The sequence below is a fragment of the Miniopterus natalensis genome, chromosome 11 (assembly GCF_054644295.1).
Source record: "Miniopterus natalensis isolate mMinNat1 chromosome 11, mMinNat1.hap1, whole genome shotgun sequence".
Classification (NCBI taxonomy): Eukaryota; Metazoa; Chordata; class Mammalia; order Chiroptera; family Miniopteridae; genus Miniopterus; species Miniopterus natalensis.
Window position 1 is genome coordinate 68,320,107 of NC_142091.1, and position 71,199 is coordinate 68,391,305.

Here is a 71,199-nt window from a genome sequence, read left to right on the forward strand (position 1 = left end):
GCCTTTTTGGGTCCCCTTAGAAGGGGAAGGAGCTGAGATTATTTTCGTTACCACGTTTAGCTCTCACTTCTGGAAACTTGTCCCCAACTTCCTTTTTCTGCAGTTAACTTTGGGGCTTTGTGTCTGAAATTGTGGAAATGGGTTTCTTCCTATTTCCACTCCCAGGCCCACCGAGGCTTGGAGCCAATTTTAGAAAGATGAGCTTTCTGCTGATTGTATTCTTTTAAAAAGTATTTACAGCCCGGCCAGCGTGGCTTAGTGGTTGAGCATCGACCTACGATCTGGGAGATCTCGGTTTGATTCCTGGTCAGCGTGCATGCCCAGGTTTTGGGCTCTATCCCCAGCGGGGGGTGTGCGGGAGGCAGCCGATCAATGACTCTCTCCCATCATTGATGTTTCTCTCTCTCCCTCCCTCTCCTTTCCTGTCTCTGAAATCAATACTGTGTATATATATATATATGTATATATATATATATGTATTTACAAAGTGCCCACCATACCAGGTATCTTTTGGGGTGTTGTCTGCAAGGGTTTAATGTTTTCCAGCTAATGGGCAAAAAAAAATTGCTGCCCTGAGCTACTTGTCTAGTAAGCAACTCATTGCTTTCCTCCCTCTCCTGTGACCCAGCCTGGATTCGGTGGGTGGACGCATAGCATTGTTTGAGGGGCGGGATGGGAGGCAGGAGGGGAGCTGAGAGAGTTTAGGCCTGAGATGATGAGGGCGTGAGGGTAGAGTGGGTGGTGGGGATGGAAGTTTGAGAGGGGAGTGGGTAGGATGGGAGAATTGGGACTTGGCCCCATTGCAGGGAGTCAGGAAAGAGAGGAGGAGTGCTGGGGCCCTCTGAGCACTGGTGCCTGGGCCACTGGGCCACTGGGCCACTGGGCCACTGGGCCACGGGACTGGGAACAGGCCCTTCCTTCTGTGTCCCTCCCCAACCCACGAGATGAAAATGGGCGTTGCCCTTGCCCTCACCATTTGACAGGTGCAAATGGCGGGATGCAGGAAAGGGATGCTGGGCTGGTGAATCAGGCTCCTGGACCCAGCAGCTTTGGCCTTGCCCTGGAGCCTGGGGGCACGTCTTTGCCCATATCTGGACCTTTGGGATTGCCTCCTCTCCGAAACAAGAGGCTTGTTCTTTTCTTCAGTGGCAATGATTGAGTGCCTGCTGTGTGTGCCATTCTAGGCACAGGGCACAGGTGAGGGTTCTGTTCTCGTGGAGTGTACAGTTTGGTTGGAAGAGACTGACAATAATTGAGGTAAATGCTGAGGAGAAAACACACCAGTGATGTGACGGAGAGTGAAGGGCACTGACTTCCATTGGTTGGCTGGAGAAGGTCTCGCTGAAGAGGTGGCATTTTAGGCTGTGCCATGGGGAGGCCTGGCCAGAGTGTTTCGGAGAAGCCAATAAATCCCTAAAGGCTCTAAGGGGGAACGAGTTTCGAGAACATTGCGAACGGCATGAGGGGGCGAGGAGAGCAGAGGGGCCATGGGCTGTGGCTCAGAGCTTAAAGTTTATTCTAAGAGTGATGGGAAGTTGGAGGACATTGTTTTCCACTAGGGTCCCTTTTGATGATTTTTCTGTTCATGAGGATCATGCTTTGAAAAATCCTGTTAACCAAAGGCGTGTTTATTAAACAATAGGACGCAGAACTTCGGCTTTTAAAGTATGGGGAAATAATTTATGGATCATTATGAGTATCTTTGAGGACCCCCAGGGACCTAAAGATGGCAGATGGAGACACTGTCAACTACGAAATCTTTAAGGTCCATCTGTTTCAAACCTTCCCTTTTCCCAAAGCTGCCTGCCATAGGATTAAAAAAAGAATACTGCCACCTATTGGTAGAAGGAAGAAGATGAATTTTTGCACAATGAAAACCCCAAGCCCAGTGGGGTTCTTCTGTCCCACATCTGGCTTTACACCCTGCAAAGGAGACCTGGAAATGACTCTGGGGAAGGGTCCGCATGGTCATGCCTTCCTCTCTTTCTGGCCAGAGAATCTGGACTCCTGTTTCTGGGTCCTTCAAACTCAGTTCATGATGCAGTGGCAGGAGGGAGTGTATCTGTGAGGACAAACACTGGCAAGCCAACAGCCTGCGGGCCTCCCATTGTTTGTCCTTGACCCACCCTTACGCTGAGTTCCCGAATTCAGTGTCCCCACACCCTAACCTTGGCCAGCAGGCCTTAGCTTAATGGACTTCTTAGCACCCCGCCCCATCATTAAATTCTCAGCTGCTTTATTTCTGATTTGCATTTTCCATGGCTGAGTGAATCTGCTGACTTCCTTTTTCTTTTTCTGTTACAGATTTTGTGCACAGATGCCTGTAGTAGTAAGTACCACTTCCCTCTCCTCTCTTGTGTTGTTTGCGACTGCCCCCTGATGGACGCAGCAACATTAACTGCAATGTGAAAATCACAGAAAATGCTAATTTGTGAAAACTCCGTTTCCAATTGTTCTTTAAATGTGGGGTAGGGGTGGATACGGTTAGTGGGAAAAACAATTCAATCCATCGTGAACCTGGACAAATAAGAAATTTGTATTTTCTGTGATTTTTTTTTTCCAACCTACATCCACGGTGATTAAAAAACAACTTAGTTGAAACCGTGATACCACAGTGCAGTATGATTTACTTTATGTGCTGTGATCCCATAAGTATTTTCTTGGGTTGCTACATAGCTCCATGATTTTTAAGTGGTGTACAGGGTTTGTATAACCTTTAGAAAACCAGACAGCCTCTTGTATATTTTGCTTCCATGTGGAGGGCTGGGTCCCACTCACATATTCTAGTGCTGGTCCATTGAAGGTCCTCCCTGGTCCATAGTAAAATGAGAAAAATAAAGCTATGAGAGTAAGTTTTTAATGAAGCTAAATGTATTCATTTGAAAGCGCTGCCTATTTTGGGATTATGTACTTAATAATTGTTTTGGTTGTACAGGGTTTCAGTAAGAAAGAAAGGTAATACTAGTTGGTAGTTTTTTTAAATGTACCTTTTGGGAAAAAATGGTAGCTTTTGTCTGTCCTCAAAATTTGGGGACTTTTTGGGTGATCACTTTGTAAGTTAAATAATAGCTAATCACTGGGTTGTATGCCTGAAACAAATATAACATTGTATACCAACTGTAATTAAAAAATAAAAACATTATTTAAGGCAAAAAAAAAAAAAAAAGACCAAAAAAAATGGGGTGGGGGTACTTGTTTCCCCTGGGATTGGTAAAATCCCAAAGTGTGTGAACCGTAGAGATAAAATAATTAGATTGTTCTCAGAGTACCATGTAGAGGGGGCAGATCTTTCTGAAACCTTATAATAAAGAAATCTCAGTTAATAACAGTAATTATGCAAAGTCTGTGCACACACGGGGAGAGTGCTGCAGTTGCCTTTTCTGCCTTGTTAACCTGTTCGGTCAGTAGCTGGTACCTCGCGCAGCCGTGAATCACTGGTGCGAAAGAAGAAGACCTCTGCATAGAGGTGATATTTTAGAGCAGGAGAAGGAGGGAAGAGGGAACGCTGATGCATTTAAAAAATTCTGATACAAAATCTGTTGTATCTTGAGCATATGGTGGAGGTGCCATTTTATTAGCCTGCATTTTGTTTTTCTCTCCTGTGTCCTAGGCATCCCCTGTGGTCTGGAGACAACCGCCACATCTACAACCATCAAGATTCATGCTAAGAAGGCGCCAGAAAACGGTTCACAAATAAATATGACCGATTTGAGAGGCCAGAATAAGCGGAATTTCACCCTGAGCAGTGACGGCACCGCCTTACTCACGGAGCTGGTTCCTGGGACGGGCTATCGTGTCAGATCCTTGGATGGCTCTAGTTTCTGCTGCGAAGTGTGGACAAGTGAGCGAGACTCTTCCTTTGGGATGGGTTGTGGGTTTAGAGAATGTAAATGTCTTCATACCTGCAGTGTCTTTGAGATCACTTGGTTTGGGCTCCAGCAGTAAAAAGCAACCTCCTGCATCCCTCTTGTCCCCACTCTTGGCCCCGTTGCCCGGCGGCGGGGATGCCGGCTCCTCTGAGCGCTGCTCTCGCCCCCTTTCTGCCTGCTCTTTGAGCACAGGCCTAGAATCAGAGACCCCGGTGGGCTTCCCGGCTCTAGCTCTGTCACTCTGGGCAAGCCACCCGTCCTCTTAGACCTCAGTTTCCTCATCTTTATTAAAAAAACACAGAAACCAACAAACTATACACACACACGTTTTAAAAACATTTAAAAAAGTGCTTTATTTTCTGGATTAATGAAACTTAAGAACCTGCAAACCTTCCCAGAATCTCTGTTCGAATCAACAAAATTCAGTTCTCAACACATTTCTCCACCTTTAGAACAGATCTATAGACTCTCTCATGACGTTGTTGTGAAGCGTAAACGAGCCAGTGCATGTGTGGCCAGCACCTGGTACTGTGCCTGGAACGTGGGCCCCCGGAGGGCTGCTGATCTAGCTGCCTCCACCAGTGTGACTGTGGTTATTGTCACCCCCTCACCACCGTCAGCGTTGGCTGTCATTGACACCACAGCGATAAGCTGCCAGAAGTGCTACTGTAGTGAACCTGTCGCTCCAGCAAGAGGAAGCTCAAGTCTGGAGGGGCTTCCTGGCATGAAGTGTATTGAATTGTGGGCCACGAGACCACACTGTCCGTGCTGGCATTTGAAGGCCATGCGCATGCTGAGGGTCAGTCCCTGCGTCCTTGAGAAGACCGGCCTCGTGGCTGTGCTGCTTCTCTTGCTGGTTCTTACGCCTCAGCCTTGACGATAGTTAGGACACATCCACTTTGAAGTTATGGCTACTGTTAATAACCGTAATAACTTTCATAGGCTTTAAAAAAAATCCTCACCCGAGGATATGTTTATTGATTTTAGAGAGAGAGGATGAGAGAGAGGGAAAGAGAGAGAGAGGAACATCGATGTGAGAGAGAAATATCAACTGGTTGCCTCCTGTGTACCCTGACCGGGGATTGAACCCACAACCTTTCGGTTTATGGGATGACACTCCAACCAGCGGAGCCACACTGGCCAGGGCATGCCTTGCATAGTTTTAAGGCCCTCTCACGTACAGTTTGAGATGATGACACTGAGGTTCAGAGAGGTGAGAAGACTTTGAGGAAAATCACAGGACTAGCAGGATAGGACTCCGAGCCCAGTTTTTTAAATGTCCGTATCCAGTGACCATGTCCACCACTTTATGGCGCCTTGGTAAGGATCCTTTGTGTTTAACACAGTGTATTAGAGCTGTCAACAGCAGAATCCGAAGCTGAGGGGTATGAAGGGACCGGTTCCGGGTCACACAGCGAAGGTGGGGGAGAGCAGGTCCTTATGTCCAGGTCTGGATGCTAAGACCAGTCCTTCCCTCTTTATGTGATCCTGTCCCTTGTCATCTTCATGCCAGACAGTTACGGAGCTTACTCCGATTCCAGGGTGTGGCAAAAACGTTATCGGATGCTTCTGCACCGTGCGACGCCTCCCCACACACGGCTGTTTTCTGAGAATCGGGGGATAGACTCCCTTTGCCTCTGAGGGCTCTGTTTGCAATGGCTTCCATCCACGTTAAACCCTTGTTCAAGTCACAGCCAACACGACCGACTTCTGTCATTTCGTCTCTGTTTTAAGGCCTTCTGTTTCACAAACACACATGCGTACGTGTATCTGTACGTGGCTGAATGTATTTTATTGGAGGAAATTCCAGGAGACTATATAAAGAGAAATGAAATTCTGTGATGGCAAAATTCACTTCTGGAAAGTGGACGTGCAGATCAGGCCTTGCTTTTGTAAATACAGTTTTTTTCCTTTCCTTTTTCTTTGGAAACAATATTGAAATAGAACCCAGTCCTGTGTATGCCGTGGATGCTGTTTCCATCGGTCCAACCAGTGTGACTCTAACGTGGAGGATCGATGACCTAGCTGCGTCTCAATACAAGTACCAAGTAAAGAGTGAGACGGAAAATCAGCGGCTGATTCCTGGTGCAAATCAAAGCAGTGTGCACATCCCAGGCTTAAGTCCAGCGACTTTATATACCTTCTCCATCACTCCAGAAATAAGTGGGGCTTTGGGAAATATCACGTTTATAAATGTCACAACAGGTAAGACAGCGAGCTCCCAGCGATGACCATCACTCCTTCTTGCCCTGCAGCCTGGAGCCTGTCCACTCAAGTTGCCTGTTGAAAGAGATCGGTTTCCATTAACTGGGAGAGGAAAATGGATTCTGTATTGTTTTAGACCCAGAAGTTTGGGTCACCTTGTCGTTTAGTATGAAGGCCCTTTGTGTTTGGGACGCTTTAACTAATTCCACCTGTTGGGTTGTAAAAATCTTTTGTTGTTATTGGTTCATACTTTTCTTCGAGGACTTGGGAGCGGAGATCCCTCATTACAAATGTGTTTTGATGGCGTCAGTAATTACAAGGCTTCTACTGAGCTCCCCAGGAAAGTTGGTTGTTTATATGTCCAGGAGTTTTTCTTAGGGATGAAATTTTGGCATATTTTATAGAGGAATGTGTGTTTCAAAGGAAAGAACCCAGCGACGTTTGATTATTAAGCTTAGATTTGTATTTAGCCCAGATGTCAATATCCTGAGCCGTCTGTTAGAGCTGCAAATTTAGCTTTTTTTTTAAAACTGAAAAGAACCAAAAATATAAAAAAGAGATGAGAAGCTCTTTTGAAGCTGAGGGGAGGCAAACATTTAAAAAAGAGGCCCTGCTGTTGGTTTTCCGACCCGGGGGTGCGATGTCATTGGCTGGTGAGGCCACGAGCCTGCCCTCTCGCTGCTCATGGCTCGCAGTGACCGCTGGGCCAGTGCCTTCTGCACATGGAGCAGGCGAACGCGGGACCCGTGGTTCTCAACTTGTTTTTTTCCAGCCAGGAAACAGTTCATTTAAGCAAAACCTTTCCCAGAAGCCCAGTTAAGTAAAACGTACTGGAGAGAGAGGAGCTAAGGGATAGGGTGTCTCAGGGACCTTAAAAAAAATCCCGGAACTCCTCTGAGCACAGTTTTAGAGGGGAAAAAAACCCCCATCAGAATCAAGGTTTCCATATTATATTGTGAAAGAGAGGAAAAGACGGAGGTAGAAGAGAATTCGGGACTAAAAAGAAGACAGAATTTCGAGATCGTTCTGGGGACAAGGGGTTAGAGAATCGGCGACCGACTGTGGGAAAGAGGAGGCGGCGAGCTGGCGGGAAGCATCCGGCGGGGGCTGAGGATCCTGCTGTGCCTCACAGCCCCGGGGACAGGCTGTGTTCACCAGTTACCGTTTACTCAGCACGCACTGTGTGCCTGGCTGTCCTCAGTCCGTGATTTTTGTCCTCATGGGGACCCTGAGGGTTAGGGGGAAGGAACTATAGGGCAAGAGTTGAGTTACGTTTCTTATGAGATCCCAGAGTTACAAGTGGTGGGAACCCAGGGGGCTTGATTCCTGACCCCTGTGTTACAATGATGTTCATAACAGGTACCCAGAGTCGTTGAGCTGGCTAGTGTGTTGGTGGTCCATTAAAAAAAAAAAAAAAAGGCATACGAGTGAGCCAGTTTAGAAATCTTTGCATCAGGAACATTGATAATGAAGCTGGACGGGGCTGGCCATCATCTGGGCTGGTGTCTCAGGGTCAGCCACCTGCAGACCTCAGGACAGGCAGGGCTTCTGCTCTGTCCCCAACACCACCTGTGCTTCCATATGCTTAAGGCTGGAGCCCTGGGGCCTAGTTCCCCCAAGGCCACCAAGTGTGTGTTCTTGAGCAAGTCACACCCGCCTCTCTGTAGCTCCATAGATATTCTCATCGTAAAAAGGAAGGGATTGGATGTCATTTTGGCTGAAATGGTTTGATTTATGTCACTGACGGCCAAATCAGGTGATGGAGGGGATGGCGTGGGGATAGTACAGGTTGGAAGTTTTCTGAAGAATCCCCTTGGGTTTGGAAGGCAGTGATGAGCTCCTTAGTAGAAATGCCTTGGTGTGTTACGAAATGATATTACTTGTACAGTCTCGACGAGAGACCTTTAGACATAGCAAACGATCACTTTATTCAGTGCTTTGTTCCCAGTGTCTACAACAGATATAATTAAATGCTGCTGTTTAAAAGGGACAGTTGGGCAGAGTGTCAAATCACTGTTGGTCCACTGTCTTGGAGACTAGTACAGATCCTAAAAAACTTTGGCTTTAAGATTCATGCTTTTCCCCCCTTTTCAGCATATGGCATATACTTTCCCTCTGTGCAATGAATGATGGAATTGTGCCCGGTCGTTCTTAATGAAAGGTGATTCCACGTATCTTATTCCCTCAATGCCCATTGTGTGTTTTTAAAATAGGGCCACTTCCAGTCTCTGGTCTTCGTGTCTTCTCCAAGGGTGTGACAGAAGTTGCTCTTACCTGGGGGAATGATCATGGCACTGCCACCTGCCGGATACTCCTTCAAGACACAGGGAGCCAGGAGGAATTGAATCAAAACTTAGCAGTCAATATTTCAGACCTGAAGCCAGGGTTTAAATATAAGGTCACCCCGTATGTTGCGGAATCAAGTAAAGCACAAAGAGACACCCTGGATGGAGGGCGTGGCTCAGGTGGGTTACAAGCTTGTGCTTCTTGTCTGTTTGCTGGTTTTGCCTTTCAGTAACTTAATACTTAAAAAAAAATATTGTTCTTATATTTGTATAGAGTTTCAGAATTTGTAGTGGGCTCCTTTTGCACGTTTTAGTTTGACCCCACACCTGTATGAGGAAGGAGGGAAAATATTTTTATTTTACATGTCAGCCCATTGGGGCTCAGAATGGCAATGGGGGGGGGGGGATCAAACTTTTTGGAGGCTGTCATCCAGGAATGTAGCTGCCCCCTGTAGCTTTTCGAACATTCAGCTGAACAAATAACAGATGTGTTAACCCAAGTAGAGCCATTTTAAAAAAAGATTTTTTTAAATTGTATTGATTTTTAGAGAGAGAGGAAGGGAGAGGGGGAGAGAGAAACATCGATCGGCCACCTCCTGCATGTCCCCTAGCAGGGATTGAGCCCAAAACCCAGGCATGTGCCCTGACTGGGAATCGAACCGGCAACCCTTCGGTGCACAGGAAGATTCCCAATCATCTGAGCCGCACCGGCCAGTTGGAGGAACTGACCACACCCCCTGAGAAAAGGGATGCCAAGGCAGATTTAGCAGACATCTCCTGTGTTGACAGCCGGGTAGTCATTTGCAGATTGCATAGCATTTTTGGGGTAACTGTGTGAACTGAGAAGAACAAGTAATTCACCCCCATTTTACACCTAAGGACACAGAACTGCAAAGTAGGTGTTAGGATTCCTGGTTGCACGTGGCAGAGACCAGGCTTTCCATAGCTTAGACTAAAGAACAACTTACTGGCTCGTGTATCTTTCCCGTCGTGGGCAGCCGGGCCTTCAAGAAAGCGACGGGGGTGACACTGGTCTCCTCTTCCTGCTTCTTTCTTTTCACTGGTTTTATTGGTATTGGCTCCCTCTGCACAACTCAGGGAGACATGGCCACCAGCAGCCCCCTGCGCCACCCCGTCAGCAGGGGTCTGGGCCAGGGGAACAAGTGCTCGAGCGGGTTCTGATGAACCACGTTTGACGCATGTGGCTGTCCCTGGAAAACCACATCGGGCCTTGGTGGGAGAAGGTGGTTTCCTGAAAGAAGGGAGAGAGATGGAGGCAGATGAGTTGGGAAGAGCAGCACAGATATCTGTGCTGCTTCCTGGATAAAAGCGCAGAGTGAGGCACCTGCCTGAATCGGGCCTTTCCAGGCATGGGGGGGGGGGGGGGTGGGACATGTGGATGCTGACTGCGGGGACTGAAGGAAGACAGGCGTGGGCTTCTTTCACAGCTAACGTTGCCTTTTGTGTTTGAAACAGATGCCAATGGCACAGAGAGCTCGGCCCAGATCTCCGGGAGCCCCCTGGGCCCTGTGTATGAATACCGACTGAAACCTGAGGACCCATCCTCCGTGTATCGTCTGAATGACACGGAGGTCTGGCTTCTTGGGTTAAAGCCTGGCACAGGGTACAAGGCCACCGTTTATTCTCAAACACCAGCTGGCGTGGAAGGACAGTCCCAGGCCGTGGAATTCAGTACAAGTATGTTGGAGAATTTCTAGCACAAAGTTCTCTCCTCTGTGAGTTATCTCTTGCTTCACAAGTGGGTTTGTTGCCACACGGAGTTTTCCAGAAGAGATTCTGGGCAGAGCAGACCCGTAGAGAGTCTCCTTAACCCTGTGGCCAAGATGCTTCTTTCGCTGAGCTCGATGAAGCACAGGGAGAGCACTGTGTGCAGACCTGGATCCTGCCTTGTGTTTTCCTTGCATTTCTCTGCACGTGAGACAAGCTGGTGTAATTTTTTTCTTACAGACTGATACTCATTTTGTCCGTGTTGGTTAAGAGCGTGAGTTTCTCTTTTGTCCTGACCTTGGGAAGCGCGCTGCTCTTCCTATGGGAACTTGGTGACATGCGCGTGGCCGCTTTTTACCTCTACTTTATCAGCACCCCACTCTGTAGGTTGACCAGTATGGGAAAGCTTTTCGGATTGGTGCTTGTGAAGGGGTAAACAGATGCCTGGACCCTCCCCTCAGGAGTTTTAATCTCGATTATGATCGAGACACACGTCCTTGGAAGAGCACATGGTCGGCTCTGTGGGTTTGGGAGCAGACGCTCAGCATTGCAGCTCGCGGGGGCTTGGTTGCTGGCAGCAGGCCCTGACTCTGGTTGTCTTACCCAAGAATACATCTATTCTGAAAGGCTGTCATGGGCCCACAGAACAGAGCGCATGAGGGTGGGGGCTGGAGGACCGAGGACAGAGGCTGGATTAGCATTCAGGAAACTCTGCAGGGCTGAACATATTGGACCTGGTGACGCTCTCTCAGGATTCAAAGTCCCGAGATGGAGAGGTGTCACACACCCGCTCTCAGATTTCTGTGCTGGGGAGGGGAGACGCTGTCCCCCTAGCTTCTACATGGGTGACAGGCACTCCCTCCCACCAGGGAGGTGCGGGGTGCTGTTCGGACGAGGGGGTTGGGTGCTGCACAGGGAACGAACGCGTGGTCACTGTGCACTGTAGCTGCCCACTGAGGAGTCCACCGCATCGCAAGGGGAACTGAGCGACTATATACCATTGCAGTTGGCCAGGCGGTTTCTTCATAGAAGAAGGTGCCTGACTTTGCAGGGACCCCCATACATTTGTGTGTGTTGTGGTTGGAACGTGTAGAGTGGGCCAGCCCGGCGTGGCCCAGCAGTTGAGCATCGACCTAGGATCCAGGAGATCACGGTTCGATTCCTGGTCAGGGCACATGCCCGGGTTGGGGGCTCGATCCCCAGCAAGGGGCGTGCAGGAGGCAGCTGATTAATGACTCAACACTGATGTTTCTATATCTCTCTCTCCCTCTCCCTTCCTCTCTCTGAAATCAATAAAAATATATTAAAAAACACACACACAAACCCAAATGTGTAGAGTAAGAAGGAGCCATTGCTGAGAGTGTTTCATAGGCTGAATGACGGGACCGACGACAGCGTCTCTCTCTGGCTTGGCCATTCTGGTCATTGTGACCTCCTCTCGTGTCTTCACAGATTCCCTTCGGGTTCTTGACCTTGAAGCTGCAAACATCACTGCCACGAGCATGACCCTGACCTGGAAACTCAATGATAATGACTCGTCCTCTGTCTACACCTATGAGATTCAGGTTGTTGGGGAGACTAATCTGTTAATTTTCAACGCCACCGAGACTCGGGCTGTCATCTCCCCGCTCAGCTCCAGCACCTTTTACAACATCACCGTGAGCCCTTTCCTGCAGGGCGGCGCCGCGGGCGTGCCGGCCTCCCTCCAGGTGTACACCCGTGAGTTCATGCGCTGTTTGCTCACCTTTCTCACCTGCCTGCCATGCTCCAGGCCCGGGTACAAGGCTCTGGTCCTGCCCTCCGGGAAAGCAGAGCCGAGTGTGTGCATCCACAGGACTTGGATCGTGGACTGACCCTGCCACACGCCTAGCGTGTGTGATGCGCTTTCCTCGCCCTGTCTCATTTACTGTTCATAGCCCTGTGACGGGGTTGCCATTGGGGTATTTTACGGATGAGGCAGCCAAGGCTGAGAGAGGAGGGGCTGTAGGCAGGTGTCACACCTGGCAGGTGACGGAGGTGGGATTAGACAGGTGGGGTGTCTCGACTCCAGCCTGTGCTTGTAATGATCATTCTGGTGTGGCAGGGACCTGGAGCGAATTGCTACACGGAGACAAAAAGAACCCGGACATTCATGTCCCCTTGTCCCTGAGGTACTGACGTTGCAGTGAAGGAGGACACAGCTGTGGCTCCTCCCTGGTCTGCTTCACTGTCGCTTAAAGATAAGATGATGGGCAGCACATCAAAAGCTTTTTGTCCCGAAGAAGGTCCAATAATTTAAAACAGTAGCGGTGTACCAGTCGAGTAGGATAATGCTGTAACAGCACCGGGCAGCAGCGCCTTCACGGGGGGTATCAGGATCCCTGTTCTACAGATGAGAAGGCGACAGCTGAGCACAGCCCAACAGCTGGCCCAAGGCCACAGAGCCGGCAGGTGGCGGAGCAGGGACTCAGACCCAGGGTGCCTGGCTCTGGACCCAGCGCTCGTCCCACACGAATGCTTTCCTCCGGGGTCCGCTCCTTCCCAGGAAGCGCACCCGCGGCGGCCAAGGCCCCACTCAGACCCTGACCCTTGACCCCCGGGGCACGCCGCCTCTCGTTTCCCGTGAATGACCTTGAACAGCCTAAGCAGACAGTTTCTGCCAAGGGTTCTCTCAGTGGCCAGTGTCTGGGGGGTTCGCACTGTAGGCGACCGTACAAGCAAGAGAAGAGAGGTCAGGTGCCATCTGACCTCAGTGCGAATATTTTGTGAGGTTCGGGCACTCTGTCTTCTGGAGATCGATTCTTATCAAGTCCTCTGCTTTCTTCCCTCAGCTCCTGGTCCAGTTTCCGACTTTCGAGTGACGAGCGTCACCACAAGGAGTGTCAGCTTGGCGTGGAGCAGCAATGACTCGGATTCCTTTAGGATACTTACCAGACAGGACGGAGCTGGAGAACCTTGGGAGGAAACAACCAACCAGAGCAGTATTGTCATTGGTGGCTTATACCCTGGCGCCAAGTACTGTTTTGAAATATTTCCACAAGGACCGAACGGGACTGAAGGGGATTCCCAGACAGTTTGCGACACAACTGGTGAGCAAATAGGCTGTGTCTTTTGTGAAACAATGATGGTTCTTAAAGGAAATCGATGTAATTGATCAATGTCAGGTTTTCCAAATATTGCTTTTCTTTTAATTATCTCAGAAATTTTTTTTTTTTTAAATAAATATATATTTATTGATTTCATAGAGAAGAAAGGAGAGGGAGAGAGAGATAGAAACATCAATGATGAGAGAGTCATTGATCGGCTGCCTCCTGCACGCCCCCTGCTGGGGATCGAGCCCACAACCCGGACATGTGCCCTGACCGGGAATCGAACCCCGATCGCCTGGATCCTGGGTCGACGCTCAACCGCTGAGACACACCGGGCCAGGCTCAGAAAAATCTTTAAAAAAATTTACAATGGTAAACTCATTCTATAAAATAGATATTCATTCTATAAGATACAGACAAGACAAAAGAAAAAAAATCACATATAAACCATGAACCAGAGATAATCACTGGTAACTTTTGATGTACATTGTTTTATAATTGAAAGATATATACAGGTATACATGTATATAGGGTGTATACACACTTTGAATAATTACTAATTCCAATGGGTTAAATCTGAAAAGAAAGAAACATCAATTGAGCTATCAGAAAAAAATGTGTATACATTTTTTGGGACACCCTGTATACACACACACATACCTATACATATATATTTTCTTTTTTTAAAAGTAAGTCCTTACCTGAGGACATGCTTAGGGAGAGGAAGGGAGAGAGAGAGAGAGACGGAGACAGAGAGACATTGATGTGAGAGAGAAACACTGATCGGCTGCCTTCCGCATGCTCCCTGACAGGGATCAAACCAACAATCCGGGCGTGTGCTCTCACCAGGAATCGAACCGTGACCTCCTGGTTCATAGGTCAGTGCTCAACCACCGAGCCACGCCGGCCAGGCTCAGTGGGGATTCTGAGATTCTCCTTGTGTAGGTCTCTTCGACTCTGTTGGTTGGGTTCAGCACTAATAGTCACTGGGAAGATCTCCCCCAGAATAAGGGAAATGCTAAAATGCATCCGTCAGATGAAATGCAGCAATTCCCTTTTAAGTCTGAATTTTAGAGCAGACTGTTGAGATGGGGTCTTAATATCAACATACATTTTTTCTTTCTTTCTGAGAATGTTGATAATGGTAATGGGAGACCCTGGATATTGTGTGACTTGCCAATGCCCAGACTTAATGTGATAATAATATAACATACGAGGGGTGTACAAAGTGCTGGGCTTTCATTCTGTTTTAAAAAACTTTTAACACAACTACATCAGGTGGGTGCTATTATGATCTCTGTTTTCCCGAGTAGGAAGTGGGGGCTCTCCATCTGAAGTAACTGGCCCAGAGGCCGTGAACTGGCCTCTGCCTGGCTTTGAAGACTGAGGTCTGAACCGCAGTGTGGACTGGCTCTGATACGGTGCAGCTGGGGAGTCGTTGAGGCCTAGTCGTGAGAAGAGGCATCTCTTGTACTAGAGCCTGTACTTGGGTCGCACTGAATGAATATCAACAAGAGGCAGTAGACTCTCAGGGGATTACCATTCTGTTATTGAACAACTTTTATTATTATTGGGGAAAATCAGTGTGACAGCATTAAGGGCAATTTTGAAAAAGGCAAACAAATACCATATGACCCAGCAATTCCACTTCTTTTCAGAATTGAAAGCAGACACTCAAACTGATACTTGTATACAACGTTCCTACTAGCATGATTCACAATAGCCAAAAGGTGGAAGCAATTACGTGTCCATCAGTAGATGAACAGATAGACAAAATGTGGCATATCTATACAATAGAATATTATTCATCCATAAAATGTAATGAAATTCTGACCCATGCTACAACATGAATGGGCCTTGAAAATATTAACATTATGCTAAGTGAAAATAAGCCAGAGACACAAGGACAAATATTGTATGATTCCATTTATCCGAGGTACCTGGAAAAGGCAATTTCGTAGAGACAAAAAGTAAAGCAGAGGTTACCAGGGGCTGGGGGAGGGGGCACAGGGAGTTGTTGTTTAATGGGGATAGAGTTTATGTTGGGGATGATGCACGGTTTTGGGTATAGATTATTTATGGTGATGGTTACGCAACACTGTGAATGTACTTAATGCCCCTGTGTTGTATTCAGTTATTTCCGGGCCTTGATCTTTGCATTCACATTGTAGCTGGTTTAGTGTGTGAGGTGAGGTGGCCAGAGTGTAGCCCAGAGAGCTCAGGTGGGGGCTTTGCTTCTCACTCCCAGCTCTGAGAGTGGGGGGGGGCAGGTGCATTTCCCCCCACTTCTCTAGCCTGGCCTCAAATGTCCCACTCCGTGAATATCAGCTCCCCATTTCAGTGTTTCTCTTCCATATCCCTGACCGTGTTAGCTGCTTTCTTTTGAGGGAATGATTAAAAACAAGCAGTTTGTTGAGAATAACATACCTGAAAAGCACACACATCCTAAGTGTGTAGTTGGATGAATTTTCGCAAGCGGAACCCATCTGGTCACCAGCACTCGGGTTAGGAAATGGAACATGATTTTTACTAGAAGGTCCCTGAAGGGGGCACTTTTATGACAAAGGCAAAGGACCAGAGAACTGATGGGGTGACCTGGTAAGTTCCTCGGTGTTATGGGGGAGCTGGAATTCTCTGAAAGAAGTGAGCGTGTGTGTTTCTCACCCACGTTTTGGAGTTTGCGCTATGCGAACTCATTTGGGACTTTGGTGGGGAAAGAGCAAGTTCTCTTGACTTTGAAATAAAACTGGAGGTTATTATGACCATTAACCCACTTCCTTTCTTTTCCTTTCTTTTCCTTTCTTCCAACCAGACCCCAGTAGGGTGTTTGACATCCGCGTGGTCCACGTGACCACAACTGAAATGCGCTTGGAGTGGCAGAGCACGGACAATGCCTCTGACTACACCTACCGTCTGGATCTGGTGTCTGAGTACGGCTCTAACCACACGAACAGCTCTAGCAAAGCCATCACCCTCGGGGGCCTGATCCCGGGCACCCTATACAACATCACAATTGTTCCAGAAGTGAACGGCATCCTGGGGCGCTCCAGCTCCAGGGCGCAGTACACCCGTGAGTGTCTCAGGGCGGCCTCTTAAGGGAGCGTCTCCCTGACTTTCCCTTGGAGTCGGCGTCGGCTAAGGGGCCACTGCTTGGGGGTTCCAGGTCAAATGTGAAACTGTTTAAGCAGAAAACAGCAGCCTCAGCAAAGGTTCTGCTCTTCTCAAGGGGCACTGTGCTGAGCCTTGTGAACCTGGAATTGGCTTTAGAAGCAGAAAGTGATCCCATCAGCATGGGAAACATACCTGTCCCAGTCAGTCCTCGGGCATGCAGACTAGAGGAGGGTCTCCTTGTCACTGGGGTTGGAACACACTGCTCAGACGGGGAGCTCTGCACGCAGCAGAGGGGGGTGCTTTGCTCATAGTCGATCTAAGAAAATGTACAGTAGAGATGGTAGTTTGTAATATCTTTTTAGTATATTTTTTCTTTCATTAATTAGGTTTCAAAAATTGTCAGGAAATGGTATCTTGAAAATTTCAGACACATATGAAGTGTGAAAAGAAGCATGAACAACTTTATTCTTTAGAGATGTAATCGGTATAGTTATTTTCTGAATGTCTTTTTGAGAAGCCTTCCATCTTTTGAGTCGGCAGATATTAGGCTTATTCATTCTTTCCCGAAAGGATCCAGGCTATTTTTAGATGCAGTATATAAAAGAGTCCCGGAGTTCAAGCTAATCCACACTCCTTTTTATTTTTTAACCAAGGGCCCAGCAATGTGTCTGACATTGACATAAGTACCAACACCACAGCAGCAACCTTCAACTGGCAGAACCCTGATGAGGCTTCTCCCACATACACCTACCGCCTTCTTATTGAGAGGGATGGGAATTCCAGCAACACAACTGAAATAGTCACGGGCATTGGCGTAACCTATGCCACGGTCACCGAGTTAATACCTGGCTCACAGTACACAGTGAAGATCTTCGCCCAAGTGGGGGATGCCACTGAGTCACTGCCACCTGGCTCACAGTTATTCTGTACAGGTGAGTAGCCCCAGGTGCCTCTTGGACTCCTTCCTGTGAGGTGCTGGCCTTGCAGGCAGGTCTTTCCCAGACTTTAGTTTATCAGGTTTCACCAGGTGGCGTGTTATAACAGACACTGAGCTCTCGTAGATATCCTATTAGCTTATTAGTCCTGTCTTGTTGCTCTGATCATTTATTCATTCAACAAGTATTTATTGAGCACTTATTATATGCCAGGCACTTTAAAATGACTCTGATTCAAAGTCCAGCCTTCCTGGAACTTTTATTCTGGTGGGGAAGACATAATAAACAATATAAATTAGTTACTAGATGGTGATTACTGCCAAGGAGAGGGGAAAACACAAGGAAGGGTGAGAGTAGGTGTTCATCAAGGTGCCCAGGAAAGGCCTCAGTGAAAAGGTGACTTTTGTGCAAAGATCTGAACGAAGTAGAAAAGCCAGCCATGTGGACATCAGGGCGTAGAGCTTTACAGGCAGAGGAGCAGCCAGTGCAAAGGTCCTTAGGCTGGCGGGTGCCTGCTGAGTTGAAGGGAGAGCAGGGTGGCAGGAGTGGGTCCACGGGAGCAAGAGGGCAGGGGTAGACGGTGACGCCCGAGAGGTAATGGGTGGGACACAGACGACGTCTAGATTGTAATGTATATTTGCCTTTTACTCTAAGAAGATGCAAAGGATGTTGTTTTTGGATGCTCAGCTCTACGCCTTTCTCGATCCTTGCCTCTCACTGTGAAAGGTGTGATGAAGAGAGAAGGGGAGCCCTTTGTTCAGCCGAGGGAGCTTCCAGAGAGTAGCCCAGGGACTGCTTTGCAGACGGTTTTGAGAACCTCAGCTCACAGCTCTGACTGTGGCCCATGGACCATCTTAACCTCCACTCCCTTTGTACCTGCACCTTCCGTTCCTTACACCAAGCCATTCAAGTGTGTTCAGGCCGGTTTGGAAGCGGGGAGACTCATTGGATCGGCCTCCCTGGTAGTGTAGGGGCTGGAACCTTGATGACCTCTGACCTTACACATGGAGCAGCTAAAGAAATCCCTGCCGCTTTGAGTCACCGTTGCTAACTGGGGCTCCATCCCACCTGGTCTAGACTCTGATCGTGGTATTTGGATGGCTTCCGTTGCCAACACTTCTCCTAGCTGTAATTATCGCAGCCCCCAAGCAGGAGAAGGTATTACACGAGCATTTGTGACTGCGGGGGGCTGGAACAGGAGCTGTGGGAGCCGGTCTGCACTGGGCAGGTGACCTTGCCAGGCCGCAGGTGGAGAACGTGGGAGTCGCATTAGGTGACCTGTTTTCCTGCTTTAAAAACACTGCAGCATTAAAGTAATGATGATGCTCCCCCCAGGACATTAATATGCAGTTTTTCATTTACATCAGTGTGATGTCGGCTCTCGGTATAATTCTATTGGCCCTCAGATAGGTAGAGACAACTAACACCTGATTTAAAGATAGGCACTGCCCTGCCCTTGGATTTAGAAAACCTGGGATCCGGTTTTGGCTTCCCCACTTATCAGCTGAGTCAGCTTATATAAATCACTTAGACCTCTCTAAGCCGCAGCTGATTCGTCGGCAGAATGGGACAGTAATCCCCTAAATGAGGTGACTCAGGTGAGGAAGCTGTTAGTGCCTCTCAGGGAGCCCTGCTCTCCTCCAGTTTGGTGACCAGCAGCCTTTGCTTCACGTGATCCTCCGAGTCCTGCAGCCGAGGCTCAGAGCAGTAGGATGCCGGACCCAAGGGCACCTGGTTTAGTAACGCCCTGCTCAAGGTCAGCCCCTGCCTCTTCTACCACACGGCGCGTCAGCCACTGCCGCCCCCACCTCTTCGTGGACGGACCGGGATCCTGCTGCCCCCCAGGTTTCGGTGTTTGCAGAGGCAGGAGCCCCAGAGTCTCATGCTGTGCTGTGCTTGCTTCGCAGACCCAGCCCCGGTAGCCTCCTTCCGCTGTGAAGTGATCCCCAAAACACCAACCTTGGTGCTCAAGTGGGCCTGCCCTCCCGGCGCCAACGCAGGCTTCCAGCTGGAGGTCAGCCAGGGAGACTGGAAAAATACGACCTACCTGGAGGGCTGCTCCTCGGAGGACGGCGCGGATTACAGGACGGAAGTCACATCCTTGAATTTTTCTACCTCGTATGACATCAACGTCACTGCCGTGTCCTGTAACAAGATGGCCCCTCCCACCCAAAACGCCTGCCTCACGGGCATCACAGGTGGGCTTCGTGGCGGCAGGGTGGTCTGGTGGCATTGTGGGTGCCTCCCGAGAGGCTGACCTCCTGGGTCTGCAAGTGTGGCCTAGAAATCTGCTGTGTGTGTTTTTGCCTTTTTGCTAAAATATTTGTTTCGGTTGGCATAGACTGTTAACCTGATTCTATAGAAATCCAGTCTAAAAGATCAGAGTAAGAGGGACTCATGTTTTATATTCCTTTGCTTTGCAGAATAATTCATTGCTACATTTTCTAAGTAGTGAGTTCCCTTACCGCATTAAAAAATATTTTAATAGAAATATTCAAATATACAAAAAAGTAGAAGACAGCTTAAAGAAACCCATGGACTCACTGTCACCCAGTTGAACACTTGTCAGCACTTGGCCAATCTCGTTTCATTTGTATCCGCCCTCCCTGTGTAATCACTTCGATCCCAGGCCTGGTCATATTAGAATTTTATTTGTAAATAAAATGTATGTATGTATTGCTCCGAGATAGGGACTCCTGTTTCTTTTCTGTCAAAAATAACCACATTACTATTATCATCTCACATAAAAATTTAACAATACTTTTTTCGCTATTATCAGATAGCCAAGATTTGTATTTCCCCAGAATCCATATATATATATATATATATATATATATATATATATATATATATATATATATATATATTTAAATATATCTTTATTGATTTCAGAGAGAGGAAAGGAGAGGGAGAGAGAGACAGACAGAAACATCAATGATGAGAGAGTCATTGGGGATCGAGCCCGCAGCCTGGGCATGTGCCCTGACCCGGAATCGAACCTCAATCTCCTGGATCTTAGGTTGATGCTCAACCGCTGAGCCACGCCCGGCCGGGCCCCAGAATCCATATTAACAGGCTCCCTGGTTTTGGGAAATGGGATCATTCACTGCACAGGGCACCCCCCTAGTTAATCATCTCATGTCCATCTTTTCTTTGTTGTTGTTCTTAGAAAAAATTGCTTCTGTCTGTGCTTCACTTTTATCTGTCTTTTGCTCCCCGTGTCTTTGCCAAAGTTATGTCTTAGATCGGCCTGGTTGAGTTGGTTTTGCTTTGTGCTTTTAGACTCACGGATATGTTTCCTTTAGGGTATCAGAATGTTTCCAGACAATTCCTAAAGATTTAATGGTTGTAATAGTAGGAAAAAAAGGCCTCTTACTTCGGGGACGACACTGACTTGGAAAGTGGTTGAGGGATTCTGGGGACAGAGCCTCAGACTTATAAAGCCAGACCTGGGTTTTGATTCTGACTTCTGCTTTTTACCAGCTGTGTGACCTCAGAAAAAAATACTTAACCTTTCTGAGCCCTGTTTTCCTTAGTCATGGAAGGGGATAATAATACCTACCTTCGAGGACTGTTGTACGAATTAGATGAGGCAATAATGTGTGTAGAAGGCCACCTAAGGGCGGCCCTGTGTGGCCTCTCAGGTGTGCATGGCACAGTCCCAGGGGACACTGTTCAGATGGACTCTGGCTTGCTGGGGTTCCTTGGAGTTGTGTAGTGCACGACTGTGCAGGACTACCCTGGTTCCCACTCCTGTGGGGTTCTGCAGTGCCCAGAACATAATAGAAACAATGGATCTTGCTGGTGCTTTTTTGTAGTTCTGTCTTATGATGTCACCTCCTCAGTGGGTATAAACTCCTGAGGGGCCGAGACCGTGTCTGATTCGGTGTCTCCAGGGCTGAGCACAGTGCCTAGTGCACAGTGGGAGCTTGTCCGAGTTGGTGGCGTCTGAAGCTGAACCGTGTGCGGTGGGATTGAGTAACGATCACTGTCATTTCGTCCAATGACTCTCTTAGTCATTGATCTGTAGCCCTCTTTCCTCAGATGAATTTTTATGTACAAATTTAACAGGCTTTAAAAAAAAATGTACAAATGTTACACGTTTTTCATTTAAATGAAAGTGGAGCTGTATTTCCTCTGAGAGGCAGCAGGCATTGCCAGGGCGGGAAACAAGGGAGAGGGAGGGATGCAGTTTTTCAGCCGACATTGCCGGGTGCTCGCTGTGTGCTGGGGTTAGGGACATGGTGAGCGAAGCGGGCAGGGCCCTGGGGCGCAGGGTGGCGATAGGCAGGGAGAGGGACTTCCAGGCCTGGAGGTGGGTCAGCTGGCCTGCTGCTGACAGTCTCGGGGTGGGAGGCTGGTGGGCTGAAAGGCAGAGCTGCTGGGAAACGTGGGAGCCTTGGTTGGAAGTCCCTGCAGTTGACAATTAGACACAGGGACTCCGCCTCCAAGTGGCCACTGCTGTCTGTTACTTGAGAGGTTGCTGAAACCAGTTTAGGGCTGTGCTGTCCAGTGGAACCTACTGTGACCCTCATGTGTAACGTAATGTATTAGATTATGATAAATAATATAACATATTCTTTTAGGAGCCATATTAAGAAAATGTAAAAAGGAACGACTGCAATGGATTTCGATCATATTTTATTTAACTCAGTATATTAAAAATGTTATTTCCACATGCAATCTGTATGAAGTCAGTTATGAGTGAGGTATTTTACGTTCTGCTTTTGCGCTAAGTCTCTGACCTCCAGTCTGTGCTTGACACGTGTAGCACCTCTGAACGTGGACTAGTCACTCTCCACGGGCTCCATGGGCTCCGTGGCTGCATGAGGCGTGGCTGCCACATTGCTCAGGGCGAGTTTGGAGAACGCACTGTGATTTTTTGGGAGTTCAGTGGTCCAGGTCTCCCTACACCTTGAACATAACAATGAAAATGAACTGTGTGTGGGAGACAAATTTAGGCAGAGAGCGTGTGGAGGGGGCTCATCTCTAATTCAGCATTTTCTTCCTTTTGTGTTAATTCAGAGGGGGCTGCATGCGCTTTGCTCGGGAGGCGAGGCACACATGGGGGATGTGCCCATGTGGGCTTTTCTGGTTCCTGTGAGAGGGTCGGTCGGGTTTCTCCAGGTGGCATTTAACTTCCTGCAGCGAAGCGAGGACATGAGTGTGCAGGACATGGAGCAGGAGCGTGGCCAGGTCTTGGGAGAAAGTCTCTTCTCTCCCTGTCACCCTGCTTCCCTCGGCTCCATTGTCTTCTCAGCCAACTGGCCCGTCCCAGTGCCCAGTGCCGTCTGGCTCAGGAGGGACCAGGGAAGAAGAAATGCATGGTGTCTTCCACCAACGAGGCTGTGTGCAGGAGGCAGCCCCGGGGATGTGGCTGGGACCCCTGAAGGCTCCTTGTGAGCTAGGCAGGCTCCCCCCGCTTCCTTCCCTGCTCCTGCTTCTGCATTTGTGTTGTGTGAGCCCAGCACACAGCTTCCAGGGCAGGGACAGAGCTTGAGGGGGGCACTGCAAATTCTGCTCTTAATAATTGTGTTCCTTTTTGGTTTCCTGTGCGGGATCATGTTTTGTTTTGCTTTGTTTTCAGACCCCCCTGCGCCAGATGGGTCTCCTAATATTACGTCTGTCAGTCACAATTCGGTAAAGGTCAAGTTCAGTGGGTTTGAAGCCAACCATGGGCCCATCAAGGCCTACGCTGTCATCCTTACCACTGGGGAAGGTAAGGGGGTCATTATGGGGTGACAACCAGTGAGCAACGCCCTGACCAGGCCCCATTTCTGTGCCCCCCGAGGCACATTAGAGATACAAATACACTGTGGCCCACGCTTGGCACTCAGATGGAGGTGGGAGGGGTCCGCTCTTTGCCTGATGATGCAGGTCAGGGGTTGACGGCAAACTCTCTGTAAAGGGCCAGACAGCAAACGTTTGAAACTTTGCAGGCCTTACAGTCTCTGTCGCAGCTATTCAGCTCTGCTATTGTAGTGGGAAAGCAGTCACAGAGGACACAGAAGGAATGAGTGCAGCTGTTCCAATAAAGTGTTCTTTACCAGGGTGGGCGGCTGGCTGGATTTGGTCCACGGGCCACAACTTGCCGACCTCAGATCTAGGTTTTCAGCTCTTTTACACACAAGATCTTATCTTTTAGGTGGCAGAATGTGTCTTAAGCAACTTTCTCTGTCTCTTTCTCTCTCTCTCACACACACACCCACACACACCCATGCCAATGCACACACACAACTTATTGGCACAGTGTGGCTTTCTCTTGAAGGCAGACGAAGTGATTTGCATCTGTAGTGGGAACTTGCAAAGAGCGTCCTCATAGCTGAGCGAGGAGGCAGACGAAAGGCTGCTGATCCTTAAAGGGCTCCAGGGCATTCTCTGGAAGCAGCAAAGGAATGATCGTGGGGTCTGTGCCAGCTGCGTGGGGGCGCTTCGCACGAGGCCTGGATTGAAGACGCCAAGTTGAGTTGTATTCGGGGGTTCCTTACATGTGAATCATGCAGTGCAGCTCCTTGTGAGTCTCTCAACCTGCGATACCGTCCTGTCTCCTCGAGGGAGCTGCAGCTCAGACACACAGCCAGGGGTGCGAGCCTGCAAGACGAGGAACTCGCTGCTCTCACAAACCTGCAGCAAAATTTCCAGCAGTGACGTTGAGATCTCTCTCTCTCTCTCTCTGTCTTTTGTTTCGGGTCTGTTTCAAGGGCCTAGTTATTTTGCTCTGAAGGTTTTCAGCACATTCCATACCCAGGCCTTTGCTGAACGAGGGAGGCAGTGTTGCCTGGGGACCAGCCTGTGATGGATGAGACCACGCACTTGAGTCTACAGTGTGGCCTCGGGTCCTTTTTGATTTCTGTGCCTTCATTTTCCCATCTGTCAAATGGGGATAATAAACCTATGTGATGAGATTATGGTGGTGGGGCAATGAGTTAATGTAAGTAAAGCACTTAGAACTTTATTCAAGTAAAGGCCTGGCACAGAAAGCATCCTTGAGAGATGGTGGCTGTTACCACTGTCACCCAGTGTCACTGTCATTATTTAGATTGTGGGAGGCCTGATCTCTCCGCAGTCATTTTCTCATGACGTCCCTTCTGTGTGCCTTTCTTAGCTAACCCGTCTGCGGAGGTTTTGAGCCACACTTACGGAGATTTCAAAAAGGGGGCCTCGGCTACCTACGTGACATATCTCATAACGACAGAAGAGCAGAGACGTTCCCAGGGCTTGTCTGAGGTCCTGAAATACGAAGTCAATGTGGGGAACGAGTCAACCACGCATGGCTATTATAACGGGAAGCTGGAACCCCTGGGCTCCTATCGGTAACGTCTCCTGGTTCCTCTGTGGCTGAGCCTCCTGGGTGCAGAGCTGCACAGGCCTGGGAGCTGGACATATCTCAGCTGCCTCCCTTTCTTCTTCTTGTCTCACAGGGCTTGCGTGGCCGGCTTCACCAACATCACCTTTAGCCCTGACAGTGGACTCATAGACGGGAACGGGAGCTACGTGTCCTTCAGCCGCTACTCAGAGGCCGTTTCCTTGCCCCAGGATCCAGGTAGAGGAAGAATTTAAGTGCTGTTAGCAGTTCAGGGGGGTCTTTGCCGCTGGTGTCCACAGAAGGCTGGGTGTCCGTAGGCCTCCCTTGGGCTCCAGGAGGGTTGGAGTGCCCGGTTTCTCCTCTCAGAGGCTGAGATGTCACTTGGCCATGAGGTCCCTGCCCCATTCTGAGTGCCAGCTGCACTTCGGTCTGCAGACTGTTGAGTCCTTTTTCTCAGTGCAGCTGTTTGTATGCCCACATGCCAGACGCACAGCGGGCTCAGCGCGTAGAATTCCTGAAGGAGCCACAGGCATCGTCTTGTCCGACTCATTTCAGAAATGAGGGTGTTAAGGCCCAGAGAGGGGCGATGACTTCCTGCGGCTTAGAGCAGGCCTGGCGTTTGGTCTCAGACCCCGTGTCAGGTGCTCCTCCCCTTTATCACACAGAGCGAGGTGATTTAGGAGCATCGGGGGCCCAAGCAGGAATCATCCCCTCCCTCTCAGGCCACAGTCATATTGACCCACTGGCTGTCAGTCTGTCTGGTTTTCACACTTGGTAGCTGTTTGCTATGGGAAAGAATTCCTGCCCCAGGAGCAAAATGCAGGGAGTCTCCACACTCTCCCCAGTAAATAGATGGGTTTGTGTCACCTGAGCACGGTGCTGTAGGTACTTCTACTCACACGTGGCTGTTAGTCTCAGAGGTGAGAGGTAATCCTGTGGTTGCTTCACCAAACAGAGCCGAGCCCCGAGATACTCCCCACTCCCACCCCTACCTTAACTCAAGTGGTTCTGCCTGGATTCCTAGTTTATATAATATCAGGGCTGCTGCACACAGTTGCATTTGAAGAAAGAAATCCATGGGTAAGAACCTGAGAATCACTGATCTAGCCCAGTTCCCTAAATGTGCCATTGGGGAAACCGAGACCTGGGAGGAGCAGTGAGTTTCTGGGCCCCTCCAGTTACTGGTGAACTGGGGACTAGTAACCCAAATGCTCAGACTGGTTTTAGGTCCAAAGGTCCTGAACTCTGTGTCACACACACACACACACACACACACTCAGGTTTGAGGGCTCTCCCAGTCTTTGGGGAACACCTCTTGAAGGTGCCTCCCATTTGCACGTTTCCCAGGTGTCATCTGCGGAGCCGTTTTTGGATGTATCTTCGGTGCCATGGTTATTGTGGCTGTCGGAGGCTTCATCTTCTGGAGAAAGAAAAGGTAACTATTGCTTATACTAATAATAATACTCTGCTTTTTAAAGGAAGCCTTTTATTATGGAAGGCTTCAGACTTGTACGCAATTGGAAGGAACGGTGCCTTGAGCCCCCAGGTCCCCATGACCCACAGTCTCGACTGTAGGAATAGCCTCATTTCACCTGCGCCCCGAGCTGGGGGCTTTTGAAGCAGACCCCAGCCCGACATCGGTCGTGGGCAGGCACTGCAGCGCAGGCCGCTGCTTCCAAACGGTGCATTCTCGTTCACAAACCAGCTTCCCGGCGTTAAGAGATTTCGGTTTGGAGTTAGCTGACTTTGGACACGTGCCCTGTCCCCGACTAGCCGGTAGAGAGCTTAGCATTATTGTCACCCTCAGCGGTGACGGGGTGATAGCAACAGTGTCGAACTCATGCTGCTGAAGAGCATTAAATAAAGTGCTTTGCAGCGTTTGCACCCCATATGCTGGGATTAGTTCATCTGTACAACTATCGTTCGAGGTGATTAAATAGTAAAAATAACAGCTCCACTTTGAGCTTTTCCCGTGTGCCTGGCTTTGTGCTTCCCATGGATTCTTGTTCATGAGGCTCCGTGAGGCAAGTCTTACAGGCCCCACTGCAAGGAGGAAGCTGTTTGCATTAGATTCTGATACTTTTTTTTGCAAGGGCTGGGGCAAAAACAGCTTCACTGTGTCTTGTTAAAATAAAAGTAATATATACTGTGTGGGAAAAACCCCAAAACCAAACCAAAGCAAAAGAAGAGCCAAGAAAATAGATAATCCATAATCGCAGCACCCAAACGAAACTACCCCTGACATGGACATGGTAGCAAGACTCACACAAATACATCCATGCGCGCACACACGCAAGTAGAATCGTGTGATACACACAGTTTTCTCACCTGCTTTATGCTCTTAAGATTGGTCAGCTTCATCCCTTCATTTTAAGTCGCTACAGAATATTTAACTTTTTGTATATTATTTAACCAATTTCCTAATTTTTTTCTTTGCCACAGTTATTTATCCTTGTGCCTCAACCTTTGGGCACATTCATGATTATTTCCTTCAATTCCAGCCTGGGCAGTGGCTGGGTCCGTGGGTCTACATGCTTTTGATTTTGATTCTAGTGCCAAATTGTCTTCCAGAAAGTGTTGTTTAAAAACACCAGTATGGGGTTTGGCCAAGAGTGCAGGAGAGCACCAGGGGCCTCACTATCTTCCCTGTGCTGGGTATAGTTTCTGGTTTATTGCGTTAACCCATCGGCAAGGCTTTCTAAAACGCAGAGTGTGAAACGGTGAGTCTCACTTTACAGTAAGGTAATGCTGCTGACACATTATTTATGCAAGGAATTTCCTAAAAGCTGCTCGAGTAAGATTCCTCCACACTTCTAGATGGTATAAAAGAGAGGAACTCCTCAGATTTATAGTCAGCATTCGTAGCTTAGGCCATTAAGGTTAGCATCAGGGAGCAGGATTTAATGTCATATATGAACTAAGGCCCTGGGAAAAGGCACTTTGTAGATACGTGAAAGGGGCAAAGCACCGAGTTAACCCATTTAGTCTAATTTTTTTTTTCTTTTAAAACAGGAAAGATGCAAAGAACAATGAAGTGTCCTTTTCTCAGATTAAGTAAGTCATAGCATTGTGAGCTTTATTTCAATCCCTTTTGTTCAGTAACTGTCTAGAGAATTTTGATGGAACCCGCTGTCACTTTCCCCGATTGACACATTTGGCCATGGCCGTCCAGGAATTCTCGCTAGCTTTATCCTGCGAGGAATCTGTGGTCATCAGTCTCCTGCGCCAGCTTCCTACCATGTGCTACATGTCAAGTAGGACCACACTGACCATATTCTGCCAACAGTTCCACCAATAAATAGATATTTTATGATTTAAAAAATAGATTATCAGGATCTAGGAGCAGCGAACTTGCTCAACGTTACAAGGCCAACCTGTTACATCACAGGGTCTAGAAGTCGAATTTCCTGGAGCACATTTCTGAGTTTTATAAATAACATTATACTGACCCCCTCCCCCAACTCCCTCTCCCTCCCAAAAATTATACTATAGATTTTCTTCTTTTGGGAAGATGTTTATTGTCTTCTGCAGAGGCATGGTTGAGTCATGTTTTCTAATTGCCTCTTTTTCTTTCTTTCCCTTTCTATGATGAAGACCTAAAAAGTGAGTAAGCTCTTTGCTTTTTTTTTTTTTTTTTTTTAATACCTTGTGTTTTTCTATTTCAAACTATTGCATGTAAAACATCCTAATACTTGCTTTGTTTTGTTAGGTCCAAGCTAGTCAAAGTGGAGAATTTTGAGACCTACTTTAAGAAACAGCAAGCTGACTCCAACTGTGGGTTTGCAGAAGAATACGAAGTGGGTGGCTGTAAATACTGCGTTTTTCATTGCTTTGTTTTTACTGAAAGTTGTAAAACTGCCCATTTTTGTTCTGTGGGGAAGCTCTGGGAAAGAGGCGACCCTCTTGGAGGGGGGAGAGGCTCTCGTGTGTCCCGCAGGGTCACACTGTCGCCTGTGGCCGTGTGAGCGCTTAGATGGACCTTCGGTTCTCGTGGTGTTGATACCTGAAGATGCTGCGGAGATACAGAAACTGGGAATTCAAGTTAGAGGGTGGGAACGAAAGTAATTAGGATGCTGGATGAGCTGCAGAGGCACGAGATGGGGCTTGGGGGCTGGGGCTGAGGCCGTGCGGCGGAGGTGGGTCCTGGAGGGTTTGTGTGGAAAGAGCTTCTGTCTCTCAGTCCCCGTGTGCCCTCCCCAGACCAGCTTGGACCCCCTCCCCCAGGCCAGGGGGGACCCCCTCCCCCAGAAACGGCCCGCACCCCGCCCTCCGCGCGTGTCCGCCCTGCGGCACCTCTGCCTGCATTGAAATCTGCGCACCACTCGTGTGGTGCCGGTGGCTGCCGTGACCAATTCCCACGGGGGGAGCTGAGAACAGCAGAAGTGTAATCTCCATGCTCCTGGAGGCCAGACGTCCAGAATCGGGGGCTTGGGCAGCGCCCTGTGCCCTCGGAAACTTGTAGGGGAGGAGCCCACCCTGCTTCATGCAGCTCGTGGAGGCCCAGGCACTGCTGTCTGTGGCTGCAGAGCTCCAGGCCGGCCTCCATTCTTCCATCCTGTGTGTCTGTCTCCGCCTCCCTCCTATGAGGGGCATCGGTCACAGGCGGGTAAGGACCCCCTGCTCCAGTGTGACCCCATCTTATCTTGATTACGCCCGCAAAGACCGTAGTTCCAAGTAAGGTTGCACTCACGGGGACCGCAGTTTAGAACTTCAGCATATCTTTTTTTGGGGGGACATAATTTAACCCATCACATCTCAGCATTCCTACTTAAAAAAACAGTTTTATTGAGATATAATTACACACAAAAAATCGACTATGTCGATTCATTTTTCTCCAACTTTTATTGAGAACTAATTGACATACGTCACTGTGTAAGTTTAAGGCATGTAGCACGATAGTTTGACTCACATATATTATGAAACGGTGACCGCAAATAGGTTCGACTACCATCCATCTTCTCATATAGATACAATGAAAAGAAAAAAAAATAGAAAAAGGTATTCTCTTGTGATGAGAACTCTTAGGTTTTACTCTCTTAACAACCTTCCTATATACCAGTGATTTTTTATTTTGATACCAGTGATTTTTAACCAGTGTGCTGCAAGAATTTTTAAAAATGCAATACCTGACTATTTAGTCAGGGACACTGACCTCTTTTCCTTAGATTGTCAGATAAAAAAATGACAACAGCCAACACAACAATAGCCATCCTGTGTGAATTAATCAAAATTATACCTATTTTTTTTGGTCAGATCGGCAAAAGATATAATTTTTGGTGTGCTACAGAATTTTAGTAATTAGTTTATGTGTGCCGCGAGATGACAGAGTTTGGAAATAGCTGCTACATATCATATAGAAAATATATGATATATAGAAAATATATGACATACCCTATAGAAAATACATGGTATATAGAAAATATATGACACACCCTATAGAAAATATATGGTATAGAAAATATATGGTAACCCCACACTGTGGGGTTAGCGGTACTCATCACGGTCAGTATAAATAATACATACTCTGTGCTCAGTATAAATAATATTTGAACACTGACTAAATGAACAACTCATTTGCTTTATTTTCAGGATCTGAAGCTTGTTGGGATTAATCAACCTAAATATGCAGCTGAACTGGCTGAGAATCGAGGAAAGAACCGTTATAATAATGTTCTGCCCTGTAAGTTGTCCTCCCAGACGATCTTCCCGTTTCTCTGTCACTGGCCGTTGCCCCTCTAGCAGGAGGGGGGGCCCCCAGAGGCCAACTAGTCACTTCCCCACTGTTCGTCAGTCACCTGCTGTGTGCTGAGCACTGTATTTGGGCGTGTTCCTCTGAATCCAGTCCTCACGACAAACAGGTAGCGGGACATTCATTTTGCAGGTGAGGAAAATGAAGCAGAGTGGCTAAGGGACTTGTCCAAAGTCACACAGGCCGTCATGGCAGGACCAGGCTTGGACGAGGTCTGTCCGTTTCCTTCACGGACAAGGCCAGAGCCTGTGCTCCCTTTTTTTTTTTTTAATTAAAATTCCACCCCCCTCCAATGACAGTTTACAGTCAATATTATTTTATATTAGTTTCAGGTGTATAGCAAAGTGGTTAGACAGTCATACACTTTACAAAGTGTTCCCGCGATATTTCCAACACCCACCTGGCACCATCCACAGTCATTATAAATATTATTGACCCTACTCCCTCTGCTGTACTTTGCGTCCCCGCGACTGTCCTGTAACCACCAATCTGCACTTCTCAGCCCCTTTACCTTTTGCACCCAGTCCGCAGCCCTCCTCCCCTCCAGAGCCTGTGCTGCTAACCCCCCGCCCCCCGCCCCCAGCCCCCCGCCCCCCGGTTGAGAGCTGGGCCCCGGTGCCAGGATGCCTGGATTCGATCCTGGCTTCCGCCACTTACTGTGACATAGCTCCTCTGTGCCACGGTGACATAGGGCGACTGTGAGGATTAAATGTGGCCACGTGTAAAATGCCAACCTGCGTACCCTCAAGGTGAGACAGCCGCCGAGCTGCCTCCTTGTACCCGTGTTCCTCTCTTGTATGTCACGCCCCTTCAATGTTGGCTTCTCACGGGGACCTTTTTTCTCTTAAATCCACAGATGATATTTCCCGTGTCAGACTTTCAGTCCAGACCCATTCCGCCGACGACTACATCAATGCCAACTACATGCCTGTACGTGGTGGGGGGGTCCTCCGAGCACGGGCGCGTTGGGGGAGACCTTCAGGACTCCCCTTTCTGCTTCTTTGACATCGAGGACGTGTTGCTCTTTGTTTTCAGGGCTACCATTCCAAGAAAGACTTCATTGCCACACAAGGACCTTTACCCAACACGTTGAAAGATTTTTGGCGTATGGTTTGGGAGAAAAACGTATACGCTGTTGTGATGCTGACCAAGTGTGTTGAGCAGGGGAGGGTAAGCACTTTTAAAAAAATGTCATTAAATTAATACAGTCATTCCTTTTTTACTGTGGAGGAAGGGTAAGCATCTTAAAAACCATTTGTCTTTTTTTTTTCTTTTTTTTAAAAAATCACTTCACCAAACTTTAGCACCTCTATTCTTAGAAACGTATTTTCTGTCTTTTTTTTCTCCAAGTGAAAAGTATAAAAAAGGGACCTTATTTAAAATAACATAAAACTACAGAGTAAAAAAAAAAAATCTTTAAAAATCTATTTTATTATTACCTTTGTTTGCGGACAAATAATATTCTCTGTTCACTAAGTCACCGCTGCTGGAGCTGGGTAAGGCCGGCAGCCGGGTTAGCGTGTGGAGGATTCCCGGGCGGGGGCGAGACGCTGCTCGTGGCAGCCCCACCGTCTGCTCTGCGATTGGGTGCAGGCCCATCGTGTCTCTGAGTAAAGGACTTGATCCGTCCCTGATGCCAGTTGTCAATATCTGGTTTCCCTTGAGACGTTTTTAGTGAAAGCAGATGGTGTGATCCGAGTCTTTGGATAAAAATGCACTTTTATTCTAGACCAAATGTGAGGAGTACTGGCCTTCCAAGCAGGCCAAGGACTATGGGAACATCACCGTGGCAATGACCTCTGAAATCGTGCTTCCAGAATGGACCATCAGAGACTTCACGGTGAAAAACGTAAGTAAGAGGCCAGGATGGTTAGGTCTCGTACAAAATGACCGTCTATGCATTTTAGGGGAGGTACGTTTTAGGTTGATATTAACCAATATTTTTTTACGCAGCCGAAAAATACATATTTTTGCTTCTTTACAGAATAAAACAATTCAAATCTATACATACTCGTAGACACCCCTTTAGTTTTACTTTTTAAAGAAGAATTTCATATTATTCTTGAATAACATGGACCTTCAGAGCGTGGCTCAGCCACCATTGCTCCTTTCCTTCCATCTCCAGGTGACCTCATAGAGTTTTTATTACAAACCGAGGCCCTTTTGGATTGGGGGTCGGAACTGTGACATCGGGGCAGCAGTTTCCGATAACAGTTCCACTAATAAAATTCCGGGGCATGTACACGTGGCTCCCCTTACCCCCCATGATTATGAAAACAAATCTAATACATTGTGTAGGTACTTTAGGAAGTCAGTTTATGTCTTTTTCTTTTTTTTTTTAAAGGGTGTTTAAAAATAGAAGCAGCGTCAGGAAGCGACATCAGTACCTTCTGATGGGCGTGTAATTGGCATGACCCTTTGCAGTTTATATCAAGGGCATAAAAATGTCCCTTCCCCTTTGATCTGGTGGTTCCAGGTTTGAGAATCTGTCCCAAAGTAACAGTCTGACATATGGGAGAAGGCTTGTTATTTATAAAAACGATTCTCAGCATTATGTGTAATAGGGGTGGGATTTGGAAACCATGCAGATATCTAGCTTTTGGAGAAGGGATCACTAAACTACAGGTTATCTAGTCATTGTCTCGTTACTCAGCTATTGGTAACGACAGCTACGTAGACGGGGTAGTGACCATGACTATAATTAAGTGAACAAACCAAGACACAAAATGTTATGCATGTCATGAGCAGTGCATAAGAGAAAAGCCTGGAAGTGGACTCGGTGGTGTTGAATGTTTTTTTGGGGGGGGTTGTTGGTGGGTTAGGTGCTCGTTTACGAGAATTATCCTGAAGATGTTCATGAGTCATGGATACAGCGTCTTATATTAAGTATTAACTCTTTACTAATTGCTGCGTCTCAAAGGCGCTGGCCTCAGTTTTAAACCCCTTTTCTGGAGATGCTGCCCAAGCTCTTACCATGCATGTGTCGGCTGCGTAAATAGTGAAATCCACAATAGTTGAGAATTCCTGAAAATGTGATACATGATTCTATAGATTTCACCCGTTTAAAATGGGCTGGCTTATCCTCAGTTGCTTTTATTGCTTGGGGTTCACCCTGTGGGAGAGAATTGTCGGTGGAATTGTCCACATCATTTTAAAATTTACTATTACTATTTTTTTTTATTAACTAAACTCCAGACTTTCAGATTTCACATTTTTCCACTAAAGCCCTTTCCTGTTCCAGGATCCAATCCAGGATACCACATGGCCTTTAGTAAAATATTTACTTTTATTATTATTATTATTATTTTTAATCCTCACTTGAGGATATTTTTTCTATTGCTTTGCAGAGAGAGCGGAGGGGAAAGGCGGGGAGAGAGAGAAACATCGATGCGAGAGAGAAATATGGATTGGCTGCCTCCCATACACACCCGGACCCTGGGTCAGACCTGCAACCTGGGCACGTGCCCTGACCGGGGATCGAACTTCAGCCCCTAGGTGCACAGGACGTTGTTCAGCCAACGGAGCCCCGCTGGCCGGGGCTCACCTCTAGTTTCTTTTCTTGGCTTTTAGAACCAAACAAGTGACAGTCACCCCCTGCGACAGTTCCACTTCACCTCCTGGCCTGACCACGGGGTCCCTGACACCACCGACCTGCTCATCAACTTCCGGTACCTCGTCCGTGACTACATGAAGCAGAGTCCCCCCGAGTCGCCAATCCTGGTGCATTGCAGGTAGGCGGGTGGCCCTTCCCGTGAGACAGACTGTGGACAGTTCATTGACGGACACTTTTGAAAAGCAAGGTCTAAGGTTGAATGCCGCCGGCATTTACAAATTCAGGAAAGGTTTGGGTAAGGGACCGTGACTTAGTCCCTAAACCCTGGGGCAGGGTTTGGCGAACTACAGCTTGTGGGCCAGATCTGATAGGTTGCCTGTATATATATTTTAAAACTATAATGTATTTTAATGCATTTCTTATTTATAATGTTTTCTTGTAAAACATTTGAATCTTACAAAGATATAGAGCGTAGTAACAATCTAATAAAGCACACGGGGAGGCTGTGTATGCTTCTTTTTGTTAATAACACATTCTAGACATAAAGCCCCCACTTGCCAGGCTTCCGTCCCATTCTAGGCGGGTCCTGCAGTTTATGTGCATCCCTCCCTGTGCGCCTTCGCACTTCATTGCATGTGTATATATCCCTCCGGTGCCATACGGCTTTAAACTTGTGTCCGATTTTATCGTGTGTGCATCCTGCAGCCGGCTTTCTCCGCTCGGCAGGTTGGTTTGCTGTTGGACAGTGTCATGTAAATTCTGGTTTGTTTTATGCATTTTAAAATAGTTTTCGACATACAAAAACATAATATATACAGCTTGATGAGTTTGGCAGTAAGTACATACCCACGAAACTGTCACCACAATCTATTTGGCGGCCTGTCTTGTAGTTTTCCTGGGCCACGGCCACTTGTTTACATATTGTCTGTCGCTCTCCTGCTGCAACGGCAGAAAGGCCATTGGGTGGCAAAGCTGAAGATAGTGACTGTCTGTCCCTTTACAGAGGAAGTTTGTCCCCCCCCCCCCCCCCAACAATGGCATCGGCTTTAAAGCTAACGGAATTGATTTAAGACAGAAGGAAGGAGGGGCTGTGTTCCCCCGGGGAATACACTGATGAAACTGCCGTCCGAGCTTATGGCGGCCCCTTGAATGGGACTGAGGCCCGCGGAGCGCTGGCAGGGTGTTTTGTTTGTGGCGTTTGACCGCAAAGGCACTTGAGAACTTTGGGTCCCTGCCTCAAGCCAGTGCAGCCTGACCGGCTGAGGTTTCAGTTGAGCGAATGTTAGGTGAACCCTGGTCTCTGTCCTCGAGGCCTGACGATGGCGGAGAGCAGGACACGTGCCCGGGGAGTGGGAGGGCTGTGCAGCGGAGGTGACCCCCGCGCCACGCTCATTTCCCGTTTCTTTCAGCGCCGGCGTTGGGAGGACGGGCACCTTCATCGCCATCGACCGCCTCATCTATCAGATAGAAAATGAGTACACCGTGGACGTGTACGGGATTGTCTATGACCTTCGGATGCACAGGCCTCTCATGGTGCAGACAGAGGTGAGGCGACGCGTGCCGGCCGAGCCCCCCTTGCCGCCTGCGCGTGTCACACACGCGTGTGAAACTGCTTCACCCTTCCAGATCTTTCCGGCTCTTGGCCGTGCTGTAACACTGGGTTTCCTTAAGACCCTGACCCGACGCGCGCTTGCCTACCCGATGCAGCGACCCGTGGCGCTGGCGGCCCTGCAGACCTAGAGGGAGCCGGGCTCCTTTCCCTGCGGCCAGCCCACTCGCGGAACGAGCGCCGCAGGCCTCTGAACGTTGGCTTCCAGGTTTTACCCTCAGAAAACTGGCCTTTTCGCTCTTTGTTTCTAAGAAGCTCTGACCATCCTTAAAATAAGCTGTGAAATCAGATATCTGATATGCATCAGATACCACGAGAGAGCAGAATGCGGCTTTAGGCATCAACACGGCCACGCGCCCTCACCCAGCCTGTGGCGGCAAACGAGCTTCGGTTACGCCGCCGCAGTGCGGGCGGGCGGTGAGCCACCGAGGACACGAGTGCCGAACAGCCTCAGTGTCGCCGTGAGGACGTGGGGGGGGTTGGCTTTCCCTGAACCGTCCCTGACAGACGTTTCAGAGGCACGTGCTAAACAGACACCGGGAAGTGGCCTTTCCCGCAGCCGCGGGCGATGGGCCCGCCCGGGGTGAGCGCGGGATGCCCATTTAGCCTCGGGCCGCCCCGCGTCGGGGTGGAGCCCCGTGAATACGTGCTTTGTTTCTGAGTCAGCCGGGAATGTTCGAGAGGCCTGGGTACGCCGTGTGCTCTGGGGTGAGCGGCCTGGAGGTGGTGGGAAGCGTGGAAATTCCCCTCCTGTGTGCGGGTCAGAAGAGACCGTTTCTTGTCTCGGCTGTAAATATGTAGAGTAGCGATCTCAGTCTTTTTCCTTCTTTTGAGAAACACAGAGATCTTATACCCGCCTACAAATTCTTTTCCTGCCCCTTTTTAATATTTTGAAACTAATATCAACCGTCGAGGTGAAAAGATCCGACAGTAAGGATTATAGGGTGTATTTTACTTTCTCTTTCCCAGTCACACTCCCTAGAAGGAGCCAAGGTTTACGGCTCGGGTACGTCGCAGCCTCCCTTAGGTACAGCTGTAGGAAAACACGTGTATACACAGACAGACAGACACACACAGACAGACACACAGACACACACACACACACAGACACAGAGTATTTTTAAAAAATTGGATCCTATTTTATATCCAGCCCTGCCCTGCGGCTCTTTCTTGCATCGCAGCGGGTATTTTTTCTCGCTCCTTTGAGGGGACACCTGCGGGTTCCCAGGTGCTTGCCTACAGGTGGCCCCCCCCGGCTCCACCCCGACCATCCCCCTGGACCCGCCTCCTCGGTTGAGAGCCAGTTTGCTGCTTGCTCGGGACATCCCCACTAGCCAAGAAACCTCGTAGGACTTTTTATTATTTGAACGTACCTGCACGTTACCACCTGCACACTCCTCCTTTGCCCTTCCCCAAGATTCTGGTATTTCTCCTCGGGTGCGAAGCTGACAGGTGACGGATGAGAAGTTGGGGCTCTCGGGGGCTGTGGACGGGTGGTGAGCCAACCAGTTACACTCCTGGTTACCAATGGGATGAGTTCACTTACTTTTCCTTGAGAATTATGGAAAACCAGAAAAAGTCAGCTATGATTTATTTTTATTTTTTAAAACATACATATATATATATATATATATATATATATATATATTTTATTTTATTATTTTTTAATTTTTTTAAAAGACTATTTTATATGATTCCCATGCGAAAGCCAGGGCCCTGTTGGGTTGAATCTATTTTAAGTACCAGAGGCCTGCTTTTACCTACTGAGTCTTGGAATCTAGCCGAGGGGAGCTCTGGGGAGCCTGCCCCTCTGGCTGAGAACCGTGGATGGTGCGATCCTTGCTCTCTGTGGTTTCAGATTCCACCAGAATGTGGTTACCCCTGGACGCGTGCCAACCTGAAGTGTTTGCTGTGGGGCGGGTGGGGTTGGGGGGCGGGAATCTGAAAATAAGTGTGGGTGCGAACCTCCAGGACCTGTGCTCACCTGCTGTCTTCGTTTTCCTCTCCTAACAGGACCAGTATGTTTTCCTCAATCAGTGTGTTTTGGATATTATCAGATCCCAGAAGGACTCGAAGGTGGATCTCATCTACCAGAACACAACCGCAATGACAATCTACGAAAACCTCGCCCCAGTGACCACGTTTGGACAAACCAATGGCTACATCACCTAATCCCAAAGGAATCTCTCTCTGGAGTTCACTAGGCCACCACACCCACAGCAGAGGCAAAGGCCCCGGGGTCGACATGGGTTTATGTCTAATAGCTTAATGCTTTGTTCTTTTTGGTTAGAACGGATGGAGGGTGTGGAGCTGCACACGTAACACATGGCAGATGAGAAGCTGGGGTGTCGGGGGCTGTGGGCCGGTGGTGAGCAGATCACCTGCATTCCCGGTCATCCGTGGGATGAGTTCACTTTTTTTTTCCCCTTGAAAATTATGGTGGAAAACCAGGAAAAGTGAGCTATGAGTTTTTTTTTCTTTCTTTTTCAAAACAGATTTTTTTAAAAAAAAAAGACTATTTTATACGACCCACATGCGAAAGGCAGGATCGTGTTGGGTTGAATCTATTTTAAGTATCAGAGGCCTATTTTTACCTACTGTATCCTGGAATCGAGCTGAGGGGAGATGCGTAGCTGTGGACGACTATCACGCAGGGCGGGGCACGGGCGCCCCTGCTGCCTGGGTTTTCTATTTGACCATGTGCCTTTTCTGAATTATGCTTCCACAGGCAAAACTCAGTAGATTTCTATATTTTTGTATTGACTCTCATGATTGGAATGTGCGGAGTATTTAAACGGTAGTTTAGTATCGGCGGTTCGGCCTTCTCGGTAACATTCCTGTTCTTATTTGATTAGAGGAGGCCCCCCACCCCGCCCCCCATTCTGTGCTCTGTCCTTTCTCCCCTTTTCCCGCCCAGTTTCCCCCGAGACGTGTATGTCGGTCACGTCGCCAGCCCGCTGGCCGAGGGAGGGTGGAAACGAAATACCACCTTGAGAATTTGGGGGGGCAGGTAGGGAAGGAAACAAAGGAACCCTATGGCGATGGGCTCCCCCCTTTCGACCCCGTATTTCTCTTTTTCTCATCTCTGTATTCGGTAAGAAGGATTATTTAAAGGTGCAATATGTGACTTGTGGTTCATGAGGCTCTAGGTTCTTAGAAACGTTTTACTCAGGTTGGCCCTTTACGTGCGTCCGTGTGTGTGTGTCCTTCAGCGCGTGGCAATCTGTGAACACGTCAGTGTGACGACAGTGTCAGGCTAACCCCCGCCCTGCGAAGCCACTGGCTTTCGTCCGTCTGCGGTGACGCGTAACGGTATCTACTGTATATATATATACATACTAAACCCTGAAAAACAGTCATTCCTTTGAATTGAGGTGTACAAAGTTTGAATTTGTATCAAAGATGTAATTATTATTTTTAAAACCTCTTTTCACTATACTGCTGCTGTAATTACTTTTGATTTTTAAAAATGAAAAATGTAGATTAACTTTTTTTTTTTTTTTTGGCTTCAGGTGTGTATCCGCCAAGAATTTCAGAATTTATGTGGATTAATTTTATTGGTACATAATCTGTAAACGTCTCAAGGCATTAACATGAAAGGGTTTGTTTCCTTTGGTCTTCTCTTGTGGCTCAGGTCCGGCTGGGAAGTGGCGAGCGTCACCCCCTGATGGGCAGTGAAGTACAAAGGTCCTATGAAGGAATGTCCGAGTCCCCGAAAGCCCGTGGCCCTTTGCCACAGCCATAAATCCTGCTGTAAACTTAGGACAAGTGTGTCCTGTTGAAGGTGGGAGCAGGGTCTTCCCCGGGTGCCCCGGCCCTGCGCCCCGACCCCGCCTCGCTCCTCGGCTCACCGCACTTTGGTAACCGACGGGACAGGTGACTGGGTGGCTTGGGGTCAGGAAGGGTGAGCCGCACGTACGGACGCCCTCGGCCGGGTTCGGAGGTCAGTGCTGGCCGCCCGTTGTTCCCTTCCCCTTTGAGGTACCGAAAGAATTGAAAGGAGAGGTGGCGGTGGTGTCTCGTTGTGGGAGAACCTTACTTCCCAAACGGAAATTGCACTTTTTGCTGAACCCTTGGCTGCCCTTGGCAGTTAGCGGTTCGCTCGGTAGCAGACCCTCCGAGGACGGGGCCGGCCAGGCCGGGCAGGCCCTCGCCACCCGCGTCACAGGGGCCTCCGGCTCGTGGGTCTGATCAGGGAGGCCGCGCCTCACGGTGCGGGCCGAGTGCCGCCGGGCGCGGGCGGGCGCTTCCAGGCCTCACGCTGGTCTGGCCCCGGTGCGTGCGGGTCCAGAGAGCCCCTGGCTTCGCTCACGCGTCCCGGCTCAGGCAGGGGCCCTGTGGCCACACCCTCCCCGCGCCTCTGTGTCAGGAAACCACTGTGATGGGTGTCGTCTGGTGTCAGTCCCATGGAGATGCTCTGCCCTGCTCTGCCCATATCACTGCCATGGAGACGTCGGAGGGAAGGACTTGGCTCTAAAAATTCCTTTAAAAGGAATGAAAACAACAATAATTATAACCATATTGTGAAAAACTCAAAAAACAGAAACCCTCCTCCCTTCCGCCTGGCGTGGGCGAGGGAGCTGGGCAGCAGCCCCAGGAGCCACTCGCGGGTGTTGTGCCCCGTCCCCGGGGAGGCTAGTGCGGGAGAGGTCTGGATTCAGATGGCAGGTCACACAGAGGTCGCCGTGCCTCCCGTATCCTGAAGATGCTGGGATGGGGCCAGCGGGGTGGCGAGAGTGTAGCTCAGTGATCGAAGAGGGGAGATTAATGTGTAAATATGAAGGACACGGGCTGGGGAGGTGGCCCCAGGAGAGAGGAAGGTGCTGGGAGCTCCTGCCCCAAACCCTCCCAGGAATGCACGGAAACGCCAGGCGGCCCGTGGAAGCGTGGGGGCGGTGGGCTTGCCCTGCTTTAGTATCTGACAGTTTCATACAGAAAAACAGCCAGGGTGCGGGGCTGGGGGTCAGTGGTCACTGGTTCAGGGGGTTTGGGTCATTGGATCTCTTCTCAGAGCAGAGACGTTTTGTCTCCAAAGTTAAATCGAGTGACGATCGGCACCAGGAGGAAATGACGTCTGGGGCCTGTTCTCTGTGACCACGGAGTGACCTCCAGCTAGACGTGGCATCACCGGCTCCACTGGATTTGGGCTCCGTCACGTCAGAGGCCCCTGAGGGGTGCGGCCCACTCTGCAGCTGACTCACGTTTGCTTTTCAGCTGAATGAAAAAGCCCGGAAGGCTTGGTCGCGCTTACTGAGCTAAACAAGACTTGGCGACTGGTGTTGATTTGCCTCCAAAGTCCCAAGTTCTGCGTTTCCAGACTGTCCAGAGCAGCCGAGCGTTCAACATACTGTAGCTTTTTATTTCTCCCCTTGGGGCACATATGGGTAGGATGTGTTGATGTAGACTCTAAAACTGTAATTTTCTTGTAACTATTTTGGAATGATGCATATTTCTAATGTTTGTTATACTTGTACAGAGTGTTGCTGTTGGTTGCTTTTCTTTGTTTTTTAAGGAAAAAAAATGGCCTGAAAAAAATTTTTAAAAAAGACTTACAAATACCAAATATAAAAAATGTCAACACATTATGCCTTTGTGTCTTGTTTCTTTTCCCCCCTCCTTAGTTGGTGTCCACACCATTCCATTTACCATTTCCGTTTGCTGGCTTGCATTCAGCTGGGGTGTCCTTCACGCAAACTCGTTTCCCTTTGGGACTTCCCACCTTGTTTAGTTTGCTTGGGTGGCCCTAACAAGGAACCACAGACGGGAGGGCCGGGCCTCACACAACGGAAATGTATTTTCTCTCAGTTCTGGAGGCGGGAAGTCCAAGATCTAGGTGTCAGCCGGGTCCGCGTCTCTCGAGGCTGCTCTCCTTGGCCTGTAGGTGGCCTTCCCTCTGTGTGTCTGTCCTAACCTCCCCTTCTTCCAAGGACACCGGTCACGCTGGACGAGAGCCCACCCTCTTGACCTAATTACCTTCGTTACCGCTTGAAAGTCCCTGTGTCCAAATACAGTCCCATCTGGAGGTCCTGGTGTTCAGACCTCTAACATAGAAATCTGGGGGAGACGCAGTTCAGTCCAAAACACCCCCCCAGGGCGACTGAGTGAAAAGGAGACCCGGAGAATCGCGTGCTCCCAGAGGGCCGGGCACGTGGGTCTGCAGATGGACGGACACCCACTTGGCTGTGGCGGACATGCCTTAGGCAAGCCCTCGGGGCGTGGGGAGGGTTTTTTGTTGGTGTATTTGGGGAATCCCAGAGTTGCTGGGCTACTGTGACAATGCGGGTAGTTTTGTTTTATTCCGTCCCTTTATGCTACGCTTGATGCAAACACTAAGCAGACTGAGGTGATTTTATTTGGAGATCTCTCTTGTTGCTCTTGCCTGAGACTAATCAATCAATCAATCAATCAATCAATCAATCAATTCAACAGGGAGACGCTGAGTGCCTTCTGTGCACCAGCCCCTACACCTTAGCGGCTGAGGGTTCCACGGTGAACACAGTGGAACAAAAATCCTGGCCCTCGTGGAGCTTATGTTCCGATCAGAGGAGTCAAACAACATGGACATGAAATCTTTAGTGTGTTAGGTGCTGACCATATAGAGAGAAAGGGCATTTCACTCCCTGATGCCCCAGCTTGGCACTTTCACGTGACACGGAGAGCTCTGCCCGCTCTCCCCGGCTCGCCACACGGGCCCCGCCGGGAGGGGAAGGAGATGTTTGGACAGCCCAGTGCCCGCGTCCCAGGCCCGGTGGGGAGACATGACCTGCCCGGGGAGTGGGCAGCCTGCGGGCAGGGCCAGCTGCACGTGGTGCGATGGAGAATGACCCGTGAGGTGCCAGAGGGTTGAAGGAACAGGTAACGGTCCCGGAAGAACCAAGGGCTGAGTTTTCAGCAGAATCTTAGCAGGAGGAGAAAGGAGTCGGGGAGGCCTGGGGTGTGGGAGTACTTGCCTCGCTTGGGGCCCGGTGAGGGCTTCGGGGTGACTGGAATAGGAGCGTGCGGGAGCGGGGAGAGGTGGGGCGGATGACCTGAAAGGTAAGAGCTCTAGGATTGTATGCCAGGGTGACTGGAACTGTCCACCCTGAACACACTGGGCCAGGTGTGTGTGTGCGTGTGTACAGACATGCACACACATGTATGTAAACACACAATTTTACCTTCACTATTTACTTTGGATGGAAACTGCACAGTGGTCGCAGGGGTGGCCGTGATGGGATGTAAGGAAGGACGCCACCAGGCACTTGGCTGGTGGATGGGAGTAAAAGATATAATTGCCCACATAAAACCGGGCCCACTGAGCACTTTCAACGGGAGGCATGTTTCCCGGGCCTTTAGGTCCCACCAGGTCCTCAGCAGTCACTGGCAGCAGGCAGATCAGGCAGCAGGGGTCCATCAGGGCTTTTGAGGAGCTTGCCCTGCCAATCCCCCCCCCCCCCCCCGGTACTTTTTTTCTCTCTTTCCTGCCCTCATTTCTCTATGGAGACTATGGCTAAATGCTGGCTTGCTTGCCAAATGCAAAATAACTAGTAACAGTTCCAGCACATTCCTGAGTTGTTTACTGTGACATAGTGGGTGAAATAAGGCCAGTGTTCCCGGCATGGCAGCCCCTAGTATGTCCGGTCTGCCCGAGGTCGTTGCTACAATCAGTTTTCTGATCAGGTAAAAACTCAGATCTGGAGCCCATCACAACTGAATTATTCCGGCGTAGCTGCTGCCCGGCTGAGGGCAGAAAGTGTTTTGCTTTGAAAAAGATGCTTCTGGGTGTCTGGTGCTATGAAGAACCGTGCGGGCCCCAAGTTTGGCGGCCTGAGCTTTGTTTAGCTCCCCGCTGCCCAGCGCGGCCCAGTGGAAGTCGCAGAACCTTCCCACGGTGGATAAGCTTTAGGAGGCAGGGAGCTGACGTTTGTCCTGAGCCCTGGGAGTGCAGTCTTATCTGTAGCTTGGCCCTTGAATAACTCGGGTTTGAGCTGCATGGGTCCACTTCTAGGCGGATTTAAAAAAGTAAATTAAATACAGTTGGCGCCCGTGGGTTCATCCAACCCGCTGATGGGAAACAGCACTTGGTCACGCACAGCCGCAGATTCGCAACCGCGGGTGGAAAGTGCTGTTTTCAATCCCTGGTTGTCTGACTCCGAGGATGCAAAGCGCCGACGCAGCGCCAAAGGCTGTGCGTGGATTTTCCATCGCGCAGATGCGGGCGCCAGGAAGCCCGCTGTCGTCGGAGGGCCCGCTGCCCACAGCCCCTGTGCCCCAGCAGAGGTGGGCTTTGCGACTGTCCTCCTGTCAGAGCTGAGGAAGCTTAGAGACCCCGGCCCCTACCCAGGCATGTTCTCAGGGGTGTCCCGAGCCTGGGCACCTTCTGGCCACCACGCCTTCGATGGGAATTTCCCCGGGGCCACCCTCCTGTCTCAGACCTGCCACTCAGCAGAGACGGGGCTTGAGGTAAGTTCACTAAGAGAAAAGATGACAATTTTTTTGCACAAATGAGTGTGGTTATAACTTTGACGCTGCAATATGCTGGAACACCCAATAAGCGGTAGCTACCCATTTATCGACTTACGTTTTATTGACCATCTACTATGGGCAGGCTGCGGGCCCCGGGGATGTACATTTGTGAAGAGAACAGGCATGGCCACGGCCTTCGTAGAACTTAAGTGAGAAAAGCAACCTATAGAACTACAGGTAGAGAGTGATTCCATTAAAAATTAGATAAATGCATCGACAAGAGCAACTTCAGCAGCACGTACTGGTGGGGTTACGAGTGGCTTTCGTTTTTATTTTGACTTGCTTAAATCTTCTGATTTCTCCCAGTAAATATGGAGTATTCATTACCAATAACTAATTAATACTTAGGCATTTTTCTCCTGGCTCAGTATATTGTAAAAATATATTTGTCATGTTTTGCAAAATTCTTTTAAGATGAGTGTGAACCCAAAGCTGTTGCTGGCAGTTTGTGAAAAGTGGCCGTCAGGCTGGTTTGGCTCAGTGGCTGGAGCATCGGACTGCGGGCTTGAAGGGTCCTGGGTTCGATTCAGGTCAAGGGCACGCACCTGGGTTGCGGGCTGGGTCCCCCACCTGGTCGGTGTGTGAGCGGGAGGCAACCAACCAATGTCTCTCACATCCATGTTTCTCTCTCTTTCTCCCTTCCCCTTTCTCTGAAAAGCAATAGGGGGGAAAAAGTGGAAGTGAAGTGTCTGGACGTGAGATTCTGCGCTGCTGGGCTGGAGGAGGCAAGGCGCCACCTTCCCGCTCCTGGCTGAGTGGGGGGAGAACAGAGGGGTAGGCCCTGCTCCAGAAGGCGCTGGCAGCCCTCCCATCCCCCAGGGGCTGGTTGTGGGAGATCCCTGGGACCTCGGAGGAAAAACATGAGCCCCTGGACTTTACCAGCGACGCCCTGTCAAAGTCACTTCTCTGCAGCCAGATAGACAGCGGCCGTCAGACCGAGTGGGGCGGCAGTTCCGGATGCGGCCACCAGATGGCGCCAGAGGCCCGTGCTGAGGCCGCCGGCCCCGCCTAGGCGGCGAGAGGGCCGCGGGGGACACCGGGGCTGGACCGCGGATGCCTGAAAACCAACCGCAGGGCGACGGAAGCGTCCTTACCTGCAGCCAGGAGCTCTCTCCCTTTATATTCATGGGGGGAAAAAAAAAAAAAAAGTTAGGACCTTTAGGTAGAAAAAGAAGGGAAAAACAACCTATGTGGTCTCCAGCCGACAAGGTGGCCCGCAGCAGCTGTCCCCTGGCAGCTGTTCCAGGGCTGGTGTGTGCCCAGCAGGGGTGGTGCTGCTGCTGGGAGCAGGTGGCAGAGGACTCTGCGGCTCCTCTCTTGGTCTTTCTCTTTCTCTCATGAGCAGCCGTGTGCTGAGAACTGAACTTTCTGCCAACAGCCAAGTGATCTTGGAAGCAGATGCTCTAACCCCAGTCTAGCCTTCAGATGACTACAGGCCCCCCCGACCCTGCCCCCAACAGCTTGACTGCAGCCTCCCAGGAGACCTTGAGCCAGAACCCCCCAGCGGAGCCACTCCCAGATTCCGGAGCCTCAGAAACTGCGCCAGGCTTTGGACTCAGGTGGACCTGGTCTGTGTCCTAGCTGACCACCTACCTACTGGCTGTGATACCGAAGGCCAGCCGCTCCACCTCTCTGAGCCTCTAGTTCTTTGCCTGTAAAACGAGAATAATAATAGCATTTACTCACAGCTTTAAATGACGTAATGTGTACAAAATTCAAGATGAACTGCCAGCAGCTGCTTTGATTCGGTAGGGGTAGGACGTTTCCTTGGGGTAAATGTCTTAGTTCTGAGAAGCTAATCGAGTGCCCGGCTTAATAACACAGATGCAGTGAGTGTAGGTGCCTATCACTGTGTCTTTCCTGAGACAGAGCGAAAAGTGCCTGTCCCTCTGATGCACACTTTTCATACAGGGCAGGGGGCTTTCTGGGAAGGAAATGGCTGAGACCTACTAACTTTTGGTCTCTGAGATTTGTAATGAAGGAAACCTGTTTTGCTGGTTCAGGGTGACACTGGCCCTGATCCATATGCATAAAAGAATGTGAAAAGCCCCAAGAGGGAGCCCACCGTGAGGGAAGGGGGGGCCAGTGTTGGTGATACAGGTTCAGCACTGGGGGGTGTGGGAGGCTTGATTTGTCGCAGCATAGACCTGGAGTGGCAGCCTCTCTGGATCTAGCTAACCCGGACCAATGTGTTTTTGGGAGCAATAGCTGAGCATATGAAGGTGAACACAGAACTATGACCTTGGAGTCTGACCTGCAGCAGTGGGTAGCTGGCCCATGCCCATCAGATTATGCAGGGCCAGTCACGTGGCAGTGACCAAAGACAAGGCCTGGTCAGATTTTTCTCTTCCCACGTGGTCTTTGGAAGACCACGGTCCTTTGGACTGAGTGTTCCTCAGACGTTCTTGGCTGATTTGGTATGGAGCTAGGACTCAGCATGATGTGAGAGAGAATGGGCTTCTCTATTAAGGCAAGTGTGGCTCAAGTCGTTAGCTGGGTAGATGAAAGATATGATTTAATTTCCATTTTCTAGACGGCAGAGTAGATTGTATGAGTTGGGTGGACTAACTGCTGTAATAACAAACAACCCCAAGATCTCAATGGCTTCAGACCTATGCCGAAGTTCAGTGTGGCTGGCACCATTCAAGGACCTAGGCCGGTACAGGTTCCACCGCCTTTAGCCCAAACCTCTCAAGGTCATCCAGGGCGTCACCACCCAGCCAGCGATGAGGAAGGGAAAATGGAAGACACTGTGTGGGAGGTTGCTGTGGGCCAGGTCTGGAAGTGACATATATCACGGTCATCCAGGTTCTGTTGGTAGGGAAATAGCATTTCACCCTGTACCCAGGAAGAAGAGCAGAGCTGTGGGTATTGGTGAGCACTGGCTCTTTGCCACATTGGTCAGGCGGATGGATTAAGTGCTTAGCACAGCGCCTGGCGCACAGTAGGGATTCTGTAAATGGTGGTGTCCTCCTCGCTTCTGGAGCTATCTGTCTAGGGAAGGAGTAGGGGGGAAGAAATGGCCTCCATTTTTTTTTGCATTGACATGCAACCCGGATGCTTGTAAGTGTCTTCTTTTATGGATGTAACGGGTGTGCTGGGAGATGTGTCTTGGTTTTGCTTTGTGGTGCGTTTATAGGAGGAGAAACTGCAAGCTCTGGTTCCTCAGTGACTTGCACATTTAGTGGGGATGACTTCTTGCAGCCTCCCATCACGCCTTTAATTACTTACGTGAAGCTCCTGGGAATCTCAAGGATGTGAAAGAAATTCTCCTTTAGCCCCGAAGAACCCCCAAGGGATGGCAGTAATTTGCTCCTTTGCAAACTTTTCCTAACTGTTTGTTTCAACTCCTTAGGGTATAATTAGTTGCCAAAGGTTGACATTGTGCCATAAAGCCTGGATGTGGGCACAGAAAGGGGAGGACTGACTGATCATTGAACTCACAGAACAGAGAGCGAATTGGCTCTTTTCTTCCCTTGATGATCATGGTACCAGGAGAGGCCAGTATCTGAGTTGTGAAGGGTTAGTGGAAAAAACTGAGACTACATGGATTCGATGAACAAGTTGTTGTTATTTTTTACATCTATAGTATTATGCATCTATAGTATTTTTCAACTTGCTTATTTTAAGACTTAATATATTTTGGATCTCTTTCAATATCAGTGTATGTAGGTGTACCCGTTTGTATCAGTCAGCTCAGGCTGCATAACAAAATGCCATAGACTGGGTGGCTTAAACACCAGGAATTTATTCCTCATAGTTCTGGAAGCTGGAAGACAGAAACAGTCAAAGTCCCGAGCCCACATGATTCAGATTACTGTCACTCTTCAGCTGTCCTTCTGTGGTCCCAATGTGTTCGACCACTGCTTCTGTGGCCTCCCTCCCTTATTCGAGCTTGCCTCCACTGACACCTCTGTGGAGGGGGTTACCGTGTTGGCCAGCAGTGGACAGCAATCTCTGTCTCCTCTTCCCTCCTCTTGGTGTCCTCCCATGTGGCCATCCGCGTCCACTTGAGGAACCTCTCTGCAGAGGGGAGGCGGAAAGCCCTCTCTACAGTGCCTCTCACATCACCGTGGTCCCCTCGTTCTTTGGACCTGCATCTTCCTCTACATGCAGCCCCTCTCCACCCTCACTGAGGACACATTGGTGGCTGTGTTCTACACGATTGTCACCCCCATGCTGAACCCCATCGTCTACACTCTCAGAAATGCAGAGGCGAAATTGCCATGAGGAGGTTATGGGGCAAGAAAGTGAATCCAGGGGTGGAATAAAAATGAAAACATGAAAAATCTGAACTCTCTGGAAATAGTGTCTGCAAATTTCTGCCAGGTTTTCATAACTCAATGGCTCATTTATGTTCTATGGGTTTGTGGACCTAGATTCAGTCAATGTTGACTTTCTGCATGCTTTACAATTCGAGGACTTCAAGGCTTCTTAATTAAGAGGGAAAGCAGTAGAGAAGATTGGAAGTGGAAGCATGTCTTTGGTGAATTAATAATTCATTGAATTGGTCATCTGCCTAACAGCTAAGTTGTTGAATTGGTCAATTCTGTGAATTAATTGTTGGTAATTCAGTTATCTGCAAACTTCTAGCTGGTGAATTGATTTTAGGTGAATTACTCTGCTTTGGCACCTGGCATGATGAGTGACACCCAGGAACTGCTCAATGAATAAAAGATATCACAGTGCTGTCAGTGTTCTTTATCTTTATCATCTGGGAAAGGTGTGGGTCAGGCATGAGATAATTTAGAGACAGAACTTTCTTGTGAATAACTTTTAGTTTAAATATAGAAATTATGCCAATGTGTTACCTAGTAATGAAAAAGCACCAATTTTCCAAACTGCATGAAAATACCCCAAATCATATTTATATTCATTAGTAGAGTAATTGATATTCCTCATATTTGTATAATACTTTGTATATATTTCACAGCCCTTTCATAGCCATTATTTCATTGGAATCTGTGATGTCAATGAAAACTAAATTAATCATTCCCAATGTACATTTTTGGAGGTTGGGACATTTAGATTAGGTGTAGGTTTTACTTAAATATTTGGAGCTTTTATATAATTATTTACTCACCTTTCATTTCTTCCTGTTTAAAGAATAATGGTAAATTCAGTGTTTGTATTCTCAAAAGGGATCATTAAAACCTTTAAAAAACCTTAGTGTCTCACTAAATTTTCTTACTGGCCATTAGTTGAAACTTGGCATCTTGTTTCAACTCTGATTTTAATCGAGGTTGAATTAATGACATTTGCAAGTAACAGGTGCAGAACACATTTATCTTACAAGGTGCTATTATAGCAGTTGTAACCTTTTATTATAAAAGTTTTAATATGTATATAGTTGTGGTCAAAGCATGGTAATGAATTCACAGGTAAGCCACACCCAGTTTCAATAATTATCAATTCAGGGTTAAAGTCCTTTCATCTATGTCAGGGTATTTCAACAGCAGTAGTATCATGATTTTGGGTCACATAATTCTTTGCTGTGGGTCCTGTCCTGTGCATGGTACTATGTTTCAAAGCATCACTGCCTTGTGAATCAACCACAAACTCCTACTTGACATGCAACATCCTTGAGGCATGGCCCTCTCTTAATGTTCTATTTTTATTTTCCACTACACTCTGGTGGAGCACACTGTGTCCTGAATATCTCCTTGTGTCTTCCACCTAAAATATTTCCCCATCTCTACCTGTTAAAATCCCACCTACCTTCTAATGCCCATCTGAAATTCTCTACCTTAAGAAGCTCCCAAGATTATTTTGTTTAGATACGTCCTTTCTCTTTGAACTTCCATAGTACCCAGTGGGAATCCTTTAAAGGCCTATACTACCTATATTTTAGTGTTTATTTCCCCCCCATTAGACTGTCAATCTTTTGAAATTATGGCCTGAATCAGACTTATCTTTGTATCTTTTACATATAGTAAAACTCAGTAAATATTGGGGCAATAAAATTTTTAGAAGACATTATTGCTTCAAATATAAAATGCTGTTGTATCTCTATTTTCACCTCAGTTATCTAGGTAACATACCAGTGTTTCACTCTTAATAAGACAAACCAGTAATCACTCTTGATATTATTCCTGACAATAATATTTATAAATAAATAAGAAACATGTATGCAAGTGTTCATTTGACTACTTACCAAGAGATTTCATATATTTTATCTCATTAGGTCCTAAAACAGTCTGGTGAGGTGGGTAGGAGGACCCTGTTTTACAGATGAAGAGAGTGAATCTTTGGAAGATCCGTCAGTGTCTTGGTCAAGGTCACATAATAACTTACAGAGCCTGAGTGCAGACCTAGGTCTGCCTGATTTCTAAGCTCCTGCTTTCTCTGTGCAATGCTCCGCTTCTCTTTAAAGATCCCCAGAACTTAAGTACATCCAAGTCTCTGGATTCTAAATCTGAGGCCTCATAACCTCCTTACTGTCAAGTATTTCCCTCGGGAGTCATTTCAAAGTAAATAAAGTGTAAAAAACATGTAGCATGGATTGCCTTATGGGTGTTCACAGGTGTTCCTGGGCCCGCAGAAAGCCAGGGCCTGAGACGCCAGGTCTGCAGCCGGAGGGTGGGAAAGCGAGAAGATACGCTGCAGCTGTGGGCCCAGGTCCTCTTCTTATGGGGGTAAACCTGGGCATTACCTGCAAGAGGGGCCTAATGCGTGGGATCAAAATGCAGTGTGTTGGCCAAGAGGGTATTTTTTTTCTAGCAACATAATATTGAAAATGGCGGCATTCTTGAGAATGCCATTCAGATCAGAAACGGCAAGTAGGAGGCAAAAGACTAAGCTGAATGGAGCACCCACCAGTAAATTCCCTAAAATTAAACCTCAGGACAGTGGTGCCCTGCAGGTGGGACAATGCTCACTCTGCAGCTGAGGAAACCGCCGATCAAGGAGCGTTCCAAAGCCCTGGGTGTTTTTCCTATGCCCGTTGATTGTGAACTATGATCTGGAGTCAAGAATTCTTCAGGTGTCTCAGGATTGGGGCAGGAAGAGCGGGAGAGAATTGGAGGCAGCCAAACAGGCACGCGTGGGGCTTCAGTCAAAACAGCTGATTAGCTCTTTTGGAAAAACCATCTTTATCTAGATTTTCGTTGATTAGAGGCATTCAAATCCTAAAAAAAAAAATGTTTTAAAACCACTATCATATACTATGCTTATTCTTCTTTCTTGGTGGGTTATAGCCGGGGTGGCTTGGCATGAAGTGGCAGACTTCAGGAAATGCCCTCCATCCGGAGAAGGGGAAGCAGGGCCCAGCCCTCTTCTGAAGTTCAGGTCCAGAGAGCTGGGGCAAGAACTTCTTCAATGAGAGCCAAGGCTGGCTTCAGAAAATGTGGCTCGCCCAATCGGGGTGAACTCCCTCGAACACGCGATGTTGACCCAGCCCGGTCTGAAATTCATCATCTTTTGGGTGATGCCACCATAATACCTTTCTGTCACAACTGCAGGCTGTGCCAAGGGACTTGAGGTGTACAGAGTCTTTATAATTTTTAAAATGTGTGGCTTGTAGAGAGCCAGAAGTTCTGTGCTTTGATCACTTATGTATATGGTTAACGTCAAGAGAATTGGGTGAATTATATTATTTATAAATTATTCTGTGAATTCTAGGTGCTAAGGTTCTTTACTAGTCTGAGAAGCCATATCCAGAGACTCCTTCATGGTCCCCTCTCTTCTTTTTTTTGCTCAGCATCCATACTCAGTGGCATTTCTGGGGAGCAGAGACATCATACAGAGGTATGGCTTCTCCTGGACAAGTGTGAGAAGCCAGCTGTCCCAATGGAATGGCTAATATACGTGGTTATCGTGGCGCATCTTCTGGAAACGGTGGCTGTCTTGTGGGTGACAACCTACCCTGGGGAATGGTACACAGTGTGAGAGCTGGCATGGTCCTAGCTGTCCTAGCCAGGGCATATGCTACATGACCCCGATTTTACATGGATTCAGCTAATACTCAGCTAATTTTGGCTCAAATCACAGAGTAGATAGGTAGAGTAGGGTCTGATCTCACGGTTGTTTACTTCCAGAAGTCAGGCACGTTTTCTTACCCAACACACCATCAGGGAATCTAACTCTCACCTTCCTTTAGAGCAGAAAACTCTTTAAAAAATTATTTTATTGTGGAGAGTAGTACAGATGTCCCCCGTTTTCTCACCCTGGCCCCCCTCCACCCACCTCCCACCCCACCCGAGGCCTTCACCTGTCTATTGTCCCTGCCCATGGGCTGTGCGTTTACTCTTATAAGTTTTTGGTTAGTCTCTTCCCTCCTTCCCTCTGAGATCTGTCCGTCTGTTTCATGCTTCCATGTCTGTGGTCCTATCTAAGGAATAACATAAACTGACCAACACAATAAATTGAGTAGAAAACTCTTTAAAAATCTTTCGTGCGCCTGCAAGTCACTTGATATGCCATCTTTCAATATAAAATCTGAGCGGCAGCCGGAAAATGGGTGAAATGGGCCCAGGCGGCCCCGTCCAGGGCTGAGGGCGTGGGGCGGGTGCGGGGAGAGCAGGGGAGGGCCCAGCAGCCTCCTCCCGGAGGGGAGCCCCGCCCGCAGCCCCGCCCGCCAGGAGCCTTAAGGCCGCCAGGTGATCCCGATCCAGAAGATTCTGTGGCTCCTCCAGCCTGCTCCTGCGCCGGGCCGGTGAGTCTGGCTCTCTGAGTTGTTTCTCTGTTTGCTGCAGCTTTTGCGTCTCGGGGACACGAGTGCTGTTGGTTTTCAAAGCAGATGTTTTGGGGGCTTGTCTCTTGGGTGCAGTTCTTTAAAGCTGGGGTGCCCCATGGGGGGTACAAACCCTTTCCCCCAGGGAGAAGCTTTGGGCCTGAGAGTTCCCCCTAATTGTGGTCCCCACACCGGAGTGGGGCTTATGTGGAGATTGTGTGTCTTTCCTACACACTTCGACGAGGCCTTTTCATTGTTTGCCTGATGTGAAGCTGCTCGGTTCGTTTTCAGAGGAAGCTGTTCCGTGTGTAGCTGTAGAGTCAGGGTGTCCCCGAGAGGAGGTGAGTCCAGGATGGTTCTACATCTGCTGTCTTGGGTCACCTCTCTGATTTTTAATGTTAAAATACCTTTGTGTTGCTGGGATAAGCCCACTGGGCCATGATATAGTATCCTTTGTATACATTGCTGCATTTGATTTAAATGTGTTTTATTAAGGATTTTTTTTGCATCTGTGTTCATGAGTAATGTTTGTGATTTTCTTAAAAAAAAAAGTGTGTTTATCAGGGTTTGGTGGCAGTTATGTTGGTCTTATAAGTAACTTGGGGAGTTTGGTCTTCTATTTTTGAAAATGTTTGTGGAGATTTGGTGGTGTTCTTTGTTTGCTGAAACCAATGAAACATCTCGGCTTGAGGGTTTTGGTGTGTGTAATGTTTGTAAGTGATAAATTCAATTTATTGAACGGATATAGGGCTATTCAGAGTTTCTGTTTCATTTTGGGTCAATTACATAAGTTCTGTTTTTCTAGGAATTTATACTTTTCACCAAAGTTGTGGAATTCGATAATTTTAGGTCAACAACTGACACTGATATTGGCATTTAAGGTTGCTTCATTAAAGTCTGGCTTTAGCCCAAAGTTTTTCTTTGTTTTTGTTTTCTATGGGGTTGATTAAATCTATTTACATTTGCTCTTCTTTTTTTTCCTAACTATTCAGGTGGAAACTTAGTTCATAGATTTTAGAACTTTCTGGATTTTCAGTATAAGAATTTAAAACTGTGAAGTTTCTTTAAGCAATGCTTAAGCAGCATTTCATAAAATTTCATGTGTATTTTTATTATTACTTGGTTAAAATGAATTCTGATTTTTAAAATGATTTTTTTCTTTGACCAATGCATTATTTACAAGTGTGTTGTTTATTTTCCAAATATTTGGGGTTTTTCCTTGCTATTTTATTGTTATTGATTTCTAATTTAATACCATTACGAATGGCGTCACTCCTTTTACATTTATTGAAACTTGTTTTGTGGCCCGACACAAGGTCTATCTTGGTGAATGTACCGTGTATACTTGAAAGAATATGCTCTTTAGTTTTAACATGGAGTGCTCTATAGATATCAGGTTAAGGCGGTTGTTCTTTATTGAATTTTAAAATCTAAGCATACTCCCACTTGCTGGGAGTGGTGGTGTTAATATCTCCAACTACAGTATTATTGCAGAATTGTGTATTGATTTCTTTAAACCTGAGAAAGAAAAAACCGCAGATGAGAAAATGGTTCCCAAGATGTGAAGCCCCGTGTTAAAGGTTCGGCAGCTACCGGGTGGCAAAGGCAGCCTTCCCGTGGCGAACTTGACCTCTTCGCTTACGTTTGAAGCCTCCTATCTGCTGAGCCCTCCTCGCAGGTGGAAACACTTCTCAACGTGCTGTGTTAACACAGGGCAGTCGTCAAAGCGCTAGTTTAGTTCAAACTCGTCTCTGCTGCTTAACAACATATTGGACACCAGCTTATTTCCCCCAATAGATGGCACAAACCCAGGCCCTTTATATAGTAGCTGCTTGATAACGCTTGTGGAATGAACGGGGTTGGGATGATTCAGTATAGAAAGGCAGAGTCAGGACAAACACAGCCGCTCCCTTGTCCTCTACAGTTTGCTGAACCACGAAGCTAGTGCGACAGGAGGGTATGGCTGTCTCTGTGGCCCACCCCTTTAATTGGGACGTGATGCCCCTAATTAGCAAGCCTCAAGGACCTCTTGCTCACCGTGGCTGTGCTGTGGCTTCCAAAGCAGAGGTGTTCACATTTGGCAAAGAGCGTGGCTGGGGTGACTCCACACGAGCTTCCCCAAGCCCTCTGTGCTTCCAAGTTGACTGCGGCCCCCTGTTCTCTGGCCAGACTCCCTGGCGTGCACTGCTCAGGGGTGCTGTGGGGCTGGCGTCCTTAAGGTGAGTGCGCTGCCGGTGCTGGTCTTCCCAGGAGCTCTGCGCCAGTCAAGGGCCCTCACAGGAAACAGATGTTCTCGCTTGCTTGCTTTGTCTGTTGTGTGCCCAGTGCCCTGATGGAAGTCTTGCTGACCAGTGTCTGAGTTCTCTCAGGTTCCTGCCTTCAGATGCGTCACACACACACACACGCACACACACACACACACACACACACACACACACACGTGTAGGTTTCCAGTTGCCCGCATATGTAACGTTTTTCAGGTCCCCAGGGCGTCGCTAGAATCCCCCTTCAGTCATTTCCTTGCGCACAGTTTAGCTGCTGGGCGCACGGCCTCCAGGGGCCCCGGGGCCCCCTCTCCCCCGGTCAGGGGCGCTGTAGGGCGGCTGAGAAGGCATTCTGTCATTCTGTCATTCTGTCACCTGGCTCAGGTCCTCAGGAACTGTAGGTCCGAGGGTGTGTTCATGGCTTGCGGGGGCCGTGAGGAATTCTTATAGAATGAGAGAGGAGGAAACAGGGCAGAAATGAGCCCATGGGGGAGAGGCTGCAGGTGTTTGAAGATGCTTAGGCTGGGAAGGAGCAGCCTGGGCTGAGAGTTCGTGATCGTCCTGTTTAATTAGGGCCTTTTCTAATTCCTGGAAGAGCAAGTGACATTGTCTCCATACTCACGAGATTCTATCTGGACCTTAAAAATGGTTTGTGCCCTTTATCTCAGCCTTCCCATCTTAAGGAAAATTGTCCAGAAATTTATAGAGGAAAGTCATGTACTATAGTATAAAATAGGGGGTAACAAATGGTTAAATAAATTATGGTGTTTTAGAAATAATGCACCGTTTAAAACACCTTTTGAAGATGATCACCTTGGGGGAAATGCTTGAAGTGTTAAGAGAAAAAGCTGAATATAAAACTGTATACATTTTATTCAGATTTGTAAAATGTGTTTGCGTAATTGAGAGAAATTCACCATAATGTTAATGATTTCTAATTTCTTATTGTGTGTGCTCTGCCTTTCAAAGCTCTGTCCACACGTGGCTCCCACATCGTTACCGTCCTTTTGGCCCTTGTGGCCCCCATGTTCATTACATTCGTCCCTTCACCACCCTGGCTGCTGACAAAAACTTGTCATCCTCTTTAACACAGTCAAGCCACCTTTGCTGAACCCTCTGATCGGCACCCTGAGGAACAATGAGGTGAGAAACGCTGTGAGAGAAGCGTTTTGGGTCAAGGGGGGTTCAGGAGAGAGGTGACGCTCCAGGGAATCTCATCCAGCCCAGAACTTGGGAGACTTTCCAGTTTGTAGCATCTAACTCAGGCTTTGTATCTCCAGTTTGATGCTTGTAATGACAACTGTCCTTCTAGCTCTTTTAAAAAAATTAAATTTATTGGGGTGACTGGTTAACAAGATTATATAGGTTTCAGATGTACATTTCTATGACACGTCATCTGTATACTGCATTGTGCGCCCACCACCCAAAGTCCAGTCTTCTTCTGTCACCATGTATTTGACCCCCTTTGCCCTTTACCCTTAACTACCCCCACCCTTCCCTCTGATAACCACCATGCTGTTGTGTCTGAGTTTTTGTCTGTCTCCTAGCTCTTTTCATATTAATGATCTCATAGGTTTCTTCAATGCTTCATTCATTACATATCTATTGAGTGTTTGCAATGAGTGAGGTGGTGGGATACAAATAAAAAGTAAGATGTGCCCGGCCGGTGTGGCTCAGCGGTTGAGCATCGACCTAGGATCCAGGAGATCAGGGTTCGATTCCCGGTCAGGGCCCGGGTTGCGGGCTCGGCCCCTAGTAGGGGACATGCTGGAGGCAGCCGATCAGTGACTCTCTCATCACTGATGTTTCTGTCTCTCTCCCTCTCCCTTCCTCTGTCTGAAATCAATAAAGACATATTAAAAAAAAAAGTAAGATGTAATCTCTGCCTTCAAGAGGGTGACAGTGCAGGAGGCTCTAAGCGTGATCATTAAGGCTCGTTCAGGAAACGCGCGCGAGCCTGTGCGTGAGGAGCCTCCTGCAAGTGCAGGCATCTCACCCAGACGGTAGCCAAGAGCACTAGCTAATTGCTTTACGGTGGCGGACGCAGTGCTTGATGCAATTAATTCTGTCTCTTTTACAATGTTCAAGGCACAACTATTTTCTCATTCTTTGCCCTCTCAGCAGGCAGATGAATCAATAAATGCAGAGAGGTTAAAGGACTTACCCAACGTCACTCAACAAATCCAGAGCAAGGTAGCGACTGGAATCCAGGTTCCCCAAATCTGCTGTCAGGGCTCTTCCCGCTTCAGGACTCCTAGGCAAGGACTGAAGGGATGGACACCAGGCAGTAGGGACAATGTTTTGAAGGACCACGGAGTGGCGGTGGCCTGGGGCGGTGGCGAGCAGAGCCAGGAGGACACGCTTCGGCGCCTGGCCCAGCCCCCTTTGCTTTACTCTGCTTTCATGAAGCCAATTTGTGCCAGATGGGTTTAGGAGAGCGGGGTTAGATGTCCTGCTTCATGAACCGTGCATGGGTCATTTCATCTGGCTGGGTCTCGATTTGCACATTTACAAACAGAGGCAATGCCAATGCCAGCTTCAGAAGGTCGCGGGAGGACCTACAGGCCTTTGCAAAGCCCTGTGTCGGTGTTTCAGAGGTGGCTGCCACCTCTGTGTCTTTAAAATGTCTTCTGTGCTCTTTTCTCTTCCCGTTCCCCACTTTGACCCTGCCGTTTCTCAGAAAGCCCTGGTAACTGCCAGACTGATTATTTACCCCTCAGATGTGTACTGATCGCCTCACATTAACCCCTTTAATCCTTACACGGCCTCGTGAAATAGGCACAACCATCAGGGGAGCTGTGATCATGGTTGGGTGAGGATGGTCGTGTTGGAAAAGCTTTTGTTTCATCGGATGCCTAACAAACACGAAGGCAAATGCTGCTCTTGACTAAGAGTAATATCGATAAAATAGCCGGTGACATCTTGGAAACAATATTCTCTGAAGTTTTTGAACGTCAACTTAATTAGGCTGTGTTGAATAATAAATCACCTTTGATAAGTCCTTGCAAGAATGTGGGAACACGGCCCTGGCCCGTGTGGCTCAGTTGGTTGGATTGTTGTCCCATAGACCAAAAAGTGGTGGCTCTGATTCCTGGTCAGGGCACATACCCACGTTTTGGGGCAACCAGGAATGATGCAGGACTGACTCCTGTGAATGAGAGAGGGAGAAAAGGAAGGGCGTAGGCTGCAATGTGGGTCTAAGATAGTTTCGTCAAGACTCAGACATTTTTGAGTTAAAAATGAGGTCCATCGAGGGACGGGTGGATAAAAACGCTGTGGTACGTATATGCAACGGAACATTACTCAGCCATAAAAAAGAATGCAGTCTTGCCATGTGAGGCAGCATGGAGGGATATAGAGAGTATTACGCTAAGTGAAATAAGTCAGACAGGTGAAGACAAATACCATCTGATCTCACTTGTAAGCGGAATCTAAAGAGCAAAAGAAACAAACCAGAAACAGACTCATAGATACAGAAAACAGACTGATGGCTGCCAGAGGGGAGGCGGTTTGGGGGGACTGGGTGAAGAAGGTGATGGGGTTGAGAAGTACAAGTTGGCAGTTACATAATAGTCACGGGGATGTAAAGCAGAGCGCAGGGAATACAGTCAATAATAGTGTAATAACTATGCACGGTGCCAGGTGGGTGCTGGACGTATCGGGGGCTCGGGCCACTTTGTAAAGAGTGTGATTGTCTAACCACTCCACACCTGAAACTGATACAAAATAATATTGAATATAAACTATAATCGAAAAGTAAAATTAATGAAAGCGAGTGAACAGTAGAGATTGGACGTTGGGTGATGGAATTTCGAAGAAACTTGTCAATGGTCCTCGAGGAGAAGAGGGGAAAATGTGTCGACAGAAGAACCGTAGTAGGATCGCTGGGTAATGGTGATGGGCCTTTGGAAGCTGGTGACATAAATTGGGAGCACACTAGGTCGTCCCTGCTTTGTGACTTTTTCTGGGAGCTTTCAGGGAACAGGCTCGGAAAAGGCAAGAATAGTGAAAATGTGAAGGTTTACAAATTTGATGGAGAAAAATTTGGTGCATCTGTCACTAAGTATAAACATGCAGACCTCTGTCATACGTATCAGCATTAAAATATCTTCCTATCTTCCTACATTCCACGTATTTGCTTTTGTAGTTCGTGCCCTGGTTCGTTTTGGAGGCAGCTCCTGCCCCTTTTAGAATGCAAGCTGCAGGCTGCCGGGACCGCGCCCGTCTTGTCCCCTGCGATATTCCTGGCAGTTAGCAGAGCGCCTGGGACAGTCGTTTCTGAAGGGCTGGGATGGCGCAAGTACAGTTTCAGTTCAGGCCCTGCTGACTCGCGGGTTTCTGATCCGTCCGCAGACCCCCCAGCAGAGGTGCGGGTGGGTGGAGGGGAGCGAGGCTTTCCTCGCAGCCTCGTGGGGGGTGATGAGAGAGCCGGTGTATGTGCCAAGGCCAGGGCCCGGCGTGCTTGTCCCGGGAGCAGCTTTCCTGGAGATGCTCACGCTCTAACATCAGTTTTGGAAATAGCGCAATTCCCTTTTCCTCCTGACAACCTGCGGGCTATTCCTCTAGACGCTAGAGGGACAGAAGGCACTTCTAGGAGGCAGAATGTACAGATCCCTCCTTGGGAGACCAAGGCTGCATTCACAGGGACTAATTAAACGGTGGCATCAACGGGGTTGTGACCTGTGGGTGAGGCAGGAGGTGTTCCAAGGCTGTCTGGGCGCTGGAGGAGGGGAGGGGCGGGGAGGGGACAGGCAGGCTCCCTGGCGGGGGGGGGGGGCAGGAACCCCGATGCCGTGCCCTCACCTTATGCATATAATAACCCTTTCAGGGGAGGGAGAAACATTTCCTGCACACCACGCTGATGAGCGTTCTTAGCAGAAAGTTCACCCAAGAAGCCGGCTACCCCTCCTGCGAACCTGCCTCCCTGATGTTAGCAGCAGGGCTTTTTGTTTTTGGCTCGTCAAAGACAAAGTAGAGAATGGAAGGGGGTGGTCATATTGGGAAGGGCACCTGACTGGCCTGGAGCCACCAGCCGGGCCTCTGCCATGAATCTCCGTGCCCTTGGGCCGGCTGCGCCTACACGCTCTGTCTTCAGTCATCCGTCTTTAACGTGGAGACAATGGGACAAGATGATTTTGGATGTCATAGCGAGTAGGAGGGAAATGGGTCATGGAACGAATTCCCAGCTGCTCCTAAGCGAACGGCTCCCTTTTGGGTTTTCACCTGCTGCTGTCCTAAGGCACTTTCAGCCCAGATGAGTCTCTGTGATCGATAGCAGTGGCCTCGGCTGTGCCTTGTCTCAACATAAAGCACAATTCGGGTTTCATTCGGGAGTTTGGTGTCGTGAAACAGTGAAATTCGGGATGATGTGCTTGGGGCTGGCCTAGGCGACCCTTTAAGAAGTCTTTCCTGCTTCACCACCCCGTGACGCTGGGATGTAAGAGAGGCCAGACCTGGAGACCTGCTGAAGTCCTCAGACCTGGTCAGTGTAAGCTTTCCATACTCTATTTAAAAAATTTAAAAATACAGCTCAAATAAAAAGGCAGTGGAACAGTTTCACTAAAATTCTCATTACTGTCCATGAAATAACTCAAGCAGGAGCCTTTTTTTCTTTGCTAGTTTTTTAACAAATAATTTATTTTGCACTCCCACCGGTTTGAATCACAGTAAGGAACCTGCTGGACATTTTTATTTTGGGGCATATACATGTATCATTTGGCTAAAGTGTATATTATTCATAGTGATTCTATTTTCTACTCTCGAATGGGGATCAGTATTAGGACATTTTTCATATTTATAATAAAATTATACCCATATCAATACCTGCTTGGCCTTGAGTGCCCACACTTAGGTCCTCGGTTCCTTAAGCCACAGGAAGAATTTGTCGCCCATGGTGTTGATGAAGGTGATATCAGGGATGCCATTTATTAAATGTTTGTCACACCCAGGCTGGGTATAGATACTCGACATGCGCTGCTTCCATTGACTTTTCTCTGCGACCTCAGGGACGAGCAGTGTCCCCAGTCTATACACACAGTCGGCAAGTGGCAGAGGAAGGAATCCAACCCAGGTGGGTTTAAGGGACAGTGTGGTGCAGCGAAGGCCACGGACTCCTTAGCGGGAGCGTCCGCGAGCTGTCGTCTGTTAGCTGAACCTGCCCCTGTAGGTCGCGGCATGTGTGCCTCACTCTGCCCTTCTGCACATGGGGGTGAAGACAGTGAGGGCTGAGCGGACCGGCATGTGTCAGGCGGTTAGGACAGTGCTTGGCAAAGACTGAGCGCTGCACAGGCGCTGGCTCTTGTTCCTGCCGTCCGTGCCCTTGGACATAAAGCTCTGCTCTAAAAAGGTCCCCCCAGACTTGTCACCTGCAGAGGCTGTATTTGCCTTCTTGCAGCAAAGCTTGGAGAGAGGAAAAGGGGGGAACTCTCCCAGTCCTGCTTCTGTTGGTTTGACATCAATTTGTGCCGCTATCGGAAACACCTGCGACAGGAAGTGTAGCAAACCTCATGGCACAGTCCGAGAAGAGAGATTTCATGTAGGGCCTGTGCACGCAGAAGTTCCGGGAGATCAGAAATATTCACGGCTTTCTCCCGCACCGCTGCGCCTTTGTGGAACAAGGCTGGACATGGCCAGGGAGGGGCTCTAGTCGAATTGGAAAACCCATGTCTGTCTCATGTTCCATGTCAGTAGTAACAAAAGAAATTAAAATTTAGACAAATAATTTTTTCATGTAATAATTTAGATATCCAGTGCCCACTGATGCTCCGGTTAGCAGATGGACAGATGCTGACATTTTGTGACTAATTGGTACAAGCGTTTTGAAACAGAAATAGTTAAAAGTGGCAAAGGGAAGTGGGTGTAGATAAAAGAAACCTTGCAACATTTCCTTCTGGAATTAATAATGTTATGATTATGTTTCTCTCTTGAGTTTATAGGCAATACTGTACCTGCATTCTCAGTGTCCTCAGACTATGGAAATATCACACAACATCACAGAATTTTTCATGCTGGGACTGTCACAGGACCCAGAAATACAAAGAGTTCTTTTTGTGGTCTTTTCGATCATCTACGTGGTCACGGTTTGTGGCAACATGCTCATTGTGGTCACCGTCACCGTCAGTCCCGCCCTGGCTTCCCCCATGTATTTTTTCTTGGCCAACCTGTCCTTTATTGACACCTGCTATTCTTCCTCCATGGCCCCTAAGCTCATTGCTGACTCCTTGTACGAGGGGAGGACCCTCTCCTACGAGGGCTGCATGGCTCAGCTCTTTGGAGCCCATTTTCTGGGAGGTGCTGAGATCATCCTGCTCACGGTGATGGCCTATGACCATTACGTGGCCATCTGCAAGCCCCTGCACTACACGGCTATCATGACCAGGCATCTCTGCGCCCTGCTGGTGGCGGTGACCTGGCTTGGGGGTGTCCTGCACTCGTCGGTTCAGCTCCTGCTGGTCCTTCAGTTGCCCTTCTGTGGGCCCAACATAATTGATCACTTTGTCTGTGACTTGTACCCTTTGCTGGCACTCGCCTGCACTGACACACACGTCACCGGCCTCCTGGTGGTTGCCAACAGTGGTGCCATCTGCCTGTTGAGCTTCCTCATGCTGGCCGCTTCCTACGCTGTCATCCTGCGCTCCCTGGGGTCCCACAGTGCCGAGGGCAGGCGCAAGGCCCTCTCCACCTGCGGCGCCCACTTCACCGTTGTCACCCTGTTCTTCGTGCCCTGCGTGCTGACCTATGTGCGCCCTGCGTCCCCGTTACCCGGGGACAAGAGCATGGCGGTGTTCTACGGTGTTCTGACTCCGATGCTGAACCCGCTCATTTACACCCTGAGAAACGGCGAGGTGAGAAGTGCCCTGAGGAAGCTCTTCACCCGCTAAGCAACTGCAGGGGGATCGTGCCCGGTAAAACGGGAAATAAAATGACTTTAGTGCTGTGAGCGAAACAAAGCAACACTTCTTTTTTTGTTACCATATATCATCTTATTTCATCTCATCCACCCAGTCATCATCATATGCTTTTAGGGTTTACTGAGTCTTTTCACTTGAATTGCACAATTTGATTATAAAACAGCGATTTGAAATATATACGGACTGAATGATTCTTGTCTCTGTTTCTCAGAAATGAGAAGGATGCGCCCTGCTGCGGTTCATGGATTAACCGAGTGTGTTTGGCTCTGAGGCGCCTAAACCGGAGCTCAGAATCAGTTACTTGTGATTCATTATCCGTGTCTCTCAGTGTCACCCTGAGAGATACTAATGGTAATATCGCTCGAGCCTGTGCGATAACTGAGTTGTGCAAACGTGAGGCAAAATACAACCTAAGGCACAAAAACATCACACTTGCTGCATAGGAGCCTGTGCCTCTAGGCCTGGCTTCCCCTCCTCTAGTTGCCCTTTGTGACGAGCCTGTCGCAGTGTGGCTGCTGCCCTGTAGCAGAGCGGGAGAGACCGTGGCTCTGGAGCAAGGTCAGCCTGAGTGGGACACTCATCTCCGGTGCTTACTTGCGGCATGACCTTGAGCAGGTGAGGAACCTCAGTAGGCCTCTGAAACCTGTCTCTAAAATAAATAGACACTGAATCTCAAGTGTTACTGTGAGAATTAAATGAGATAACCTACGTAAAGTTCTTAATAGGATTTCCTGCACATATCCCCCCAACACATTTTGCCCGATATTATTATATGTACCCCACTCACCCTTTCCCTAACCTTCCGTAAGGAGGTTGCTTTCTTTTGTGTTTCCATCTCTACTAAGCTGGAAATATGCTGCGCCGAGAACAGTGGGTTGTTCTCCGGCCAGGGATGCAAAGCGGACCCTCATTCTTCCTCTTTCCGTCTCAAACTCCAAGGGATTCTCGCCGCCTGGAGTCTGAAACCTCCATCCGTGTTCATCCCAGATTTTACAAACTCTGACCATCTCCCTTCCCAGGCTTCACCCTTGAAGATGATGGGACCCTGTAATTTGTAACAAACTTATCTTTGTTTGACATAATCTCTAATTCACCATCATATTCACTTTTTACACTATGAAAAAAACACTGGGAGTACTTAAAACTAGTCTTCAATAACCAATCAATTCAGGAGATCATTGAGAAATAATGGTTTTTACCCCCAAATTCTACATCTAACAAAAACAACAGATGCTGGGTTCTTGGGCAAAACAAATATTGTCTTGTTTAACTTTGTCACATTTTGAAGCCTCATTAATAATTGCTAGGTATAACTGAGACCTTGAGTGCTATATCTATCTATCTCTGCTGTTAGGTAATAAAAGTATAACTGAGCAAATTTTCCAATCAACTAAGAAGTATGAAATCATTTCCCCATCAACTAAGAAGTATGAGGCTTACTTTAAAATAGCCTTTTTGCCAGCTTGCCACAATTTTATCCCCAGACTTTCTAGAAAAGCACACTTTCTGTAGTTGAAATTTGAACAGCACCTTTGAGTACAGTGACAACGTTAAATAGCGTAAAGGACTGATCCTGTTGCACCCTTGCTTTTGGTTGTTGGAATCATGATGAACAATGGCCCAACTAACTTATAAATGAATTAAGGACAGAAAGAAATTAAGATCAGAAAAACACAAAAAGTGCTTAGGTCATGACTTTTTTCACAGAAGATGCTCAACAAACCTTAGCAATCACCATCATCATCACGTCATCATCTTTATTTTTACAGTATCCTGTTTCATTCCATCTTTCTGGGGACTACATTAGATGTTGAAATTTGATTTTTTAAACATACCATTGCTTGTATATATTTACAAGATGGTCACTCATAGGGAATTATGGCAAAACATCCATTTTTCAAAGGCCTTCATATAGAGAGGTCTAACCTGATAAACTTTTGTTTCCCATCAAGGTCCTGAGCAATGTGGAGGGAATTCTTTCTGTTCCTGATTTAAACCTTCCTTCTAACCCACAAAGCTGGGGACAGTGTCTCCCACGCTAATCTTCAGCTCGTTGGCACATGGCTCTGCCGCTGTCATTTACTTAAAGGTCCTTCTCTGTAATTCTTTCTTCATTGACTCTAGAGAAATGTTTAAATAAGCTTTCAAGAGGTGCAGGATTTGTTGATGCATTGACCTCTCAAGTCCTCAGAGAATTAGTAATTGGCTCTGTTGAAATATTTCCTGAAGCTTTAGCCAAAGTCTTTCATTTGCTCCCACTTGGCACCCACAGCTCTCATTGGAGGCCAGTTTTAGAAACACAGTTGCTCGTTGGTTAGACACGTATCTCTGGCTGTTTTGGGATGGGACTTGGTATGGAAGCTGGAAAGCTCCTCGTAGGGCTTTGTCGCTCATTTTGACATTGGTGAACCTGGCACAGGGTATGCGGTGTTGTTGGGCATAGGTCAGAGTTCAGAGACTGGATAAGGGGGTGGGGGCAGGTAGAAGAGGGTAGTGGGGATAAATGGTGATGGAAAGAGACCTGACTTGGGGTGGTGAACACACATACAATATACAGATGGTGTGTTATAGAATTGTAACCTGAAATCTATGTAATTTTACTAACCAATGTCACCCCAATAAGTTCAGTATATAAAAAAAGAAATCACAGGTTGTACCTACCCCTAGAATGCTACTTGGGAAAGAAATAATAGGTCCATCCGATAACAAGGCATCTTATTTGTAGCGCTTACTTTGCATGGAGGTAGCAATCACTGACCCATTGCTAACGACTCCTCTACAGGTCCATCCAATTTTATCTTAAGAATAATGTTTTCCCCTCACTGACTTGAAAACAACTGCTGCAGAGACTTCCTAACCAATGCTGAGCTCATGGGCTGGTGTAGGTTTGCTTTATAGGGTCACAGCACCCTGGGAGTGTGAGGCACAGCATCCCAGCTCAGATAATGCATTTCTTTAGTCAGACAGCCTCCGAAGTTTAGGCTTCAAAAGCAATTGATGGGGGAAAAAAATCTAACCATTGGAGAACATCTCTCCAAGCCACTTTCTACTCATTTGCCAGTCTTTTTCGGTGATGAGATGAAATATATTATAAAAGGCACTTGATTTGAGATCTAACCTGATTTAAAGCCCTGAAAATAGCAGGCTATGTTACAGCCTAAAAGTTAGGGATTGTAAACACTGTGAAGTCAGCAACAAATGAAAGTTGCCTTGGAGTAGCTGGTCCCTGAATTTATAGCTCTTTTTAGCCGTTTTCTTAGTAAGACTGTACTTAGCCAAGAGACAACTCCTTTGTCGGGGAGTCTGGATCCAAATGGCTTGGAAACTCAGAACCAAGCAGCTTCTGTGACCAGTGGCTGGTTATGCATATTCTCACGTGTGGCTTCAGGGAAATACTTAAGTGGGTATTACTTAAGTGCAGGGAGTTAAGGTGCCTTTTACCTCTCAGCTCCCAGAGGAGGGGTAGCCAAATGGCAGCCAAATCGGATTACACTTTGTGTTGTGGCCATGGCATATGTGTCAGGGGCCGGGGGACAGCTGCCTGGGCTGGGTTAGCAGCTTTCTACGACTGTGTTTAGGAAGGGATTCTAGGGTCTGGGACCTAAAGCACAGAATGTTCTAGTCACCAGAGTGTGGGTGCAGGAGGCAGTCAGTCTATAGAACAAGTGTGAATCATGCCTGTCTCACAGGGTTACCGGGGAGATTGCGCAAAGCAACACGTGAACCTCTTCGTCAGCGCAAGACTGCTGTTCCACTGTCAGTGCCCCGGGGACAGGCGCGTGTGGGCCAGAGGAACTGCTCTTTAAGAATAAAAATCGGAATCAAGCTTACGAGTAAGAGGTTTGCGGACTCTTCTGTTTCTATGTTACCTTGGGCAATTCCCGCGCCTCTTTGTGCCTGAATTCCCACCTAAACGTGGGACCGCCCGGGGGCTCTGTGAGACAAAGCCTGCAACGGGCTTAGACTGCGCCTGGCGCGGAGGAAAGGCTCAGTGTGTTGTCATTTTCTGTTACAGGAAATGAGAGCTCATGGTGTGACAGATTCAGATTTTTGGCAAGAATTGTCTCTGTCTGTGTCTATGTCTATATCTAATCTATATCTGTATCTATATGTATATATATGTATATATGTGTATTATATATATGTATATATATCTATCTTGGTAGAATCTGGGCAAATACAGAAATAAGGAGCGAAGAAAGACCAAGTTTTAAAGTATTGGATACTGACTCATAAGTCATTATAATTCTGAAATCTTTTTATGAGAGTTTGATCTTTTTACTAAAAAATCTGACAGTGAAGTTGAGAGTCCTTGAAAAGTTGCAAGAGATAAAGGAAATGTGGATGCAATGAGACTAATAAATAATGAGCATTCTGTGTTTATATCACTCTGCTGAGTGTGGGGTTTGATCTAATTCTCACATAATCCCCATGAGAGAAGAATTAATAATTCTATTTTATGTTTAAGGAAATTGATGCTCACTGTGAACATCAAGGTCAAAAAAGCTAATATTTGGTAGAGCTTTGATTTAAATGCAAACTGATCTAATTTCTAAGCCTGAGCTCTAACAATTGTGCTATTGCAGCGCATTAGACATTGATTCCATGATGTGTCCCAGGCACTGGGAATGAAGGGGGAGGAGATGCTGATTCAGATAGTTAGAGGCTTTGGCTCTACCGCCAGTGGCAGAGAGGACACCTTCCTCAGACAGATGCCACTCGCAGCAGTGGCCATACAGGAGAGCCATTTCACTGGTCAAAAAGGAAATCATGACAAAAATTAGAAAATACTTTGAGATGAATGAAAATGAAAACACAATATACCATAACCTATGGCATGCATCTAAATCAGCGCTTCGTGGAAAATTTATAGCTATAAATACCTATGTCAATAAAAGAAGAAAGATCTCAAATCAATAATCTAACCTTCCCTATTAAGATGTTAGAACAAAAAAAGCAAAATAAAACCAAAGCAAGCAGAAGGAAAGAAGTAACGGGACTCAAGCAGAAATGTAAGAATTAGAGAAGAGAAAAAGTAGAAAACCAAACGTGGGTTCTTTGAAAAGATCACCAAAGTGACAAAACTTGAGCTAGATTGACTGAAAAAAGAGATGGAGGACTCCAGTTACTAACATCAGGAATGAAAGAGGGGGACCACTACCAACCTTGCAGAAATAAAGCATGATTATAAGGGGATACTATGAACAGTTGTACACCAACATTTTATACAACATAGATTAGATAGACGAATTCTTAGTGATACCCAAACTGCTGAAACTGATGGAAATGAATTAGTTATAAAAGAAAACTTCCCACAAAGAAAACCCAGGCCAAGATGACTTCACTTTGAAGTGGATTTTCTCAAACTTCTAAGAAAGAATTAGCACCAATCCCTCACAAATGCCCCTAAAGAGAAGAAGGGAAAGGAACGCTTTCCAACTCATTATATAAGACCGATATTACCCTGATATCAAAATTAGACAAAGATATCACAAGACAAGGAAACTGCTATCGACATCTCAGAATATAGGCACAAAAATCCTCAATAAAACACTGGCAAACTGAATCCAGTGGCCTATAAAAAAGATTATACACCAAGATCGAATGAGATTTATCCTAAGGATGCAAAGTTGGACTCATATGTGAAAACCAGTCAATGTAATGCACTGTATCAGTGCAGTAAAGGACATAGTGTTCAGTAGTGGCAGCTCTTATTAATACTATTTTCCCTGGTGCTCGATCCGATGCCTAGCCATACATTGAAATATAACAGCCGTTTTGACTCCTATGATGTGTTATTTGAACCACACCCTCTCCTAAGGATGCAGGGAAACCCCTTCAGTATGTGGCCACAAGATGGCAAAACATATTTGTCTTCTCAAATCTCCACTGTTCTGAGGATATTATGTGTGAAGAAAATTTGAAGAACTCTGTTTGGTTAGGTAAGGCTTCTTTCATTGAATGGCCAGTGGCATTCCTAGACTCCCCCCCAAAAGTCAACAACAGGGATAAATATCAGTCTTTTTATGTTTTCACACCATACAAAATTGGCACTAGGATTTTAGCCTTCAGTTCACCTCCAGCTCTGCAGGTCACTCTGCCTGAAAATATATCAAGTTCCAAGATTCCTACAAACAGAGTAAGTACTGAGGTGTTTAGAATACAGCTGAGACTGACTCAGTGTCTCCACCTCCTCTGATGACCTCAGCCAGTGAGGACATTTCCTCAGGGATATGCGGCCTGCGTGAAACCCCCTGTTGTGGTTTACGTAGCACTTAGAGTCCTTTATGTCCCAGTTCATGACACCCAAGGGCCTATAAGAGGGGTGCTTTATCACCTAATTGTCTAGACCAGGAATATAGGCTATTACTATACAGGTTTAAATGCAGGGAAAAGAATCAGTCAGGTGAAGATGTGTTGTTCATAGAGGAATTCTCCCAAATACCTGTTTCCAAGGCAAAAATCTTTAATAAACAGAGATAATTAATTCCTGGGAGGACCAAGCCTTAGATCGAAAGATAGGCCCTTTACGGTTCTCAGCATCCTTGCTGTACACTCAAGAAGTAGCTGTTTTCTTATTTTCAGAGCAGGGTAAGGGGTTGGTTATTAAAAGATAGAAACATTTGTGTCTCTTGTTCTGTAACTGTAGAGCTAGGTGCTGATGATTAGAAGTTCCCTTGGTTTCAAATTCAGCATCTCATTTTTTCCCCCCTTTGACTTGAATTTCTAAGGCATGGGAGCTCTGAAAATGCCTGGATGAACCCATTTGGATACATTTCTGCCACTTTCACATTCTCTGCTTCCTGTAATATTGTCTGGTTGGTAGGGTTTTTCAATATCCATTACACAATATGATATTTGAATAGCTGCATAGAATCGTTATTTCCTATTCCTGAGTATGTTGGACAGTCTCCCTAACGACAGAGGCAACCACGGTAAGTTAACCAGACTTGCTGGTTTTTAACCCACTTCTTACATTTCCATTTTCTATCAAGGGGTTTATAATTAAAATCACTGAAGCATTCCTTTCCGATATTTGACGGGGATCGCTTTGAGATGTTTTTGGATGCTTTGCAGAAATATTTGTTATCCTCACTGTATATGGATATATCTATGTTACCAGGAATAGGTTTGATTTCTATGGATCCCTCAGTCAATTTCTAGGCTTTCAAGTGGGCGACACCACAGCAGCGCAGCAGATTGGAGCAGGATAGGTCGCCGAGGGTTTCCTCCAGGGGTGGGCAGATGGTGAGATGGTTTGGCTAGTCAGAGACTGGCTCATGTTCATTCATTTATTTCCTTGAGATAGTGCTCCGACTTTGATAATTTACAGGGATGAAAGGGGCGAAAACCCTACCTTGTACTGACAGGAGGAGGCATGGAAAGCAGGTGAGAATAAAGAAAAACAATTTGCCGTGAAGCTGGGACAGGGTGTGTGACATTTACTGTGGTCAAGACAGGTTAGCATGGGACAGGGGGAAGGACAACGGCATTTGGAATTGGTCTCCCGAAGGGAACCTTCAGCCCTGAAACAGATCCATAAGAAGAATGCATTAAAACGTAGGATGTGTGGGGAAAGAGTGTGCCCTCCACTGTGGTTGGGAATCTATAATAAACTCCAGGCCCAGGGGCACTTTCTATTCTGACTCCATTCAAACTTTCCTGGGTCTTGTTCCAACCAGGTAAGACCTTATATCTGCCCCAATGGATTGTAGTCCCAACAATATAACTGAATTTCTGCATCCCTGAACTTAGTCCCTTTTTAGAGAGTCAAGACAGGTATTGCTAAAGATAAGAGGTGAAAGTTAATTCCCTTGGTGACCTTAGGATGTTTTTTTTTTCTTGTACACAACTTGTCTTAAAGGCATCTGAAGAAAGGCAAGGTGTGGTGGTGGGAAAAAATTACTATGTTGGGCATTAGAAGATTTGTATTCTTGTTGTTATTTGATACTAATCAATTAGCTGTATTTCCTTGGACTTCACTTCTCTGGGCTTTAGTTTCCTTATCTTTAAAGAAGATATTAGTTGATAAAATGCAAGTTTCTGAAGGATTTCTAATGTACAACAACTCTAGGGTCTTGTCCAGTGGACTGTCAAACTCATTAACATTTCATAGGTTAGCAAAAGCACTGCCACAGATTTCATATGGTCACGGGGGTGGTTAGGTACCAACCGCTGTCCAAACTCTAGAGACAGACATCCTGGATTTGAATATAGGTTCCTCTACTTTTAAAATTTTTATTTCTTTTTAATCATTATGGACTTTGGGCAAGTCATTTACTTTCTCTTAATCGCAGTTTTATTTTCTTTAAAATATAGGTAATAGTGTACCAATCTCAAACCATTGTTGTGAAGATTATTGCATGTAAAGTACTTAGTATAGGGCCTAGCACATGGCAAAGACTCCACGAAAATTAACTACCGTTGTAGG

General features: G+C 47.7%; 2 protein-coding genes across 2 annotated transcripts; both read left to right on the plus strand.

Moving 5' to 3' along the window:
* The first annotated feature begins 2,116 nt into the window (after window positions 1–2,116).
* On the plus strand, window positions 2,117–41,003 carry PTPRJ (protein tyrosine phosphatase receptor type J). Its single transcript, XM_087821881.1, has 24 exons — window positions 2,117–2,329; window positions 3,611–3,841; window positions 5,814–6,074; window positions 8,288–8,539; window positions 9,836–10,057; window positions 11,540–11,806; window positions 12,898–13,155; window positions 15,968–16,225; window positions 16,920–17,198; window positions 19,109–19,399; window positions 22,789–22,920; window positions 24,307–24,514; window positions 24,623–24,744; window positions 25,855–25,942; window positions 27,520–27,561; window positions 28,102–28,110; window positions 28,217–28,304; window positions 30,097–30,187; window positions 31,113–31,186; window positions 31,292–31,426; window positions 31,986–32,105; window positions 33,827–33,987; window positions 35,219–35,354; window positions 37,432–41,003. Exons 2-24 carry the CDS (start codon window positions 3,700–3,702, stop codon window positions 37,588–37,590), a joined length of 3,795 nt encoding a protein of 1,264 aa, XP_087678007.1. The 5' UTR covers window positions 2,117–2,329; window positions 3,611–3,699; the 3' UTR covers window positions 37,591–41,003.
* A 20,826-nt stretch (window positions 41,004–61,829) lies between these two features.
* Window positions 61,830–62,738, plus strand: LOC107530283 (olfactory receptor 4C3-like). Its single transcript, XM_016203970.2, has one exon. It carries the CDS (start codon window positions 61,830–61,832, stop codon window positions 62,736–62,738), a length of 909 nt encoding a protein of 302 aa, XP_016059456.2.
* The last annotated feature ends 8,461 nt before the right edge of the window (window positions 62,739–71,199 follow it).

Coding starts and splice junctions, on each gene's coding strand:
- LOC107530283 (XM_016203970.2), top strand. CDS start 61,830: ATGGAAATATCACACAACATCACAGAATTTTTCATGCTGGGACTGTCA.
- PTPRJ (XM_087821881.1), top strand. CDS start 3,700: ATGACCGATTTGAGAGGCCAGAATAAGCGGAATTTCACCCTGAGCAGT. Junction 19,400..22,788: donor CTGCCTCACGGGCATCACAG/GTGGGCTTCGTG, acceptor CTTTGTTTTCAG/ACCCCCCTGCGCCAGATGGG. Junction 30,188..31,112: donor TTATAATAATGTTCTGCCCT/GTAAGTTGTCCT, acceptor TTAAATCCACAG/ATGATATTTCCCGTGTCAGA.